Source organism: Aspergillus aculeatus (genome assembly GCF_001890905.1).
Source record: "Aspergillus aculeatus ATCC 16872 unplaced genomic scaffold ASPACscaffold_2, whole genome shotgun sequence".
Lineage (NCBI taxonomy): Eukaryota > Fungi > Ascomycota > Eurotiomycetes > Eurotiales > Aspergillaceae > Aspergillus > Aspergillus aculeatus.
Window position 1 is genome coordinate 1,266,068 of NW_017962977.1, and position 63,099 is coordinate 1,329,166.

A 63,099-nucleotide genomic window follows, 5' to 3' on the forward strand; every position below is an offset into this window, starting at 1 on the left:
CCGGGTTCTCTTGTCTTTTCGTTTTCCTTCCTGTCTGCCCCTCTGCCCCCCTCCTTACCCCCCTCCCTCCCCCCCCTCCTCCTCTGTTCCCCTGTCAATTATATCTATCATGATTAATCACCCAGGGACGGAGAGGAGGGGCAGTGAGGGAGGAGGGGTGGAAATACTAGACGGGGAAAGGGGATATTGGTCTCGTGCTCGTTTTTCTGGGCACATCGTACCCCTCGTATATTGAATAATTATGGATGAATTGTGTACACAATATGTATGTCTCAGTCTTTGGAAGTGCCCTCCATCACATCGTTCAATAAACCTCCGTCAGCATGATTGCCTAACCTGTCGTCAGTCGGCCAATGAGGGATTTCGGTGTACATGACGTAGAGGACTGAGAATCCTCATGCACTGATCGAGTCTCTCAACCGATCTGGACTCGCTGACCTGGGTTCGATGGATTGACGGGTGATTCGGAAGCAGGGGAAATTTATGCAGCGATACAGTGCATTGCACTGCGGATTCCTGTTCCCATCTGCCTCTGGCCGACGGCATCATCTCTAACTACAGCAGCACGAGTCACTGGCGGGATGGTGGTGTGAAGTACTGTAACAGAGGCATTGATGAAGTTCTGGAGGTGATGACGGCAGGGTTGTATTGTTCTTCACTTTGCACACTTTGCTGACTCGATATCATTTACCCATCCGACCGATCAAGAATGTCCTAATTATAAGTATAAATATAAAAAAGCTAAACCACCTACATACAACCCAAGAGGTAGGGGTACTATACAGTACCTCATGCCAAGTTAGTAACCTCTCACCCCTCATCCAATTCTATAGATGTCCCGAACAAACATGCATCTTGGCCCCCAAATCCTTCCTAATCTACACATACTAAGGTAGAAGGGCTGGTCCGGTACCTGCAGGTAAATTCGAAACCAGCCCAGATGCGTGGTGCCCACTGTTTCCCCCCGCCCCTCCGAAAACTCCAGTCGAGACTTCTCCCGGCTAAGACGCAGCAGCAGCAGTCGGGGGGAGGGGGGGGGGGGGCTGCAACCGGGATCAATTAGGTTTCCAGGCCCCAATGACGATGGGCAGACAGGCACTGGGCAGGGCTGTCAGCGCTTCTTTTGTTTGATTCTCCTCTTCCCCCTTGTCGCAGTTCAGTCAGCCCAGCCCGCCTTACCTGCCCACCGCTGCAGCGCCTGCCCGCCCGCTCATCCCGAACAAAGCCCCCAGAAGCCCATTCATTCGATCGGGTCTCTTTATTGTCCATTGTCCAGGGTTTCGATGGTGGAGTTCGTGCGTTAGGGAAGGAGAACCGATTTGCATTATGGAGTCTACAGGGTAGGGTGCCGAGGATATTACTGGAGGTTGAAGGTGCGGGCGATGGTTGCTTGTACTGTACAGTACTATATCCATGATACTGTGTGTACCTACCCGAGTGAGAAGAGGGGATACTTTGGTCGCTTTTCATGCATTGTGCTGTACCTTTCTGGATATAAGCTACATTTACTTACATACTCTGTGGTGATGCGCAATCCACAAGGGTATTGTATTCACTTTAATGAATTGGACCCGAGGAACAATGAATGTATCCGGGGATTGTGGTGGAGTAGCGATGTTCTGCCACACGGGTCCTATACACTTTAGAAGTTTACAGATATATATCAGGACCCGTTCTATAGGACAGTACCAAGTCAACTAGCCCGAACAGCGCCTCAACCAATATCAAATAAATTCCCACATGTCAGTAAATGCTCACCCAGGACTCATCGAACATGTCAAAAATCACCTTGCGTCGAGTAACGAAACCCCCCCCCCCTCCCTTACCCAAAGTAGGTGGTGTACGTGCTAAAACTATATAACCGTGAATCAACCACTGCAGTTACTACTTAGTTATAGCTAGGTACCCCACCAATCCAGCCCGAAGAAGTAAAACAAAATAGACTCCGAGACACAGTGGCGGGCTGTCAAACATCCTTCTGTAGCACAAACACCTGCAGTTTGTCTCACCAGCCGACCTATCAAACCTATCAGCCTGCCCTTCCAGAATGACGCCAGACGACTACGGAGGCAGCTGAGGATCTTCCGAGGTTACACCCGAGACGTATGACACTCTTCCACAGATATTACAGATCCTTTTCGTCGTGACGATTGTCGGACGCATTGTATGTCTCACTTTTTTTTTCTCGCGAATTCACCCATGTCCAGGTCAAGTCTGCCAGGCATGGCTGGCTATCTTGGAGGTGTCGGGGTGGGAAGATGGTCTCAAATGTTGATATGCTGAGGCGTTGACACCTGGAAAAAAACCTCAAGTTGAAGCGATGTTTGCTCCATGTAGCTAGTACATACAGGTATGCATGTAGACAATCCCGTTCGAGGGTGCAGGATGGGCGGGGGGTTTCTACAGCGATTGCCTGAGAGGAAAGTGGCATAACCAGGCCGGTATAGGAGAGAGCGCACTAGTGAATGAGCTCTGTACGAATCGACTAGCTATGTCCGAGGATTGAAACCGAACAATCAAGGTAAAAGGAATCGGCCCCGTAACTGTTAAGCTATAGATACTATCGGCTCGTAAGAATCAGGACCGGCCGGAAATTTTGTTGTGTAGCTATTGCAGGTTGGAAGCTGGAACCTCAGACGAACTCGTGCACTCGAGGTATATCGCCTGAGAGTTCAGATTCAGTCAAATTCCACGAAAGAAGTGGTTCGCAGATCGAAACCAACAAATTATGTCCCAATAACTCGATATAAACACGGAAGAAGGTATTAAGCTGGGTATGGTACACCAGAGACACGCAGGAATCATGTTTTTTACAATCACTACTGCTTCGCAGAAGACTTACTCGACGGATGCGCCGGTTCTGCCTCTTGGCCAACGACTTCGTCATCCTCCCCCAGTCCGTCGATGATCGTTTGGTCCTGGACGGCGTGGATCGCGTGCTCCACGTTGACGACGGGACCCTTGAACCATTTGTGCGCGTCAATGAACCACCAGATAATCACCGCCAGCATCGGCGCGCCCCAGACTAGACACGTCCAGTTCATCAAATCGGGCGTCAGGTCGCTGCCGGTGACGCTGGGGAGACAGAGGATCGGGATCATGAGGAGGACGAACGCCACGCCCGCGCCCCCGATCCAGGGGCCGAACGGACCCAAATGCCAGGGTCCCTTGCGGAACCGGTTCCCTACAAAGAATACCCGGATGGCGATGGGGACGGCAAAGGCGAAGAACTGCGCGATGGCACCGATCGAGAACAGGGCTCCGATGGCCGTGGAGCCGGCCAGCATGAGGAGACACATCAAGATCCCCAGAATCCCATTGAGAATGACCGCGTTGACGGGTGTCTGGGTGTGGGTGTTGACCTTCTTCCAGATGCCCGACAGAGGGAAGCAGTCATCTCGAGCGTAGGCGTAAGTGACTCGGGATGCGGCTACCATGCAGCCCTGGCCCATGGAGAAGCCGCTGATGATGGTGAGCGCTAGAACAGCCAGCGCAATCTTCTGCGGGAGGACCTGCAGCAGATAGGATGCCCAGGGCTGGCCCAGATCAGAGTCCAGAACAGCGTTGATGTCGGTCACCGTGTAGGCAACCACGAGCTGCAGGAACCAGCCGAACACCCCCCCCACTCCAGAGGTCATAACAATCGCCCGCGGCGAGGCAATATTGGCGTTGGAGCATTCCTCGCTGAGATGAAAGGGCGAGTCGTACCCAGACATCGTCCAGATAACCCCAACAAAGGTCATGAGCACCGCGACACCGTCAGGAAAGTCAGTCAGATTGGTGATAGTGCCCCAGACCTCCTTGGAGGGGGTAAATTTCGGCTCGTTCTTCGTCCCGGCGGGAATTGCGATGAGGGTCACGATCAGGGCGAGAATATTGAACGTTGAGCCCCACGAATTAACTCGAGCAACCCAACGGGTGGACATGCTGCTGATCCCCGTATGAATGATCATGATGAATGTGGTCAACAAGAAGGTCTGCCAATTGGTAGGCACGTAGTCAGGGTTTGTGATCGAGGCAGCCGCCAGAATCATGGCAGCCAGGGCGTAGTCGACCGACGGTGCTGCGGTGATCTGCCCAATCCAGTTGGACCACCCAGTGATCCACGCAGCAAAAGGCCCATAGCCTGGTGGTGCAAGCACAGCCGCTGCATAGTATAGACCACCGCTGGTGACCGAGGTTAGCTCGGATCTGAGGCTAAGCAGATATCAATGAGAGGCACCCACCTGGTGGGCATTGCGGAGCATAGCTCGGCCATAGACATCGCGACACACTGGATGAACAACATGGCGACAATCCACCCCCAGACCATACCGGCAGTTCCTGCATAGCCCATGCCTTCTATCTGTTAGCCATGTTCTTCACAACAGCGACCAGTCAGAAAGGTGGAAATACCGTAGTATATGGTACTCGCGAACGAGGGGAGCAAGCCGAGTACCGAGAAGCTCACGCAGAAAGTAGTCCATAGTCCAAACTCGCGCTTGAATTCTTGCTTGTATCCAAGGGCCACGATCACTCTTTCATCTGCATCCATCGCATGATCGGTGTAAGGGATGTCGCCCTCGGGCAAGATACTAGTGACGGGCGCATGGTTGACATCCGCATATATCGGTGCCTTCAGAGCAGTTTTGCTATTATGCTCAGAGACAGACATGGTTAAGACTTGCGAAATGCTCTGCTAAGCGTCCTGATCAACACCCCAGAGGAGAGGGGCAATGATAAGCGGGTTCCGGACGAGGGGTCATTCGCAGACAGTTGAGACAAAGAGCAAGCACTGCTCGACAGAAGGGTCACACAACAGCTGAGACTTGTGAGACGCTCTTTTTCAAGCAAAATCGAGTGGGCTTGAGACCGATATATCGCGTTGAGGAAGCACTGCAATATAAGATGGCCATCTTATCTATCGCGAGAACAGGTGTACCGCGTCAGGCGAAGGGTCCGACAGAGACGGCACCAATCAATCTTTATGGCGGGTGATACGCATCTATCGACCCCATAGTATGGATCTTGATACTGCGACTAGCCGAGGCGGGGAAACCAGACGCTGATACGCTTGGCACCAGGTCATTCACCTATCTACTGGACAATCGGATTGGAGGGAATCTCAGGGAGAAGCTCACACGCGGAAGTCGATGTCGAGATGCCCAAAGCCCGAATCATATCTGGTTGAGTCGACTCCAACCTGGAATTAAAACCTGTAATTCCCGAAACCTAGTAACCTGACTTTACTAGGTAGGGAAACTTCGCGCGCTTCGGAAGAAGGAATTATCGTGGGACGATTCGTATTAGTGCTCGGACAATCGGCCAGAGGTTCGCAAGCTGCACTTATCGGAGGAGATGGTTGGCTGCAGGGCTGCAGATGATAAGGCTGGATGGAAAGGATGCTGCTGACTAGGTATGAGTTGTGAGCCACAAAACAGCCAGAGATAAGAGGGCTTGGCCAGGTTGGACTTGCTTTAATGAGCATAGTCAGTCAACCCGAATAAACAATTCCCTTGACAAGACGCCATCCAAACGGAGTTGACCCACGATAGAGGAACGTGAGAGGTCTACTACCATATCAAGTCTGAAAGGCTTGATGCTTCCTTACTGTTGTTTCTGCATTCGCATATGGGTGACTGGCTGTGCGAGAACCATGACACAACACAGTACTTTGCTGTTTATGTCCGAGCACAAAGGCAAGAAAAGTCGGTGGGGGCGTAAGTGGGTGTTGTTGGATGGTGATATTCTCCGGCCGTGGCGGAGTGATAACTGAGTAGGTGTAACTAGTCTGACTATCAATAAACTTACTCCTTGTGTACACACAGAGCTGGCTAGACAACACGATCAACGCACCGGAAATCTATCACGCTCTTCAAATCTACGTGTAATCTCTCGATAAGAAGATACATTTGCGATTCAATGTGAAGGGTATGCGACTCGCTCGTAAAGTGTCTCCGTATTCCCCTGCTGCGGATACACAGCAGACCGAACAGGCATCTGCAGCTCTTTGATACCAACGTACCAGCTGTGGAGACAGAACTAGAATACTGATTGAAATGAAGGAATGGGGCAAGATGCAGGACCTCTGCTGTCACCCATATCGGACCAGAACTGGAGCTACTTTTGGCGGGCTAGTACATTGACACAACCACGGACAATATTTGGTAGGATTACCGGAGAACAGTTCGTTTATAACCAGGCTTTCTCTAGTATGTGCTATAAAAAATTCATCGCTATTCTACACGTACAGCACCTCAAGTCTCTTTTGCTGTCCAGCTATGAAGCGGTATATCCGTACAGGGTGACCGGGTCTTGTGTATAATGGGAAAACAACATTTGTCTCGATATTAAGGACATAATTTAGAAAGGCTATCTTGAGTGTTAGCATTCGTTCGTGTGCATGACAATAGGATCCCACATACGTTGTCCTCGGGGGCGATGGTGCGGTCAAAGTACTCATCGAGGAAGGGGACCTTCTGGAGGATGTCACGGCGGACACGGGGGACCTCGCCGAAGAAGAACAGAAGGAAAACACCGGCGCTGACACCGAAGCCGCTGGCAATGGTAGCACTGTTGTTTTGATCGTACGTTAGTAGACGCTCTCGCAATGCCATTGCCGTTTCGGAAATTGGCGCGAATACGGCACGTTCGAACACAAGGCGGAAGACACTCACGCAGTGACAGCGGACCGGGTGGTAAGACCGTGCCAGTGGAGGGGAGTCGAGTATCTAAATCATCGAGTAAGTCTGTTAGCCGTAATCCTCTCATGCATCTTCCGTTGTTCCAATCTGTGTATGCAGCAGTTCGCCTTGAGTCGGCCCCCGCTTAGGCACAAACGGAGCTCTTTATCGATCAGATGCTCTGTCATATCAACAACCGCTGAATGGAGCGAAGCGGAGCTCCGCAAGGGCCGGTCCAGTGCCAGCCTTCATATATGTGCTGGGACGAAGGTAACGATGATTCTGGGGTATATCTCACTTGGGACCGAAGGGAGAACGGTAGCCACCGGCGTTCTGAGCCGCAGCGCGGCGAAGAGTCTGAGAGAAAACCTACACGGACAACGGTTCACGTTAGTTAACAATTTTTATCCCTTTCCATAGTCTATCACCGTGACATAGCCGGGTCCGGAGTTGGCCACTAATCAACTGGACGTGACAACTTGAAGTCATGCGACTCTCAGACTGTCAGCCCAGTGAGGGTCTATCGGCATGTACATACCATTTTGTTTGAGGTCGAAGGAGGCACACTCTGCTCCAGTAAACGATATGAGGCTGCAATTACACGTTGAAAGCTGTCGACGAAAACCGGGAGACTCCGCGACGTTCTCGTCCGACCGCCCGCGGCCAATCAGCCGGCCGAATCGAATTTCACGTGACCAGAAGCTTGTCGAATCAGATATCGCGCATTTCCACACCTCATGCCCCCACGAAGTATGGAAGTATACAAGCTCGTCGTATGTGCCAGCAAGCTACTACGACGTGAAGAAAGTGAGAGAGCGGGACTAGTCCCAGTATATCAAGATTTGTAGCATAAAGGACAAAAAAATAGAATTGCAGAGGAAAATTGGGTAATAGAAAAAGAAAAAAAAAGCTGACTGTACACCACCCCCATTCACAATTTAATCTACTTTGCCCGTGGAACCACCATTCAAGAGTCCTTCCTTGCCATCGAGGTTGAAGAAACCTCCGCTAGAGTTCCCAGTGACACCGAGGATACCGCCTCGACCTCCGCGTCTCGCCGCTCTGCCTCGAGCCACGAATGTGGCACCGACAATGGACAGGATCAAGATTATGACGAACAAAATCGGATGCCCGCTGATGAAAGAACGAGTGAAGAAGAAGATCGACTCAAAAGTGCCAATGGTAGACTTGGGTGTGAGCTTAGGAGGGTTGGCAACCACAAGAGGAATAGTTTCGAGAATCGAAGTGCGAGAGGCCATAATGGATGCTCCGCTGGAGGACGTATCCCAGTAGCGGCGGTTCTAAGACAAAGTCAGTCAAATGTACAACAAGTGGGGCTTATCACCTGCGAGAAACTTACATCTTGGTCGTTAATAATGACACGCTCTCCGTTCTCCACATCGATACCAAACTGAGTCCGTAGCCACCGCTCCCAGAAATCACCATCGACCCAAGCAAAACCGACCTGCTTCTTGTCGTCTTCGCGGATGGTGATACGCATGTTTTTAGCAGCCCGAAGCGCACGTTGGTCGTTGCGGTCCTCAGCCTCTTCAATCCGCAATTGTTTAGCATCCCGCAGCTCGGCGCGCTCCAGCTGGAACAGCTGAACCTGCTTGTCCATCCATTCATGGGCCGCATTCTTCAGCTCTCTCTTAGACTGCAGGAACTCATCCGAGTGCTTGCGGCTCAAAATACCTAGTACAACATATTTCCCATCCATAATTTCACGAGCGTTGGATGCCGTAAGCTCGGGGACAATAGGCAGCCAAACAGACCGCATCCATCCCAGGATTTGCCGGAAGTCCCGCATATCCTTGGGAGCGAGTGCGTTGTAGTAACTTGGGCGACCGTCCCGGGACACCAAAAGACGAGGCCAGGTAGAAATCTTGAACCTTTCAGCGAGGGCGCCGCTGTTAGTCTTGACTAGTCTGGCATGTCCGACCAAGCTAAGAGTCAGACGTTCAAGAGCCTTGAAGTCCTCCGAAGTCGTTGCGTGGTCGTAGAAATAGAGGAAGATGACGTCCTCTTTCTCTTCCAGTTCCTTGAAAGTGGTAGCGTCCACATCCTGCACGCCGGAGCCGATCTCCACGGCCTTGTTGGCATAAGTGACCAGATCACCCAAACCACGTAGACCATTGTACTCAACCCGTTCACCGCCACGGAAGAAATAAATCGTCGGAAATTGATTCACTCGGGCGTCCTTGCAAAGTCGAGTCTCGACATCACAATTTACTTCGCCGACGTTGAGGGTACCCTGCATCTCTCTGGCCATTTCTTGCCAATTAGGAGCCAATGCCTGACAGTGACCGCACCAAGGAGCGTAGAACTTGATGAACCAAGGGTCTTGCGTAGTAGTAACAAGCTTCTGGAAGCTTTCCGCCGTAAGAGGGACAGAAATGCCCTGAGGATTCACTGGACCGGATGGCTTAGCCTTGGTCTGCGCGGTATCCTTGGCAACAGGAGCATCACTAGAGGCAAGCTGCGCGGCCTGCTCATTGTGCTTCTCTCCAGCCTTAGCGCCAGCTTCAGGGTCTTTGTCCTTAGCTACAGGGGCATCGGGCTGAGCTTTGGTATCAACACTTGTATCGCCCGGCTTGGGCAGGTTCAAGCCTTGCGCAGGCCGAGAGCCAGGTTTGATCTGTTCCAGCTTCTCTTCGACAAACTCACTCAGTCCTTGCATACTCTTCTTTCCCGTAAATTGCTCAACCATCTCGCCATTGTGATACAAAGCGAAGGTGGGAAAGTATTTCACTTCCAACTTGCGGCACAGGTCCCCGTACACAAGACAATTCACCTCGGCGAAGTGGAAGTTGTAGAATTTATCGAAAGAGTTCAGGGACTTGGTATCGGACGACTTTCCAGAGGACGAGGACAGAGGATCCGAGGTCTGAGGAGAATTAGAGAACGCAGTGGGGGGTGAAGCCCTAGGGAGGCGACTTACATAGTAGAACTCATAGAGTGTCTGCCAAGTTGGCGCAATCTTTTGACAGTGCGGACATGACGGAGAGTACTCTTTGATAAACCTGAAAGGCCTGTTAGCCTCGAGCGGCCAATTTAACGTGGCGCATTGAAGAGTGTGCTGACCAGTAACCATCCTTAACGGTTTCGTCGAAATCATCAGGGGTCAAAGACCTGATAGGCGGAACCTCGATGCCATTGAAGAGAGTCGACTTGGGCTCGGTCGAGCCATCTCTCTTCGCGAGATGGTGCTTGGGAGAAGCATCACCGGCGGAGGTAGCCCACGTCGGGATGGAAAGGAGAGAAAGGAATGACCATGCCAGCAAAGATGCCCTCATGCTGGCTGTTGGTCAAGGACAAGAAGCCTTCGAGGTCCTTATTAAAAAAGAAACAAGAAGTGGGGTTGGTAGTGAGAGTCGAGATAAAAGTTATCAGAAAGCAAGGATTGGCCGTTCACAGGTGGCACATCGGAGTGGAAGTGACGGGTGGTCTAGAAACGAGTGGATCGCCAGTGAGTCGGGGAACCACTCAGACAGGGGGCAATCAGCAAGATTTCGGTGCTCCAAGAATATGCAGCAGATGTCTTGCGGAGTACGTCGATAGGACGACAAGCCACCAGACGAGGGAAAGGACGCAGGCGAGAAGGAGACCACCCCTATTATAAGATTACCATTCAACCAGATATCATTAAAATGATGGGCGGAGGCGGTAGGAGGAGGAAGAGGCGCAGGAGGGAGAACTCGGGGTTAGGTTCCTCCGCGATCCGGAACGGAACCTCAACCCTTCGTGCATCCATCCCGATTCAGTGTGCTCATCGTGAATGAACGACCCGATAAGTCACCCCGCTGCCGTTTGCCATTGGGTTTGATACCAACGCCCCTCTGGGTCACTCTCATTCCTTTCACTACCTCACACACCTACGCCCAGCATGAGGTCAACACTCCGGTTGCTGGCTAACGTCAAGCCGGCTCGGTACTTGGAGCCTTTCGCTCCCACCGGCTTGACCGGCCTGAACACTCACCCTAGCCCTCGTCCCACCCTGATCTTCCTTTACACATCGACCTTGAACAAGCTCAAGTCCTTCCCTGAGTCCTCCGTCTACCGTCAATCCACCGAGGCATTGACCCGCCACCGTCTGCAGATCATTGAGTCCACGAAGCCGCCTGGATTTGAAGCTTGGTTGGAGCGCGTGAAGAAGACCGTGGGCGATGAGCCTGAGCGCTTCTCTAGCCTTCTCCAAGCCAACGGCACGTACGCAGGTGCTGAGCGCCTCGATGGTAGCGACAATGCCCGTGGAGAGGAGTGGGATGGCGAAGCCTTGGAGGCAACCACTGAAGGCCCCGCTCGTACACCAGCAGAAGAAGCCCGTTTCACACAGCTCTTGGAGGAGGCTTCTTCTCCTAAGAACAATGAATCGGACTTCCACCCTGAGGAGAAGAAGTGGGAGGCCGAGCCCGCTCTGACGGCAGAACAGTATGCTGAGATTGCCCTCTTCAGAAGTGATTCATTGGGCGGAATGTGCTAATGTTTTTGCATATAGAATCTCTGAAATTGAGCAGCAAATCGGTGCCGGTCTTATCGAGGAAATCATTCAGGTCGCCGAGGGTGAACTGAAGGTTGTTGATGAGTTGTACAAGTCGAAAGCGTAAGTCGACATCAGCCTGGCTCTAACGATGGCATGAAATGTAATACTGATATGGTCACAGCTGGGAGGAACTTGAGGAGAAGGCTAGACCTGGCCAGTGGTCTTACTTCGAGCGCCCCGAGTAAGTGCTCGGCATAATAGGGTCTTCTCATGAACGACAGACTTGACTTAAGAATTCCCATTGTTTGTAATTATAAGTTTACGTGTGTCCAATCAAAACCAATCACAATTGCATGTAATGTATAGGTTGTTGTATGAGCTAAGGTTCGCAGGTGGATTGTGTCTGATTTACTGATAACCGCTCGTCGAACGGACTCATCATGCTGATTGTAAAGAATAATGGTTGGTGGCGTCTGATGCTAGTGCAGGATCTGTTATGGCATATGTGACTGTAAGGACAGCGTCCCGATTGAACAAGTTGATTTGTACATGCGCATAATTCAGAAGACCACCCAAGTAGTAGAGATGGAACTAGCCCGGGGCTACCCACGAGGAGGATGATGATCCAGAACCAAAGGCGGTGAGTCTCCCCCTGTCGCTAGCCGATTCCAGATAGCTGGCGGGATTCCCATCTCCTTGTGGACACATCGCTGTCACTTCTTGAGTATCTGCGTTTACCTCGGAGGCCATTCAGGCTGAGGATATTTCTCTTCTCTTTGCGCTCTTCGTATATCTTTCCTTCGGGAGTTCTTGACGTCCCCGGGCTGGGCTGTTTGAGCGGCTCGTGGCCTGGTTCCCCCTCCTTCTCACAGGCCGTCCTCCGACGCCGCATATAATCGCGACCTTCCTTCCCCACACAAGATGAAATTGGATGTCAAGGTATGGATGTCGACCCTGGAGGAGTTGCGAACCCTGCGTCAGACGACTTAGCATATGCTTGGTGTCGGAGTCTACGAACAATGTTCAAACCGCTGACTGTTGTTGTTGTTATTGAATAGAGACAGCTGTTCGCCCGCTCCGAGCGGGTGAAGGGCATTGACTTCCATCCAACAGAGCCATGGGTGAGTATTCTAGCCATCAGCAACTGTGGGCAGGCGCTGATATTTTCTAGATCCTTACCACACTATACAGCGGTGCGTTGGGAAATTGCATGTCGACCATCACCTCGAATGCGCTAATACGATCCAACAGGTCACGTCTACATCTGGTCCTATGAGACTCAAGTGAGTTGCCTTACCGTTACATCCAGTATGTCAAGATCGCTAAATTATGTTCTATCAGTCGATCATCAAAACCTTCGAACTTACCGATGTACCTGTACGAGCCGGTCGATTCATTGCCCGCAAGAACTGGATTGTCTGCGGTTCAGATGACTTCCAGCTTCGAGTTTACAATTACAACACCTCTGAGAAGATTGCTTCATTCGAGGCCCACCCGGACTACATTCGCTCAATTGCAGTACACCCCACGCAGCCATTCGTTCTGACCGCATCTGATGATATGACAATTAAGCTTTGGGACTGGGAGAAAGGCTGGAAGTGTGTCCAGGTTTACGAGGGCCACAGCCACTATGTGATGGGACTCTCAATCAACCCCAAGGATACCAACACGTTCGCATCCGCATGTCTGGACCGGACCGTAAAGATCTGGAGCCTTGGCTCACCACATGCCAATTTCACCCTGGAGGCCCACGAAACCAAGGGTGTGAACCATGTCGATTACTACCCGCAGGCGGACAAACCATATCTTCTCACCACCTCCGATGACCGGACCGTTAAGGTGTGGGATTACACTACGAAAGCGCTCATTGCTACTTTGGAGGGACATACAAGCAACGTTTCTTTCGCTTGTTATCACCCGGAACTGCCCGTCATTATCTCCGGCTCTGAAGACGGAACCATCAAGATTTGGCATGCGAACACATACAGACTCGAGCAGTCCTTAAGCTACGGCTTGGAGAGAGCGTGGTGTGTCTCTTACCAGCGAGGTCGGCAAGGCGTTGCGATCGGTTTCGATGATGGTGCAGTAGTTGTGAAGATGGGACGGGAAGAGCCAGCTGTTTCCATGGACGGCTCAGGAAAGATTATCTGGGCCAGACACAATGAGGTTGTCTCGACAGTGATCAAGGGTGGCGATGCTAGCATTAAGGATGGTGCGCCACTTTCCCTGCCTACGAAAGAGCTGGGATCATGCGAGGTCTACCCTCAGACCCTGTCCCACTCTCCCAACGGACGGTTTGTCTCGGTCTGCGGTGATGGCGAGTACATTATCTACACTGCTCTTGCGTGGCGCAACAAGGCATTCGGGCAAGCCTTGGACTTCGCTTGGGGTTCGAAGGACAACAGCAATGACTATGCCATCCGCGAGTCGACCACCAGTGTCAAAATTTTCAAGAACTTCAAGGAAGTCAGCGGCGGGCTTGATGTAGGCTTCCAAGCTGAAGGTCTCACAGACGGTGTGTTGTTGGGTGTCAAGGGTCAAGGCGGAATTGGTATGTTTGACTGGGAGACTGGAAACCTGGTCCGCCGCATTGAAGTCGACCCCAAGGCTGTAAGTAACAGGAACTGAGATTCCCTCACTGGATTGTCGCTAACAACTCACTTAGGTATACTGGTCCGAATCTGGAGAGTTGGTGACTCTTGCCTGTGAGGATTCTTTCTATGTCCTCCGATACTCCCGGGAGAACTACATTGAGGGCTTGAACGCCGGCGAAGCCGACGAAGATGGCGTGGAGTCCGCTTTCGAGGTTGTCACGGATGTCAACGAGTCTGTTCGCACGGGTCAGTGGGTTGGAGACTGCTTCATCTATACGAACTCGACGAATCGCCTCAACTACCTGGTCGGCGACCAAACCTACACCATCTCCCACTTCGACCAGGGTATGTATGTCCTTGGCTACCTGCCCCGTGACGGCCGCGTCTACCTTGCCGACAAGGATGTCAACGTCGTATCGTTCGGCCTGTCTCTTAGCATGGTCGAGTACCAGACGGTGGTTTTGCGCGGCGACCTGGACACGGCAGCGGAGCTGCTCCAAGACGTTCCCCAGGATCAGATGAACAAGGTGGCCCGCTTCCTGGAAGGCCAAGGGTACAAGGAGATGGCACTCGAGGTTGCAACCGACCCGGAACACCGCTTCGAGCTGGCCCTGGCTCTGAACAACCTCGAGATTGCCCTCGAGATCGCCCGCGAAGCCAACGTCGAGCACAAGTGGAAGATCGTCGGAGACGCCGCCCTCGCCGGCTGGAACCTGGAGCTGGCCCAAGAATGCTTCACCAATGCCAAGGACGTGGGCTCCCTTCTCCTGCTGCACACCGCCAGCGGCAACAGGGACGGGCTCCGCCAGCTGGCCGCCCAGGCCTCGGAAGCCGGCCTGCACAACGTTGCCTTCTCCACCTACTGGTCCCTCGGCGACGTCGACGGCTGCATCGACCTCCTGGTGCGGACGAACCGTCTCGCCGAGTCCGTCCTCTTCGCCCAGACCTACAAGCCCTCGCGGGCCCCCGCCCTCGTCGCCCAGTGGAAGGCCTCTCTGGAGTCCAACGGAAAGACCAAGATCGCCCGCCTCATCGGTATCCCCCCCGGCACCCCTGACGCCGCCGCAGATGATGACCTCTTCCCCGAATGGGACGAGTACATCCGCCTCGAAAACGAGGGCGGCGCCGCCGCTGCTGCTCCCGCCGTCCCCGAGCCTCCTTCGTCCGAGTCCCTGATCGACGTCCACGGCGACGAAGAGACCGCAGACAACGGTGCCCCCGAAGTACAACCTGAGGCGGATGATGCGGAGGTCGTTGCCGAGGATGAAGCTGAAGAGGAGGAGGAGGAGGACGACGACGACGAGGAGCAAGAGAAATCCGAGTAGAAACCACCCACCTACCGACCATCCCGCTTAAGATAGACCTTCTGTTTGTGTTGTGTTTTGGTTGTGGCATGGTATGTGTGTATGTTTGTGCTTGTATTTAAATCCCCGTGGGAGGACTGTGCCGTAGGATGAGAGAGAGGCCTATGAGAGGAAAAAGAAGAAAGTTTCCACAGCGCCCTCTTTTTCTTTGCCTCTGCTTGCATCTTGTTTCACATTTCCATCCCATTCTTCATTTAATTCCCCGTCTTCAATGTATTGACAAACAGCTAAATCTTGCTTGCGTGGGATATCCACCCCCCTTCCTCCTCTTTTCTCTTTTCTGATCCAATTTCCCCTTACATAGCTATTTGATTTTCAGACCTGTTCAATATGAATCAATATATGTCACTTGTTCTCTTGCAATAATGTATAGCCTGTCTCAACTGGTCAATCGAGCCAAGAATCCTTATGTGAAGTTCATGGTCTACCTACCTAGTGTCTATGTGCTACTTACAGCCGCCAAACCAATCACATCTACGCATTCAGACCATATACATTGGGTCGTACTTTCGTTGCACCAGAAACAAAAAACGTCAATTGTTGTCTATGAGCCAGCCACATCGTGAGAACAAAGTAAGGAAAGTTCATTTCCCGTAGTTCTTTCTTTCTCCCCGTCCCTCCATTCCCCGTAATCAAACCGAAAAGCAATAGCAGGAAAGGTATCGAGCTATAGAGAAAATAGAAAACAAGATGTCTAGGTCGAGACCGCCGGCACAGTAACTCATGCATTTTTTGATGTTCGGTGGGTGGGCAAAAATTGGGCTCGAAAATCCCAGATGGACGCCAGTTTCTCCAGGAGACAAGAAAAAAAAAGCCTCGGCAAGGTTCGATTGGATCAGGCCAGCAGACCAAAGTCAAAAGCGTCAAAGGCTGGATAGACCGAGACCAAGAGGAATATTGGGGATCTGTTAAAGTCCGGTTTGTTGGCGCGGAGGAGAGAGGAGCGACGGCGTGTCGCCGCCTCTGCCGCTTGAGCGTCTCTCCAAAAGACACCTGGCAGCCTGAGACTTCACTGAAGTAGACGAACCCGAGACAAGAGTGAACAGACACGGTCGCGATGAATGAAGGGAAAGACAGGAATTGAGAAATGGACCAAAGGGACCTGCCTCGATTGTATTGGATGCAAAACCATGTAGGTTAAAAAGGAACACACAAAGCGCTCAACTAGGATCACTGCCATGGAGGAAAAAAGCAAAATCTCGACGAAAAAGCCTCACGTACTCCCTGTGCTGGTAGAGGAGATAAGAGAAGGGAGCGAAAATGAAGAGAGAAACCCGAGCTACATCGCAGGCAGGATATGCAGATGGAAAGGGAACAGATTGAAGAAAATGTTTCAAACAAATCCTTCTCCGTGTTTTGATGTCACATTGTGTTTGTGTTAAGTCCACTTCAAGAACGTTCAGTCGATGGTGACAGGCAAGAAGGCTTTTACTCGGTAATGCTTCCGAAGGAGGGATCCTTGACACTGCCACCAGCATCGCCAAGACCAGCAACCGGACGGTTGTAAGACCAGCCTTCGAACTGTTGTTGCATCGTCTGCGACAGAACAGGACCATCGACGTAGGAATCTTGTGGGGCCTCCGACGTGAATTCACGGTCGAAGTTAGTGGTGTCGCGAGCACCCAGCTGCATCGATTAGTATACGATAACGATAACAATAACAGTAAAGATATAGTGACTAAACATACCACATTGGGTCGGAAGCTTGGCTCATACTTCCTTTGGAGCAGCTTGCGCCAATCGATGTTGGCAAAGAAGTGGTGCGACTTGATCTCCGCGGCACCATTGGCACCCAGTCGACGCTGAGGATCACGGTCGAGTAGTCGCGTCAAGAGATCCCGAGCAGCGGGAGGAACAATGTCGGTGCTAGGGAACGTCAAAGGTTCTTGCAAAATCTTACGGTACATGTCGTTCGTGTTCTCGTCGTAGAACGGGGGGAGACCCGTCAGCATCTCATAAAGGAGGACACCTAGGGTCCACCAGTCGACAGTCTTGGTGTATCCGTTGCCAAGCAAGAGCTCGGGGGCGAGGTATTCGGGAGTACCACAGAAGGCTATTGTTTCAAGACTGGTTAGTCGATTTGAGGTTAGGTGTGTACTCCGGGGGAGTCTTACTGTTCGTCCGATCCTCATCCTTCATGTCCAACTTACACAGACCGAAGTCGCACAGCGCGATATGGCCAGTGTAATCGAGAAGAATGTTCTCGGGCTTGAGATCACGGTAAATGACCTTGAAACCGTGCAGACATTCCAAAGCACAGAGAAGCTCAGCCGTGTAAAACCGAGCGCGGTTGATATCAAACCGCTGCTCCCGCTGAAGATGGTGGAACAGCTCACCTCCGTTGACAAAGGCTAGAACAAAATACAATTTCTCCGGCGACTGGAAGGAGAACTTCAACGGGACAATGAAAGGATTGTTGATCTGTGCGAGCACTGATCTCTCCGCCAGGGTGTGTGTCACCTCGGAGCGGGAAATGATGTGAGCTTTGCGAATGGTTTTGAGGGCGTAGATCCGACCCGTATCCTTCTTCATGACCTGCATGACCTTGCCAAAACTGCCCTTACCAACGACCTTAAGAAGTTCGAAATCCTCCAGCTTCATGCTGCGGTGTTTGTTCTCGACGAACGAGACACCAACCTTAATGGAACCGGAGCCGAATTGAAGATCCAACCATTCCGCGCCAAGTTGGCCAAGCTGACGCTCTTGTGGCTGCTTGTTGTCCTTCTTACTCTTAGGATCCTCTGCGTGTGGCAGAGCTTCCTCAAAACGAGGATGAACCTTGACAGCACCGAGGAAAATATCCTCACTGCGACCGGCACCTGGACGAGCAGCAGGGTTACGAAGATAGAGCTGGACATTCAATTCGGTTTTGCGCGAAACGTCGAACTTGTAAGCAGTGTTGTCGCCCGCCCAGAGGGGGTTTTCCGGTGATCCAGACACGGCATCGACGAAGACCTGATTCTTCTCGAAATCCAAGAGAGCGTAAGGAAGGTACTTGGTGGAGTAGCGACCATGAATGGTGGGGGCAGCATTGATGCCTCCGCTCGTCGACTGTGGACGGGCGCTTTGTACGAAGGACCCGGCTTGGCCATGCGCGGAGTGGGAGGAGGATGAACTGGGACGCATGCCATAGGCATTGTTGCTCTGGAAGTGCGAGTTGAAGATTTGTTGATAATGAGGTGAAAGAGCGAAACCTCGACCTTCATGGAGGGTGACAATCAGAATACCGGGCTTGACAGGGGCCACGGGCGGGGAGACCAGAGATTCCGAGGCATCTAAAAGCGGGAGGGTTTGTTAGGACGGTCGGCGATCGGATGAAAGGGGGAGGCAAAAACAGTGGGCAAAAGCAAACATACTGATCCCGTTGGAAATGGATGGTGAGATCGAAGGCGTTTGCGAGGCCACAGGAGTCTCTTCGCCGGAGTCACCCTTGATGGTGGATGTGGAGGACGACCGCCCGAAGGTTTGGGTCAAAGGAGCGAGGTGGGTTTCCTTTAGTTCTGTCGGCCAAGAAAGATGAGAAAGAACGTCCGTTAGCCTGCATGACCGATAATTGGAACACCAAAGCACCTTGGGGGGTTACATACTTCTAGTGATTTTCCACGACATTGTGACGGTGGGTGCGAGGAAGTGGTGAGGGGGGTAATCAGGAGAAGAAGAGACGAGGAGGAGGAAGGGAAAACCGATCTGTCCAGGGACAGATGTTTATAAACGGGGAAAGACAAAAGTATGGATGAGAATAGGGAGGAAAGGCCAGAAGGAGTCTGGGGAGGCCTAGGAATAGCAAAAGACGAGCGAGAGCCAGACCAGTCAAGTGCAGTTGATAGAATGCAGAACCGCCACAGCCACAGCGGTCAGCAACAGGAGGAGAGAGAGGGGGAAAAGAGAGGGGGGGGGGGAGGGGAGAATGGAGGAGGATTGAGCGATAACACGGGCAGCGATACAAACTACCTATCCACTGTACAAGAAACCAACCTCCGACGTGCAAAAGATGGAGGAAAAGGTACAAGCCTAACACGAGACAAAAAAAGTTTGACACAAAATGAGTACAAGATAGAATTTTAGAGAGGGACTTGGTTGATAAGACCGAGCGAGTAAGAAGGAGCGAAAATGGGGAAGGGGAAGAAGAGGGAGAGAGACTTTGAAAGAGGGGAGAGGGGAGGGGGGGTGGTTTGTTGGATGAGACTCTGGCTCTGGCAGTGCCGCAGTGGAATAAACCAACAGGGACAGAACGGGAGGCCTCAGGGCTGAACAAGTGGAGGGTGGAAAAGAGATGATTGGGTCAGGCACATCGCTGCCTTAACACTGCAGTACCTTTTGACATCTTGACACCTCAACACCTTAACACCTGAGGCATAAACTCTCCTGAAACGCGCACAGCGGCGGTGCAGCCCACTCTGTTTCCCTCCCCTGACCACACCGCTAGTCCTAAACAGGAACGGGCAGCGCACTCGCCCCAGTAACTCAGCCACCGCCCAAATTGGATCATGTCCGCCATTTACCTACCTTAGGTTGGGAGGGGCCCGGAAATCACACCTCAGGCTCATCCGACCACTCAGTGCACCAGCGTCTATCCCGGACTGGAACGGGGAACGACTGCCGACCTCACTCAGCTCAACCTCTCTACCTAGTCACTGATGCACTTCCCGCTCTCCTCAGCCTCTTGTTAGCGATACCACCCTTGCTATCTGTACTATCTGATCGTCTGTCCAAGAACTCCGCTGACCATCATTACGATCTGACGTGACCTGCTGTCCCGCTGTTTCCCCGGCATTTCCCTACTCATTCCTACCCGGTAACTCGGCGGAGACACTCTTCAGACAGCACTGCATCCCTTGGGCGGTCTCGACCACTCTGCGGTCTCTTATCGGCAACTCAACGTCCCCTCCCCCAAATCTATTCCCCGCGCAAGCTTTCTTCTTCAAATAAATTATAGCCCTCGTCCTTGACTGGAGGGCGCGCCGGTGTGGTCGCAACGGACACGGGAACAGTGGAGGATGAGAGGGAACCGCGCTCGATGGGTGTAATACGGAAGAAGACCGCCTCGCGCGGCACCGAAGCAGGCACCAAATATCATTGCGATATCTGCTCGGTTGACGTGACTTCGACGGTATACCCCCCTCCCCCCCCCCCTCTGATATTTCAGATATGCCTGTATGCCGTCTGTGGTTGTTTACAAGACCTAACCTCGTCCGCGCCTTGTAGGTTCGCGTATCCTGTGCCCATCCCTCCTGCCACGAATATGACCTCTGCGTTCCCTGTTTCGCAGCCGGGGAGAAATCAAAAAACCATGACCCTTCCACACACCCTTTCCAAGTGATCGAGCAGAACTCGGTGCCCATCTTCCAGGAAGACTGGGGTGCTGACGAGGAGCTTTTGTTGCTGGAAGGTGCTGACATCTACGGGCTGGGGTCATGGGCCGACATCGCCGATCACATTGGAGGCTACCGCACCAAGGAGGAGGTTCGAGACCACTACATCAGTACATACATTGACAGCCCCAATTTCCCGCTTCCAGAGCGCGCCGATCCTGACGACACCCGCCTGTCCGACTCCATATCGAAGGAAGAGTTCCAATCGCGAAAGAAGCGACGCATCGAGGAACGCAAAGAGGCCGCTAAGGCCGCTCCCCCGACCACGCCCAAGCAGAAGCCCACCGCTAGTGTTCCAGCGTGTCACGAAGTGCAGGGTTACATGCCGGGTCGGTTGGAGTTCGAGACCGAATTTATGAACGATGCGGAAGAGGCGGTGCAGCATATGACCTTTGAGCCTGGTGCGGGCGAGACCGCGAATGGTGAGCTGGATGCGGAGATGGAGTTGAAGATGACGGTGGTGGACATTTACAACTCGCGCTTGACGGCGCGCACGGAGCGCAAGAAGGTTCTCTTTGAGCACAACCTGCTCGAGTACCGGAAGAACACGGCGCTAGAGAAGAAGCGTACGAAAGAAGAACGGGACCTGCTAAACAAGGCGAAACCGTTTGCCCGGATGATGAATCACGACGACTTTGAAGAGTTCAACAAGGGACTGGAGTACGAGCACAACCTGCGTCTGGCCATCGCGCAGCTACAGGAATGGCGGCAGATGGGGATCGGGGATCTGAAAGGTGGCGAGAAATACGAGCAGGAGAAGCAACAGCGCGCCCAGAGGATGGCGCCGCAGGGCTCATTTGATCGATTCGCAAGCACACGGCCGAAGCAGCAACAGCAGCCCGAACAGCCGTCGGCGGCTAGTCAGTTGACCACGCCAGAGCTGCCACTGCGGCTCCAGAAGGCCTCAGGCATCCCTGGTGCCCCCAAAGCTCCCGAGCCTCCCAGTCAGCCAATGAACGACTTTGACCGGATGTTCGCCTCCAACGGGGACGGGATCAGTACGCCGACGCCGCCGGCGAAGACCAAGTTCATTGTGCAACCGCTGAACGGGGTGATTCCGTGGAAGCTGGAGAACGAAGCTGCTCCGGATCTGCATTTGCTGACAAAGGAGGAGGTAGAGGTGTGCAATGTGCTTCATATTCAACCGAAGCCATACCTGGTCATCAAGGAGACACTGCTGAAGGAGTCGATGAAGCAGGGGGGCAGTTTGAAGAAGAAGGATGCACGGACCATTTGCAAGGTAATGCTGCTCTGTCGTTCTGACTATCGACGATGTACTGACAATTTCACAGATCGACAGTGCCAAGACCAGTCGGATCTATGACTTTATGGTGCACAGTGGCTGGATCAACAAGGGGTGATGTGCTACACGATTACCCCGATGTGTGTGTGTGTGTGTGTGTGTGTGTGTGTTTTGTAACGGAGTTGGGTGGCGTTCGGAACGGCAGGATGGATGCTGATGTGATTTGAATTGTATTGACCGACATGAATGATGCATAGCTTGATCTGACTAGTGTATGGTGTAGTAGATCTGTTGGAGTCTAAGTCCTAAACACTCTGCTTAATTCTCCTCAAGCTCATAACATGCTGTAAATCGCGTATAATGATAAGTGCTTAGCGCCTCGATCTACAAGCCGAGCAGAGCCCAGAGAGTGAAAAGTGAGCTAGGTCGAACCTCGGCAACTCCACCTTGCCGTACATACTCCACCTCCACTCCAGAGTCCAGTCTCCAACATCCCCTTCCCGAAAGCTTCCCCATAAATACTAACTTACATAGCCTAGAACAACCACCACCAACAATAGCATCGAACATATCCCAACCTCAGTCCTCCCCTTCTCCGCACAGCCAAAAACAAGATCCCAATCCCAACCCTAATCCCCCCTCTATTCGAATCCCGCAACCAACACCCCCGAAGAAAAAATGACCACCCCGACCGCCAAATACGCCTCCCTCTCTTTCCCCCTCCCCCACATCCTCCTCGTCACCCTCAACCGACCCCGCGACCTCAACTGCATCAACACACAGGGCCACGCCGAACTCGACGCCATCTGGCGCTGGATGGACGCCAACCCAGCCTTACGGGTGGGCGTGCTCACCGGCAGCGGGAAGGCGTTTTGCGCTGGCGCCGACTTGAAAGGTGAGTTTGCCTATCCCCTTCCCCCGAATCCCCTCAATCCTCTCAAGCCCCTCAATCCCCTCCAATCCCAATCCCCCCAAAATCCAACATGAAACCAAACTAACCTCAAGAAGAATGGCTCTCAACCACCACCCAAACCCCATCCCAAACCACACCCACCCAAAAGTCCAACCCCATAGCCCCCGCCACCGGCTTCGGGGGCCTCTCGCGGCGCGCGGGCAAGAAGCCCATCATCCTGGCGGTGAACGGGCTCTGCCTCGGGGGCGGGTGCGAGATGGCCGTGAACGCGGACCTGGTGATCGCGTCGGAGCGGGCCTACTTTGGGTTTCCGGAGGTGGCGCGCGGGGTGGTGGCATGGGCGGGGGCGCTGCCGCGGCTGGTGCGGACGGTGGGCCGCCAGCGCGCGATGGAGATGGTGCTCACGGGCCGGAAGGTGAGCGCCGCCGAGGCGCTGCGGTGGGGGTTCGTGAACGAGGTCGTGCCGATCGATGCCGAGGGGGAGCCCGAGCGGGATGTCGTCCATCGGGCCCTGGAGGTCGCGGGGCGCATTGCCGCCAATAGTCCCGATGCCGTGGTGGTGAGTCGCGCGGGTGTGAATCGGGGGTGGGAGCGGGAGGGCGCAGATGAGGCGACGGTCAAGTTGATGGAGGAGTGGATGGAGAAACTCAACGCCGGGGAGAATATCAAAGAGGGGCTGAGGGCCTTTGTGGAGAAGAGGCATCCCAAGTGGGTGGATAGTAAGTTGTAGTTGTATCGATTACTAGATTTACAGATTACGAAAGGCAAGAGAGAATCCATAGCTTATTCATGCATTTGGTATATGAAATGCTGATTGCTCGGTAAGTACATGAAGCATCACAAGTAAAAAAGAAAAACGCAAAACCTATGCTGGTATCCCATGCTCCGTTCGCGCCGACCATTTGTTCGCCATATCCCGTACGATTCTTCGCCGTCCCGCGGCTGAACCGGTTGTACATGCTTCCGGATGCCAGATCCGTGATCAACTCGGAATTGCTGAACTCGCAATGATCTTCGTGAACATCGTAAAACATAACAAAGTACCTCATTTACGGCGAGATAACCGTCGGCGACTGAGTCCGCTTACACCTTGACTCCCTGCACCTTGCGCACCCGCTCGAGGACCGCAGGGTACAGAGGGTGCTTCTCCTCCAGGCCGGTCAGCTGGCTGGTGGCCGACTCAGGGGACTGTTCCTTGAGGATGTCGGCGAGCTCGGCACTCTCTTGGTCACCAGGCACGTTCTGGAAGCGTAGAGCCATCTCAACCGCGTCCATCAAGGCATCGTATTTCTGACCGCGCTCGGCGAGCTGGGCAGCAGGTCCGATGAACCGCTCCTTGCGGGAAAGCTTGCGCAGTGGAGCGCGTCCCACACGATCAACGTTATCCTCCAAGTACGGGTTGGAAATACGCTGAATGATCTTGTCAACGTACTCCTTCTGCTCCTCATCTGAGATCTCGTGCTTGTCGGTAATAAGGGAGGCAGTTTCGCCAAGGACCTTGTGCACCATCTCCTTGATCTCAGGATCGGCCAGTGCCTCGGCGATCATGCGCTTGCCGCGGATGTGACCAAAGTAGGCTGTGGTAGCATGGCCAGTGTTGACGGTGAAGAGCTTGCGTTCGATGTAAGGCTCGAGGTGGTCAACCCAATGAATGGCAGGAATGTCTGGGTGGCCGACATCGCCAAAGGGAGTCTTCTCGACAACCCATTCGTAGAACTTCTCGATGCGGACGTCGAGACCGGCGTTGGGAGGCTGGTTGGGGACAATACGATCGATGGCCGAGTTGGCGAACTGGGCACGGTTGTACAGCGTCTCGACGCGATCTTCGGCGGTATGTTGCTTGATGAAACCATGGAGTGTATCAGTAGCACCAATGGCGTTCTCGCACGCGATGACAGCCACGGGCTTCTCCATTGTGCGCGCATCGATACCCTTGGCAATGACGGGGGCAATGAATTTGAGAATGTTGGGACCGACGGCACAAGTGACCACATCGGCAGTGGCGATCTCTTGGATGACATCGCTCTCGTGGGTCTTGGAGTTGATGGCGCGGAAGTTGGTGATGGTCTTGGTCTTCTCACCTTCATCGCTAACCTCGGTGACTTCGTACGAGTCTGCGTTCTGAAGGGCGTTGACGGTTTGGTCCATCACATCGACGAAGACGACCTCGTAGCCAGCCTCATGGAGAAACTCGGCAACGAAGCCACGACCGATGTTACCACCGCCGAACTGGATAGCCTTCTTAGCCATGATGAAGTGTGTTGTGATGAGGTATAAAGGGTGGAGGATGATTGGTAGTAGTCAAGAGAGGTAGAGTGGGGAAGTAGTAGTCTTGGTGAGATGATCTCTTGATAGGAAGAGGGGAAGTGGAGGTAGAGGAGAAAGGAGGAGAGAGATGATTGATGTGAGATTGGTTGTTGTTGATGATGAATGAAAAAGGAATAGAACAAAAGGATTGAGGAGGGGGATTTGAGGGGTATTATATGAAGCCGCGAAGGAAGGAAGAGCAAACCGAAGAGGGGAAGGAGGGAGGGGAAAGAGAGGGGCGCAGCATCACATACTGTGTGAAGCAGGCAAGTAGGCAAGTAGAAAAGTAGGCAGGCACACTGCAATAGAACCATAGAGAAGGCTCAGTCGCGGTACGTGCGGGACATGGGAATGGCAGCCGGATTGCATAGATCATTGGTTGGTGGAGCAGGACAATGACCTCAACTCTCTCAAACAAGACTCACCAATCCGAGGATGACGTGAGGGACCCCTACCTCAAACGAACAACCATACCGTCAACCGTGCGGTGATCCTAAACAGGATATTCTAACTTACTACACATGTATGATGATCATGGAAACAAAATGCACTTGCATGATTGCAGCTAGCAGGGTGGATGTACCTATCCTTCTGACTGTGTCTGGTGGTATGCTTCCATAATCATACTCAAGGAGTACCTACCTACTTACTCAGGTATTCAACCCCAATCAGCCACGGCCGGTCTCCCGATCCCTCCCGATCAGTCAGGTTGATAGTGATCTTGAAACCACTCTGTCTTCTTCGACTGGTCTATATTAGACTCCTAGTAGGCTAGTACTACACTACCACTACTACCCTACCCTGGTCATTCTACATTTCCCCGGGTTTGCGGAGTACATCGGCCCGGATAGGAATGTCTTCCCTTGGCACAACTCGGCTTGAGGATTCAAAGGACACGAGGGGTACGAAGACTTCTTCCCGAGTACGGCCTACTCGTATGTTCTTGGAATGATGAGGATGATTCTGACCAGTGGTAAGAGGGAGGAGTGGAATGTCATCATCATCAGACAGTTGGGCGGGAGTCGTTCGATCAAACATCACATCGTCATGCCGCTGGGGAAAACGAGGAGGGAAGACCCACCGCTGCCGGTGTCAGTCTGGCTGAGGACTACACAGTACATACACAACTTCCTTACACTTACGTCGTAGTCTGTCTCGGTCTTCTCGGTCTCCCCCACCCAGTGACGTTATTCTCTCCTCCACCTCGTCTTTCCAATTGCTGGCTCCATGTTGAATTCGGCCCTCATCGACTCGGTCCAATTCCATCTTCCAAAATTTTAAGACAATTCATGTGGGTCTTTACACCCTTATTGTCTCCCCCAGCTTTCTCGATCTTTCTCGATTCCTCGCTTCATACATGAGAATAGAAAGGAAAAGGCACAGCAAATGCAAGTTCAATGTTCAGTACAGTACAGTAAGTAGTAAGTAGTAATAATACAATGGGACTAATTACTAGGGAGTTATTTGCAAGTTACACACCAATGGCTTCATCCCCGTTTCCCGCCCGGCCCAATCGATTTTTTCCCTCACTTTCCACCCATTTCCATCCGTCCGATCGGCCCCCTTGTCGCCTTCTTCTCTTCTCTCTTCCGATTCGTTTTACAGTCCCGTTGGATATTCCCGCGTTGTTCCTTACGCCGTACCTGGTAGCCCGTGCTATTCGTGTGAACGCAATGTTACCGAATCGTCACTGTGGTGACTGTGGACTTCCGATTTGGCATGGTCTTCCAGCAGATCGTCAGGGCCTTCGTCAAATCCATCCTCGTCATCAGGAACATAGTCCACAGGAGGTCGACTGCGGTCGATCAACACCATCACTAACCCTGTCGTGCCCCCAATCAGATACAGCCCTGTTGCTGCCCAAGTGAGACTCAGGAACTGCGGCCCGTACTCCGCTGTTACTCCAGCGTCCTGCCCATGGTAGCTGACCAGGTTGACAAACTGAAATGCGATTACGGTCGCAATGATGGACGAGATCCCAAGCATCACGAAACTCAACTGCGCACGGGTCAGTATCATCCGTTGAGAGCCCACATATCGCAAGACGGGCGGGATCATACCATCATGGACGACACTTCCGTTACCGTCTGTCGCGGACCGCGTCTGATCGCCCACCATGCCCTCTCAAACAGCGCCAGGGCGGCCACTCCGGCTCCCAAACAATAAAATATTCCCATACTGCGCGATGTCATCTGGAAGGCGTAAAAGTCGTCGGTGATCGCGCTGGGCCACCCCAAGTCCGCCGGGGAGGTAGTATTCCCGGTGTCGGCCCGGATCGCAGCATCAGGGTCAAACGAAAAGAACAACGTTCGATCGGAGCAGTTGTTAAAGTCCTTGTGATTCACCCGCAGTTCTCCCTCGCAGTATGACATGACATGGATGGAGTAGAAACCAGCGATCTCCGTGCTTTGGCTGATGTTTGAGGTATAGATCTGTCGTAAATGTCAGAGGCTTATCTCATCTTTGAGCTCATCTGGTGTCACTCTGGCGATGAGGGCAGGTTAACTCACTGTTAGGATTGAGGTGTCGGGCAGTACACTCGTTTGTGACCCCGCGAAGAGGCATATTAGTGTCAGTATGAAGGCGATAAATGCTGCCACTGTCGGCAACCAATTCACTAGACGACTCATGGTGCAGCGATGCCGCTCAACTTCTCTTGTCAACAAACAGGTTGTGGAGAATCAACTTGCATTACAGCTGTTCCAGACTGGCAATGAGTTCTCATGTATACTCTTCGCTATCGGGCCGATGAGATCGTCGAGCATTCCCTGAGATGGCCAGTCGCCAGCAAGATTTAGATAAGAAACATCGTGGACTCCAACCTCACTTCTTCCGGTACATCTCGCTACTTATCGAATAGCACAATGTTACCGCGTTGGCTCGCAGATGATTCCAATTGGACGCGAGATACCATTGGAATGTCTTGGCCTGGGAAATCAGGCAGCGAATACCGCAGCGTGGAAAGACTCATCAACCGCCAGCGTGAAGAATGTGCGCGCCCACCGATGGTATTCCTGGCCCACTTGAATCGTGATTCAACCCTATATCTTATGAACAAATTCGATTTCCGCGGTCAGACTACGAGGGAATGGTGACATCCTTGGCATTCTAACCCTCGAATCCATGAGCGCACTGGTTCATGAGCTATCATCATCCATTATGCTTGCAGAGTCCTCAGCTCACTGTGGACGTCACACTTGTGACCGGGACATGCATAATGTCCCATGGTTTGGTCCGAAGTGTAGCAATGCTTGTCTACAGTGGAGCACCATCGTGTAAAGTCGTATCTCTGCTTGCTGTCAGCCAGTCTCTTGTGTTCTAACGCTAAAGCCCCCCGCACGCCCCACTAATGGCTGCTACCCCGGATTTGGCACGTGGCGCGAGCTGCTGACGAGGAAGGTCTGAGCTGGTACCTTATTACCCCGCGCTTCACTCTCAGTGTAGCCCATAGCCAGAAGCTCAGGCTGGTCATTACTTTCGGATGCAGAGCGATCCTCCTTTCATTGAGACAGTACCCTAACACAGTCGACTGCAAGAGACTTAATCGTATACTACCTGCGTTTGAAACCGGCCCAACGAGAGAATCTCTTTCAACTCAGCCTTCACCCAATTTTTCCTGACTCTTGCCCTTACCCATTCGGTGGCAGGGATAGCTACCTCCTTCTCATCCTGCCTTCGGTGCGAGTAATACCCCAATCGCCTGAGCAGCGGACTATCGATGGCCCCAAGATTCATCTCATCTGACGGTCTTACAAAATAGAGCAGTCCTAACCGATCCAGCCCGACTTGATCCTCTGGCGGAGACACGACACGATGGACCCCACTCTTCAAGTACCCATTTGATAGGAACTCTACAATGTCGGCAATGTTGACCGCCGCATGACCTTCGGGGATCCTCAGCCACTGCCACTCTGCCTCCGCCGACCATTTGACTTGCAACGCTGCCACTGGCTGCTGAAAGACAAACGTCAGAGTTCCGAAATCTGTATGGCCCCGTGTGTAGATATGATTGCACCGCTCATTCTCCTCCGCCGACCTGGCCCTCGACATCATATACCGGAGTGCGCTGTCGCAATTCGCCTCATAGCGATGGCCTCTGACCAAAGCCTCTTCGTCTGGAAGTTCCAGCACAATTGCGAGGAGCCGGAGGATCTTGTGCGCTACTTTCTCATGGATATGGCGATGAACCTGCTCGATCTCCTTCCAGTGCCGTCGAATCACGTCCGGCTGGGTGCGCTGCGTCTGTGGGATGAACTTGAACAGGTTGTACATCTCCACCTTGTCTGGCAGGCCCGGGGCGAGCTCGACGCTCCCGAGCGGGCGGTAACCATTGTAGTTCCCTTCTTCAAGCGGAGCGCGATACTTCAATCGTTCTTCGAAGGGCAACGCGTAGAACTCTTGCCCGATGGCATACTGTCGGTCAATCTGGTCTTGGGTGAGACCGAAGTTGGTGATGTAGAAGAACCCTATCCTTTTTCTTAGCTTGGTCTCTTTCCTGGGCTGGAGCCAGCTTATGCATTTTGGAAGAAGAGAGACCAACCAACCTCATGTGCGGCTTGCTTCAATTGTTCCGCTAGTCTGGCTCTGCCTTCTGGGGTTTCGAAGAGAGAGAGATCAAGTGTGACGAGGTCTGCATAGTCGACTGGCTCGCTTGTCAGTGTGCTCTGCCGCCGTTTGGTCAGTCGGAAGAGTACTTACGCGGTTGCGTTGTCTCCGGTGGATGGACGTATGCCTCTAGCGGCTCGGTCGTAACATCGCCGTAAGCTGTCTGGTTTGCGATAGGTGCTGGGATCGCCATGTCGTGTTTGTGCTCAATAAAAGTATACAAGATTATGATCCGGTCAGCTGGCACAGTATGTCGCAAGGCTTAAAATCCAAGACGCTGGTGGTTCTGGCAGGGAGTGTTGTCTGAAGGCTGTCTTACCCCGCTTGATATCGACTGACGTGATAGTAGCACCGATTGACGATATTGTCCAGGTTGAGAGCGAATCATTGAGTGGCATGCTGTGTCACTACCAATATTGGAGGATTTCAAGTGCTAATAGAGCAAAAGAGCCTGAGTTGGTACTCATGGTCAGTCGCTATTCTTTAACATGTAGTGTTGTTGTGATCAGGCGGCCAACCGGGGGGGAGGTGGAGATGTATAGTATTTCCTAAATCGGGTTGCTCCCTTCTATGACGGACGGAGTCCTGCAGAACAAACATCACCAAAAAAGATAGCCAGATTACTGCACATCATGCTCATGGGGAAACTGTGCGATGCTTTCCATGGCCTACCTTAATCGAGATCGAGCAGATAAGACGGACATCATAGATAGAAGCATATCAGTGGGATCTCACTGTGTATATTTACAAGAAAGCTACCTGACGGCCAGCTACCAATCAATCCTTGACCGGATGAGATGAAGTCAAGGTGCTCACCTAGGCCTAAGGCGCTTAATAGGAGGTGAGTATTGGCTATGACAAAGTTTCGCGGCCAATTGGGCTCGGACGAATTGCGGTGAGCGCGTAAGATGTTTTTTGTGCTATGCCTGTGCTGACTCCTTCCCCAGATTCACCCTTATATCGCATGCAACATGAACTTCGACCACCTCGCAGAAGAGAGACCGAATCTGATCTTTCAAGTGTGGCTTCAGAATCTACTGAGAAATTCACCCGAGGAGCTGGCGGGGAGGGTTGCTTCACGCCTGTCAAAGCCGTGCCGCTTGCAAGTGGCGCTTTCAATGTTTGTTACCGCGTGACCTACGGTGACGGTCATGATGTCGTGGTTCGATTCATTGGTCTTGGTCGGATCGTCGCTCGTAGTGAGAAGGTCGAAGACGAGGTCACTATCATGCAATATGTTGCTCAGCATACAAGAGTCCTGTTTCAAAGGTTCTGGGATCTGGGAGGTGTGTGGTTGACCCATACATCGTGATGGACTACATTGAGGGCAAGCCGTTGAGTAGGTATATTGGGGAACCGACTCGGGAGATAGTCACACTGCGCTCGAATCTCAACATGTCTGTCTTGAGAACAGCATATATGGCTATGGCTGAAATCTTGCTGGAGCTGTTCGATTGGACGAGTCCGGCGAGTGGACGGTGCAGAAACGACCATTCACTTTTAATGTGATGACCTCCGTCCTGACAAGGTTCTTGTCGATGCAACAAGACTGGCTGTTACTGGGGTCGTCGATTGGGAGTTCACATATTCTGCTCCCGTCGAATACACATATGCGGCGCCTTAGTGGCTCTTTTTGGAGGAGCCAGAAGACTGGGATACTGATTTTGATCAGTTCTTGGTGCGCTTCATGCCGAGATTCCACACATTCCTTGGGGTCCTCAAAGAGTGTGAGGCCAAGATCCAGGACGGCTCATTACCTCCATCTCAACGGCTATCAGTCGCTATGGAGAAATCTCTGGAGACGGCATTGTTTTGGATGTGCCTCGCTTCACGCCACAGTTCCATGTTCGACGAAATATACTGGAAATTTATCGATCCGAGGTTCCATGGCCCATTCAGAACTATCGAGGATCGGTCGAGTCTGCTTAGTGCGGAAGAGCGGGCGAACATTGACACTGTCGTGCAGAATAAGATGCGGCAGACGGATGAGGGCACTTTGGATTCTCATTACAGCATTCATGAGCTGGTTGAGCTATAGCTCTTGCCCTCTTGTTCGTGAGTCTGGATCAGATGGAAGCTCGCGTAGAGCTGGGGCTATCGAAACTTGCAGAGTACGACAACAAAGCATAGAACTCGACATTTACCCCGCTTGCTGGCGGTACATGATAGTTCTTGCGGATATATGAGCACTAAATAGATGAGGTAGACACAACACACTGCTAGGTGTCGAACGAGCGGATCGCTTTGTTCCTTGTGTGGGCAGCTTCAGGTGTCCGGAGAAGCCGTATCCGATTCATCGGTTGAGGCGAATGTCCGCCAAAGATGACCAATAACTCAGCTTGTTCTTGATATTGCCAAGAGATTCTCTATGAAGAAACACCCCTTGCCTTGCCACAGTGCGTGACACTCCGAACCAGCATTTGGTCTCAACCCCCCCCCTCCCCCAACTCCTCCCCGATATATGGAATCTGCGTACAAAAGCCCGCCCCCCCTCTATAACCAACCTACAGCGGCAAACAAAGACACTAAGCGAGGTTAGATCAGAGAATCGGCGAGTAATATAGTGACCCTCCATTGCATTTATCAATTATCCAGCCGAATTATTTGACGACATGCTTGATTTCACTTTATGGTTTGGTTCAAATGATGTATAGAGCTAGTCATCCATTCCCTGGTCCTCGCTTATCCTGTATACTAGCATAGACCTTACTGATGACATGTGAGGATGCTACACTGGTGAGACCACGTTGGGTGGGCGACAAAACGTTCTCTCTGCTTGTTATCTGTCATAGCAGTAGCAACATCACCTACGTGTCCGCGAAGTATACCCTGAATCCACAAACAAGTCACCCCTAAACCTTCTCTCAATAGCCCAAAGGGAGAACAGCATCGCATGATCGATCCTCTTGTTGTCAGTGTACCAGATCTTTAAAAGCTAGCGAGCGTTTCAGAATAGGGGATTCTCGATGAAGCAGTTCTGATAGATTATCTAAAAGAACAGTGTCCGGTGACTTATTTGAGGAAAATTAGGAACGAGGGGACTTGGTTTTGGCTACAAATCCTCTGGAAAGTAGTGGGTTGTAAAAAAAAAGCCCAGAGGGATCCGTTCATTGCCAGGGAGGGGGGGTAATCATTTCGGAAGGTCCGCAACCGATCCGCTGGCCTGGTTAATTGTACAGTACCCCAGTTGACTGAGGTATGAAGCTTGGTCGCAATGATGCATACTTCATTTGATCCAGTACTGGGCCCCGAGTACTAATGCCATGCAGTGGGTTGAGGGGAAAATTGGATGAGATGTGTTATTTGGATAAGTGCTTAGTGATAGTTTTTTTATGGTATACTCTGGCTGATGTAGGGGGGTTTTCTTCATCTAGAGAACAAGATATAGATGGTCAACTTCGGATTTCCGCCGTGGCTTTAGTCATATAATGCAGTTGGATTGCATGTTTTGTACTATCGCCTACTCCGCTAGCAGGGCTACACAAAGAGTTCATGTAATAGGAACGTGGCGGACTTTGGAATCTACGAATCGCTTACCGTGAGGTATTGGACGATTTCTCAGGTCGGTACTGAAAGCGCCGGGCCAGGAAGACCAGAGAGCAGGCATGACCTCACCACCGCCACTGAAGTTATGGTCTGTCGAATTAGAGTGTTCGTGTAAGCCTTGTGTCCATGCAAGGGCTTGGGACTGTACCACCGTCGACGATTACACAAGGCAACCGACCTGATGACCGGTGGCGCGGGCCGGGCTACACCCGAGTAACGACAGAGCGAGAGCCAGTTCACTCGGTGACAATGCATCGTACATGACTAAGTAAGGGGGAGAGAACCCACTTGAGACATCTGCACGAACTAGCAAAGAGCGGGTATATCGGCTGCCGCGTTGGCATTCCTTCGACGCATAGCCTAGTAGCCTTCTAGGCATGCAGGGTCGAGGGTGTGGCAATGCATAAGCAGCGCCAGGATGATTCTAGGCAAAGAACTCCAAGAAAAAAGGCTGCATCCAGTGGCGGAAACCAAGCCATGTGTTCCCTGGGCGAGATATATGAGGCCAAGAAGGCTTGTGATACACGCCTTCAGTCAAGCTTTGCTTGGATGACGGAAACAGATATCAACCTGCGCACAGCGTGCTTCATCATGAATCGATGTGTGCAAAGCAGAGCTTCGTGCCACTGTAGCGGCCATACTTCACCGAACCACTCATTGAAGGTATATCTTCACGAGGAGACCACGTCTGACCACCATCGGCTCTGCTGGATCTCGCCTGGCTGTAATGTCAGGAGATGAGCGGCCGATCTCGCTGAACACCGCGCACTACCGGGCCATGAGTTGCACCCAGATTCTTTCATTTGATAAAGGGGGAATCAGGGTCCAGCGCTCTCATGTTACCTGCCTGCAGCTATTACCCAACTATGGGAGTGCGTGGCCAATTTGCTGCACTAGGGCCGGCCGGGTAGCTGTTTCTAGATGCATACGCAGCATGGCGGCTGACCATGACCCATGAAGCTCGGGATGGAGCTGGAAGGAGCAGTGGGATAGACGATCCCTATTCTCAGCAGCTCCTTTGATATGGGAGACCCTGTCAGCAATGCTGATGGTCAGCCCGTGGGAGTGGAAAGGTAGGCCCGGGTCAAAGAGATATGAGCCACGAGGCGGAACCCGCGGCTCTCATTGGACCAAACCCAAGCCGGCTTCATACTGCCAGAAGAAGGTGCCTGTAGTATGATGAGACCCCTATCTTGGAGGTTTCAAGGTTGAAATCGGTCAAGTCCGCCCAGAGCATCTCCGAGACGAGACGTGCGCCGTCATCATCCAACACACATTAAATTTGATGACCATGATCGGGCAGAGACGGAGGGTCCCAAGCTGCACTGTGACTGTGGCACCTCGTTCCGGTGTCCTGTACGAGAATGATGTATAAGCTGACTGAGATGCACCGTGGAGCGATGCAGGCAAGGGATAGGTCCAGAGAGGGCGGACGTAGTGCCATGTGGTCGGTCGACGTCTCCATCCGTGGAAACGAGCAGGAGCCATGAAACCGGATGGATCTCTTGATCAGACGATAACGAAAGAGGAGGGGCACCTCCCAGAAAGGCACAAGAGCACGAGGGCCCGGGGCAACAAAAGATGGGGAAAGGAAAGGAAAGAGGGGGGAAGTGCCAGTTGTTGATGGACGACTGGGGAAGGGTTGGCGGGAACGTGCTGGCAGGACGCGATGCGACTGGCTGGCGGACACACAACTGAAGGTGCAGTGCCAAGAGATGCCAAACACAATGTTCACTTGTTTACTTGTTCAATTGTATATGCAACTACGTACGCATCGGCACAGGTTTAGACTTCGACCACGAGTACCAGGCCCGGGTCAAACTATGTGCGCGTGTTTCAATGAGCCATGTCTTATTCCAAGAAAGTCCATGGCTGTCGTGGCCCGGCTGTCAGTGTCAGGTGGACGAGGACCAAAAGGAACGTCAGGACGAAGAAGGACAACGCAGGAAAACATATTATCTGGATATGCATCATTCAGCTGTAAGATCTAATGGAATCGAGATAAATCAACATCATGATGAACAGCACTGTGTAACACACTGAAGATCTGAGCGGAGCCCTCTTGCCGCTCAATTCCAACTTTCTCATACACTTGAAGATCTCACTTGACAGCGCACCGCTCTCTCTTTCCCATCCGGGACTCGGGAACAACTAAGGAACCACCAACTTGGAAGTGAACCAGCCAGATTGGTCCAGTTGATGCAGGTCGGTCTTTTTTTGCAGCGTCGTGATTAGGTATTCTTAGTTCCAGATCCAATAGATCCCCCGTCTTTTTGTTATCTCCCCCGGGAAATTCTAACAGTTAAAAAATGGAGGATGATGCCACCACCACCACCTGCCAGCAATTCATGGTGACTTTGGGGCCGGCCAGGCGTGCAGCTTTCGTAGTGGGGTTGCGGTTGCCAGCATTTTATTGGACCGAGCTAAGTCCGGGCGGGTGATTCTAGAAGGCGGTCAGTGTCAATCGAAGGCGATTCTGCCCCCACGTGCGCTCTCGATTGGCCGGCGGCGGAAGTTCTGCAGTGGGAAACGCCCCTCACGCCCGCCTTTCCGCACCAAGGTTGGTCCTTCGTCTTCCTCGGCGGGCTCAACCTCAACTGACTTCCGCCACAATCACCGTCCGCCACCAGACATTATTCCTGAGAATTATTCATAATCCATAATCCTAGTTTGATTGAATCCTTTCAAGTTCATTCTTTGGAGGGATAGAAGATTTTAATTTTTACTTTTGATCGATCCCTATGCCGCCCGACGAGATCATAATAATAATCAGCCTGATAGATGGGGTTTCCCAATTCATCCGGGTGGGTGCGGGTGTGGGTGCAATTGATTCTCGGAGGAAGGAACTCTGCCCGGGAACGGCAAGCTGGATTGGAAACTACTCTCCTACCTACCACTACTGCAGTGCTTACTAGATACCGATGACCGATGACCGCCCCGTCCTGAACCTCTTCCTCTCTCATGGGAACTTTCACCCGCTCCGGTCTCTCCGGTCGAAAAGCCGCGACGAAAGGCCGATAGCAAAGAGAGAAAGTGGCTCCAGTATTACCTATTCAATATCCTTAACTGGGTCTAGGGCCTAGGCACTGGGGCTGGCGAGAATCCGCCTTCCTGCATCCTAGTCAAGTCGACTAACGACTTGCAGCGCAGTGGAACCCTTCTTTTTTCCTTGAGATCCACTCCGCTAAAACTAATTCTTACTTCCCCACCCGCCGCCACTACGTACAGTTAGATCTCGCACTACCTACCAGACAACGGGCTACCCAGAATTTCCCCCGTCGACCCATGAACCACACACACACCCCTCCCTCCCCCCAAGACCGGCGTCTGGCTTATCACGTCCCACCATTTGCACATGTGCCTGGGGCGTGACGGTGGGCTGTTGCCGGTCCGCCCAGCCCAGAGATTTTCGGAATATAAGATTGATGGCCGGCCGCTGTCCAACAACTTGGCCTGCATCGTGTGTGACGCCTCAATCACGGTCAACGCGCCCGTTTCCCCCTTCTCTCCTCCTTAGGAGATCTTTCTAAGAGCGCCTCTTCTTCTTGTCCGAGTCTTGTTGCGACAGCCAAGTCGATTATCATTCCACATCGTCCGACAAGATGGCAACTCTCGGTGCTCAGGCCCCCCATGGCCCCGACATGACTGGCACTCATAATCCCCTCGAGGACATGGATCTCCACGAAAAGGGTGCCTTCGATCAGCTCATTCGTCCCGATGACAGTTATACCCCCGATGGTACCTACTGGGCCGATCTGCCCCTAGTCAAGAGAGTCAAGTTCGTTGGCTCCTACGACGCCCAGGAATCCAAGCGTGAGCTTCGTGGAATCTGGGCCATGATCAAGGAGGATCCTCTTTCTCCTGTCTCGTATTATTTCCGGAATATGGTCCTGCCTGGTGCTGGTCTTGGTCTCGAAGGGTAGGTCCCTCCCTCCAACGACTCTTCCCGAAGGTGCCACCAGTTTTGCTCACATTGGCTTTTGCGCCTATTTAGTTACGTGCTCTTCTCTATCGGAAACATCAAGCCTCTCTTCCAAAATTCCTTCAAGTCCTGCTGGAAAGAATACGAGACGTGCGACAAGCAATGGATTTACGCCATCGACTACCTCGAGATTCTCGGTATCATTGTCGGTCAGATTTTGGTCGGTATTCTAGGTGACTGGTATGGTCTTCGATTCGAATCCGTTCGGAAAGAGTATCGCTAACCACACAATTTAGGGTTGGTCGCCGCTGGGGTTTAATTCAGGATGCTACAATCATGCTTCTCGGTCTGATCATGCTTATCGCAGCTTGGGGTGTGAACGAGAATGGCTGGATCATCTGCTACGCCTGGTCTCTGTTCGTCTACGGTGTTGGTGTCGGTGGTGAATATCCCATGACTGCCACCAGCGGTATGGAGAATGCCGTCGGCTCCGGAAAGGTTTCGACCAAGGAGGATCGTCTCCACCGTGGTCGTAAGGTCACCAGCGCTTTCTTGATGCAAGGTTGGGGTCAGTTCTTCAACCAGGCTATCCTGATCATCTTGCTACTGATCTTCCACCATGGGAGCGGTAACCCTCCCTACTCCGCCGTTGCTGCTCAGTGGACCTACCGTATCTCCTTCGCCATTCCCGCCGTCGGAACCCTGTGGCTGGTCTACTACCGTGCCTACCACATGAAGTCTGCCAGTAAGCAGCTGGACGCCGCTAAGAAGAAGGCCTCTGTCACTGGTTATGATGTCAACTCTCTCAAGCTCACCCTCAAGTACTTCGGGCCTCGTCTTCTGGCCACCACCGGCGGTTGGTTCTGCAATGATGTCTTCTTCTACGGCAACAAGCTTTTCAGCTCCGAGTTCATCGAAGTTTTGAGCCCCGGTAACAAGTCCATTATGCCTACATGGTTGTGGAGCTTGTGCAATGTCGGTGTCTCGTTGGCTGGATACTACTGCGCCTCCTTCTTCGTGGACAACAAACTCTACGGTCGCAAGTGGATGCAAATGATCGGTTTCCTGATGTGCTTTGTTATGTTCGTCGTCCCCGCCTTCCACTACGATTACTACATCCAGCCGGAGAACATCCACGCTTTCCAAGCTATGTACTTCCTGAGCTCCTTCTTCAACCAATTCGGCCCCAATTCGATCACTTTCCTGGTTGCCGCCGAAGTGTTCCCCACTCCCATCCGCGCCTCGGCTCACGGTATCTCCGCCGCTTGCGGTAAACTCGGTGCCCTGTTGGCCTCGGTGCTATACAACTACATCGGCACCCGCACCAAGTTCTACTTTGTGCCCTGGTGGGGTCTGGCCGGCATGGTTCTCACCTGGCTCTTCCTTCCCGACACCACTGGTTTGGATCTGAAGGAGCAGGAACGTCGTTGGCAGTACATCCGTGAAGGGCGTGAGCAGGACTACCACGGTCCTGCTATCCACTCCAAGCACTTGTCTGTCTGGGAGCGTCTGCGCGGCGTTGGAAAGAACTACAACGCCGAGCTTGACTACAAGCAGAAGGTCGAGGAGTTCCGCGCTGAATGGGAGTCTGCCATGGCTCGCAAGATGGATGAGACTACCAAGGGTGAAGAGTACCTGCAGGACACCGACGAGTCTCTTCTGGAAGGCCACGTCCACTCCTACTTCCACCGCACCAGCCCTATGTTCCGCGGAATGGACAAGCCGGCCACGAGGACGGATAACTTCGCTCTCCCTCCGGCTGCGCAGGATGACTCGGGAGAGTCCTTCAATGAGAAGACCAACCATTAGGTTATGTTGAATGATTCCCTTTCTAGCACTTTGAAAAGACCATCGGCGTGATGCATTGCATGTGGCATACCCCAATCCGGGTTGATGATGCCATTCACTCTTCCTTTCTTGCTGTTTCACTATCCTTGTTTTTCGAGCGAGTGGTTTTGCTTGGTTCTTGTTGTGGCTGTACACCTCCTCCCAATACCCAGGTACATAAATACCTACTTTTAGTATATAGAAGCTGATTAATACTGCATCCTTCCCAAGGCTGGGAAATACATACTTTTCATCCTGACTTTCTTCTGCTTGGATTTAGCCTCGTAGTATCCTTCATCCCCGCATTGCTACCCCAGAGTTGACATTTTACAGTTTCATCGGAGGGCAAGTTACATCGTCCTCTGGCCCCACGGCGTTCTCGCACGTCGTCATTGCCGCCGGGCGGTCTTCCACTCCGCCGTTTTCGGCCGACTAGGATTCTGCCGGTTAATAGCCCCCACTAATTCGGAAGAGGTAAGCGATAACGAAAAGCGGTACCTTCACTACCTTGTTTATCGCATCGTTATCAATAATCTTCCTGCATCGAATTTGCTCTCCACCCCACTCGTTATCACCTGCAAGATTATCTGATCTTTGGTGCCTTGGTAGTCTAGCCACTGTCCTTTACCCTCGGGTATTTCTCTTGTCATATCGCGAAGGAGTGCTCTCTTGACCGCTAAAGAGAACAAACCAACCCTGTGTGGTCTGTCTATCCTCTCTGATTCCATTCCTCCATGATAGTTATTTCCTTGCTTGCTACTTCTCATACGTGACGCGGATTTATTTAATCTTTTCGTCAAGGGCAGCAGCTAGTAATTCGGAATTCCACCTGCTCTCGAAATAACGGCGGATAAGATCACATCACAATCCATCCACATTGCTGTATTCCGACTGGGTATTTCCCGGTGGGGTGGCAGTATACCGTCTAGATCTGTCAAGTCGCTGCATTACCTGGCTAGAGCATAGCAAGCCATCTCAAAGGCCGTCACGGAGCTGGAAAAAGTTATGCCCCTCTTCGCGTTTGGGTCGAATGGCTCCGGCCAATTGGCGTTGGGGCATGAGGAGGATGTCTCTGTGCCGACGAGATGTGTTTTCGAGTCTGCGGAGGATGCGGAGGATCACCACCACCAGGATCACCACCATGACCAGGACCGAAATGAAGGTGAATATGCAGGAAGTGGGCCGAAGGGAGCCGACGTGGTTCGTATCGTGGCCGGGGGGAATCATACTTTGGTGGCGGATCAGAGGGGCAGGGTCTTTGCGGCGGGGTGGAATGGGGATGGGCGGTGTGGGGTATCCCGGAAGAAGGAACATGGAGGCCAGGGGGAGGGGGAGATGGTGAAGCGGTTTAGGAGGGTGGTTGTTGTTGGTGGTGGTGAATTTGGAGGAGGTTCGGGTGATTTTGATGGTGCGGGTGGTGCAGGTGCAGGTGGTGATGGTGGTCAGGTCTATGATACGTTCACGGGGGTGGCTGCTACGTGGGAGGGGACGGTTTTGGTGGCTTCTGCTGTGGAGGAGATCAGGGATCGAGTGTTTGTGTTGGGGTCGGGATTGAAAGGGGAACTGGGATTAGGGAAGGGCTGTCACCGCGCGAGTGCGGGCGGCGTCGCGATTCCGGATTTCCCGCCTCCCGGGGTAAGGGTGCGCGCGGTTGCGAGTGGGATGGGCCACACGGTAGTGGTGCTTTCCGATGGGAGCGTGTGGGGTTGGGGCGCGGCGAGAAAGGGCCAGTTGGGGGAGGCGAATATCCCTGACAAGGTGGTCTGGAGTCCCCGGAGGATTGAGGGGTGGGAGGGGGTGGGGTTCCCGGCGACCGGGGCGGCGTGTGGGCGGGAGTTTACGGTGATCATGGGCGATCCTGCTAAGGGGGAGTTCGCCGTGCTGGGCGCGGTGGATGATAAGTGGGGGATTCGCTCGGGGGTGTCTGCGTCCCAGGTGAAGGAGAAGGCACTACGCGCGGGAGGCTATCGGGCCATCGAGGTCAGTTGGCATGGCGTCTATGTACATTTGAACAACGGGGAGGTGGTGGCCTGGGGCAGGAATGATCGCGGACAGATTCCATCATCGACCAGTACCGGGGACTTGGGGCACGGCCAGGTGGTGAGGGATCTAGCGGTGGGGAGCGAGCATCTTCTTGCTAGGTTGGATGAGCGCACGGTTGTGGCCTGTGGTTGGGGCGAGCATGGGAACTGTGGTCCCGATACCGATGCGCAGGGCAATGTCAAAGGGGGATGGAAACGGATTCCCCTGCCAGATGGCCAGTCCGATATTGTGGGCGTTGGCGCCGGTTGCGCGACAAGCTGGATCATCACTGCCTAATGTTGACTCCGACGCGGTTGTGGCAACCTTCGGGTGGCTAACATTTGGCGCGGCGATGCTTGATTGCTTAATCGAATAGACCAAGGCCATGGAGCTGACGGTGTTAGTTTCCTCGTCAATTTTTCAAGTGGACAGGGCTTTTAAAGTTACCTGTGATATGCGCTGGGTGGGCGGGATGCCCGTCTCCTCCTCTTGGCCTATTTCGGCAGCCTCCGACTCCTCGTTGGGCACGCGTGTCCTCAAGCTGGCGATGAAAGTGTCCTTTGTTATCAAGTCAGTAACCAGCTGCCAATGGAAGACGGTAATGCTGGGAGTCGTACTTTGTCACCCGTGGCATCCCAGCCAAGCTCGTCCTCGGCTGGAGCCTCCTCGTCATTCGACACGTCCCATTGTCGGTCATCATCCGCAGGTACGAAGAGACTATCGAATTCGACCGGCGGTTGAGGTCTCTGGGATTCTGCGGGGGTCTGTGAAGCTCGAGCGGACGTTCCGGTGAGAGGGCGGAGAGATCGACTCCGCGAGGACGGCGGCGGCATTCGACTTGCGTCGGTAGCAGTGGGCCTCTGCTGACTCACTTGCACAGGAGCTGGGGTCTGTCGAGCAGACAACTGTGGCGCGGCGGCTCGAGACGAGCTTGGCCCATCGTCTTCGACGGCTTCACCTCTCGTCATTAAGGTAAACTCGGATTTGATACCCTCGAGTTCGTATGCAAATTGCAGCGGGCGGCAGGGAGTGGTAAACCGGGCGGTGAGTCTGGCGTGGACAATATCAGCATGCGCAAGGACAGCCTTGAAGTCCTTCAGATTGATCGCAATGTGTCGATTGTCCTCGGCCAGGTAATACTCAAAGTCCCGTTTGTCGATGGCCACGGAGGTATGCACCGGTTGTCGCAGGATCTCTGCATAGAAGATATTCGTTAGCATAGATATGGGCGAGCAGACTTTTAGTTGGGAGATTCAAACCTTTTCCGTCAGCGATTTTGGTAGTGAAGCTGGTGAAAACGGTCTTGCCGTGCTCGGAGTAAATGTCCAGTTGCTCTGCCGACGGTCCGAAGTGGTCGGTGACTTCTTTCAGAAACTTGGGCTCGATGCTCCATTCATTCGTCGCTCTGGACCTGTCGAATGTTGCATGCTGAACATAGACAGGCTCGTACGTGAGCTTGTAGAGTTTGATGACGCCTGAGTCGTCAGCATCCTGGCGGAAGGAACAAGATATGCTTGCGATAGAGGGTAGGGTAAATCACCAAGTCCGCATATCAGTCTGATGACGAGGCGGCACTCCGTCTCATCGGGATTGTCTTGCAGCTCGAACTCGCATCGTTCGACCGAGGTGTCCTTGTTGCGGCCACTTGCTCTTCCTTTGAAGACGGACACGAGAGCCTATTCCAGTGTTAGCTGGAGAGACCCCCTTGGTGGTGGTTAACCCGATTCGAAGACCACCCACTTTGATCAACACCTGGCAACAGAACTTATGTGATTGAACGCCTGCAGACATGTTGCGTCTATCTACCCCGAATGAGTAGGATTCGAAGAACTTGTCTGCATCAAAGGCGAAGGCGGCGTAGGCTGTCTTGGTGGAGTTCAAGACGCTCAAACGAAGCTTGATTTCATCTGTGTGAGTCACTTCAGGACTTTCAAGCGACACAAATAGAGCATCACGTACCAGATCGAATTCGGCTTCGAATGATACATTGTCGCCAAATCTACCTAGGCACATCAATGCATCGTGAAGTTGATAGATCGCCTCCGGGGAGAGGGAGAACGATAGGGAGGCCATGTATGCTTCTTATCGAGAATGAGCGGGGAGGATACGGATCACGAGCAGTACTTTTTGTGTCCTTCTCTACACCCTCTGATTTCTTATCACGCAGTTCATCACAGATTGTCTTTGTTTGGTCCTGGATAAGTTCTCCATGGCTGATGCAAACCCGCCGCACGTCGACCGCAAACACGACACGAGATTACATAAGCGCGTATCTACTGTAAGGACCGGCGGTCCTACTGTATCTCTCCTTCACAAGACAACCTTCAAAGAACCCCCCGCGCGAGGACTCAAGGTCAAGCACCTCTGATCAAAACATCATACGCCTATTGAGCTATATTGGTTAGTTTAGTGGGAATCTCTAAAGGAATTGGGAGCTTTGCGCTGCGAAGATGGGCTTCGCCTTAGCCGATGACGTACTTTGTATGATCTTGGATATCTTAGGAGATGAGCGAGACCACAACAGCTTATTTCAATGCGCCATATCCTCGAAATACTTGACCGCCCACTCGCTAGCTGTGCTGTATAAGTATGTTTCCCGTCCTTTGCTTTTCCATTCTTCCTCCCCATGAGGTGCGTTTTTGCTGATACTCCCTGCAGGGTGTGCCATGCGTCACCCGTACGGGGTGGAGGGACGGAGGATGAACAATTTCTCAACCCGCGCAGACGCTTTACGTTTAATGCATCCTTGAGGCGCGAGGTCGACCCCACCGTACGGAAGTGGGCAACCTTATGGCGATCCATTGTTTTATCGGCTCTGGATCAGACCTACCTGCCTTACTACAGCTATCTTCGTTATCTAGATCTGGATGATCTGGGAGATCTGCTGAAAGATCCGAATTTCAGCGGGCAGATACGGGAGTAATACATGCTCCAATATCAGCTATAAGTGATCGAAATACTGACGGGCCGATTGTAGTGACTTTTTCACCCCGGAACTATTAGAGATTGTTTCTTCCGACTACCAGTCGAAAGGCAACAAACGGCTACGGTCGTCGTTCAAGGGCCCCAATCCCAGTGCCGACTCGGTCAAGCTTAAGATTGGTTCCGGTCTGTCTGTCTCTTCTTGACTCTATATGATGATAAGATATGAGATGAAGAGCTAACGCCAAACAGCGATTGTGAAGAGAACGACTTCTATACGAGGGATGTCGCTCAATGGTAAGCCCAACGTCTGAGCTTGGCCAGTGTATGTTATGGGTCTTGCTAATCACCTTTCTAGTCCCCCCTGAAACACTATCCGAATGGGTAGGGGGACTGCCCTTGCTGCAATCACTAACGGTATGGTCTGGTGAAGCTCTAAGCGAACATGCTGGTGCCCAGCTCCGTCATAACTGCCCAAACTTCAAGCAGCTCACCATATATTCTTGGTATAGACCCGAATATGCCACTGAAATTCGTTCTGGATACATTATTGACGAGCGCGCAGGAGAGACCGTCCGCCCGCAACCGCAGAAGCTGAATCCGAACAGTTTCTCGACCAATTGAGGCCAAACACATTGGAAACTTTTGAACTGATTAGCATGAGCCACCTTGGACCTCGCTCCATTGTGGGTCTGGGCTCACACCGGCAATCACTATCAGAATTGAAGTTGACGAGCCTCACAATCGATGGCATTGCACAACTGCCCTCTTTAGCAGCCCTTCCCTCGTTGAGGGTCTTAACTTTAACCGACTCGGTTCCATCCCCGCGGGATGAAAGATTCTATACGATTGTCTCGCAAGTTGCCGAGTGGATCGGCAGCTGCAAATCAGTGCGGCACCTGGAAGTGAGACGATTTGTCGATGACCCCTTCCTGTTATCACAGACATTGACCAGCGAAGGGTTCAACCTGACTAGTCTTTCGTTGTCTCGGTATAACATGTCAGGTGGCCAGGCCTTTCATGAAGCCCTTGCCTGCCAGCAGACTCTGCGAACTCTCTGCCTTAGCGGTGAAGCCTCCTTTTCCAATCATGACAACGAGGTCCTAGTACAGGCACTGAGCCAGCTGAGTGATTTACGTGAGCTGGACCTCAAAGACATTTCCGACGGCTTTTCGCAAGATCATGTCATGACCTTGACCGCATTGCTTCCCCGCCTGGAAAAGCTTTGGATCAGCGGCGACTTTTTCGACGATACCGTTTTTCAGGCATTCACACATCTCTCGAAGCTGGAGAGCCTTGTAATCCCCGCCTTCAGCAAGTTCACTGCTGATGGAATCCTTGACTTTATCTCGCAGCTAGGGCCCGGTAATAAAGGTTTCAACCTGTCGATTTTGAATGCAGTAGATAGCACTCTGACCGAGGAGGCGCAACTCCTGATCAGTGAAACTCTGAAGGCGAATCTGGACGGGTCCTTTGACTACGGGATTGTACCAGGTAAATATCAGGGCTCCATTTGTGTCGGATAACGCTAACAGATAGCAGTGGAAGATAGTGACATGAGTTCAGAGGATGGGCTATATGTATGACGTTGTCAATGCTAGTCCTGCAGCAAATCAATTGAATCCTTGACGGTGACAACAAAATTTTTTCATCAATTGTGTCAGTTCTTGATTTGAGCATCTGGAATAATGTAGATGCCTTTCCGTAGATACAGATGCGTTGGTGTTCACCTACTATAATAGGCAGTGTAAAACCACTTTAACGGGATTGGTGGGTTGCGCGTCGCAACCGCGTTTCCGACACGCGTTGAATCTGCCTCTCCCTCCGCCTCCGCGCGATTCCCGCATTTCCTGTCGGAGCAACAGCAGCTGGCAACTCTCAGCCCCCCCCTTCCTCAGAAACCCACTTTCTGACCCCATTGTTATTCTAAGGCTTGTTCAAAATCGACTTGACCAAGTGAACGGCTTTTCATGGACTCTAGCTCCTCATAAGAAGAACCAAGGACAGTCGGGTCGCCATGTCTGCCCGTGCCAAATTAGCAGAGCTGCGCGCTCTCCGCGCCGCGGGCAAGAAACGCCTTTCCACGTATGAGGTGGAGGAACAGGGCGATGTCTACGAAGAGGTCGATGACGAAGGGTATAAGAAAATCATCCGCAATCGGCTCGATCAGGACGACTTCGTGGTCGACGACAACGGCGAAGGATACGCGGACGACGGTCGCGAAGTGTGGAACGAGCGCGGCGCCGACTACGACAGTGAAAGCGAGGACGATGAACTGCCTGCCCGGAGCAAGGCTGCCAAGCGGAAACGTGAAGAAGAGAAGCAGAGGAAGGAAAAAATCAACAACGGGATCTCGAAATACTTCAACAGCGGGGCTGCGCCGTCCGCCCCGAAGCCCAAGGTGAGTTTTCTCCCTTTTTTTTGTCCCTCTGGTTGAGGTTACGTGGTAGCTTGGAAGTTGGAGGAGGAAGAGGGTCTAGAAACTGGGCTTTGTTCTAACTTGCCATTTTTTCCACTTTAGCCAGTGGCTACCGCAGAAGATGATGCCTTCATGGCTGACCTCCTTGGAGAGGTCGATACCAACGTCGTTCCGCAACGCCTACCAACCCGAAATATCGTCAAGTCCGAGACTCGACGCAAAGTCCGGATCCTGTCCCCGCCGCTCTCGGACAGAACGCGAAAGGATGCGCATATCAAGAAGGATGAGAATAGTGATCCGATTTCTCCGGTAAAGGATCAGTCGGATACTAACATGGACGACGACTATGATGATGGTCCGCTTCCCAACATGGATGATGAGGACTTTCCCATGAGTGACCCAATGCCTTCATCGCCTATCAGCAAGGCCATCGAAAGAAAGACAACGGCTGTGGCGGTCAAGGTAGAAGAATCGGACGAGGATGACACCGACCTGATGGAGGTCACGCAAGCTACTGGACAGAACGAAGCCAAGGCAGCAAGTATCAACATGGCTGGAAGCCGACCAGTGCCCAAGCTGAAGAAGGAGTCTTATCCTTCGATTGCCAGCTCTTCTCCTGCCAAGGCTCTACCAGACGTTGATGCATCTTGGAACGACGTCCGAAGCAAGCTGAACGTTCTCAGCAGCCCTGCCCACTCTGAGATGCGAACCTTCGGAAAACTACGTCCACAAGATGTTGTTGAGGAGGATGGGAGCTTACGTATGTTCTGGCTGGATTTCACTGAGGTCAACGGGAGTCTGTGCTTGTTCGGAAAAGTGAAGAATAAACAGACAGGCTCCTATGCCAGTGCCTTCGTCAAAGTCGACAATATCCTCCGAAAATTATACTTTCTTCCCCGCGAGAACCGTCACAAGCATGGGCGCGAGACCGATGAAGAGGTGGATATGGAAGATGTCTATCGCGAAGTAGACGATATGATGTCGAGGTTGCGAGTGGGAATGCACAAGATCAAGCCGTGCACGCGCAAGTATGCGTTTGAGGTGCCCGGCATTCCGAAAGAAACGGATTATCTGAAGCTTCTCTACCCTTATGATAAGCCTGCATTGCCCATGGACGTCAAGGGGGAGACATTCTCCCACGTCTTCGGTACTAACACGGCCTTGTTCGAACAATTTGTGCTCTGGAAAAACATTATGGGTCCATGTTGGCTCAAAATTGAAGAAGCAGACTTCTCGGCTGTCAACAATGCCTCCTGGTGTAAGTTTGAATGCCAGGTATCGAAGCCTGCGCTCATCTCTCCGGTGCCCGATTCCGAGAATCTGGACGCACCGCCTGTCACATTAATGAGTCTTTCGTTCCGCACGCAACTCAACGTCAAGGAGAACAAGCAAGAGATTCTGGTGGCCAGTGCCAGAGTCTACGAGAATGTCTCTCTCACGGACACTACTCCCCCGGAGAAGCTTCCTTGCAAGACCTTCACGGTTATGCGGCCGGTGGGCACCTCTTACCCCATGCACTTCGAAGCTGAAACCCGGAAGCAACGAGGTACATTCATGCTGGAAAGGAGCGAGCAATTTCTGCTCAGTAAATTCCTGGCACTGTTCGAGAAGATGGATCCTGATGTCCTCATGGGGCACCAGCTCCAGGAAGTCGACCTCAGCGTTCTTCTCAACCGACTCAAGGAAAAGAAGACGCCAGGATGGCATCGTCTCGGGCGACTGAAACGTGGAGACTGGCCTAAGAACTTCAACAGGGGTGGAGGTTTCTTCGCTGAAAGGCATCTGATCGCAGGACGATTGATGTGTGATGTGGCTAATGACATGGGCAAGGTAAGTTTCAGTGACAGCGGTCACAAAAGGATATGTGCTGACATTTGAAAGTCTCTGATGATGAAATGTCAATCTTGGAGCCTGACAGAAATGTGCGAACTCTACTTGGGACAGGGCAATACGAGACAAGAACTAGACACCGAAGCAGCCTTGAAATCTTGGGCTACCACGAAAGATGGTCTCATGAATTTTGTGAACCATTGTGATGCAGACACCTACTTCATCGCCGCTCTTGTCTTGAAGCTGCAGATGTTACCTCTAACCAAAGTGCTCACCAATATTGCTGGTAACTCCTGGGCAAGGACGCTCAGCGGTACGCGCGCCGAGCGGAACGAGTACATTCTCCTCCACGAATTCCACCGGAACAAATACATCTGTCCTGATAAATACTCTTCCAAGCTGTTGAAAGCGGAAGAGAAACTCCAGGAAGGTGACGAGGACGACTCGGCGGACAAGAAAAAGAAGGACAAATATAAGGGTGGTCTGGTTTTCGAACCCGAGAAGGGCCTTTACGACCGCTTTGTCCTAGTCATGGACTTTAACAGTCTGTACCCGAGTATCATTCAGGAGTATAATATCTGCTTCACAACCGTGGAACGGACGGCAACTGTGAGTTTATGAACTCGACCAACCGCTGAACTCCTGCTCACAACTCTATCTAGGCCGAGAATGACAAGGAGGAGAAAGTACCCGAGGTCCCGTCGTCAGAGCAAGAGCAGGGTATCCTTCCCCGCCTAATCGCAACTTTGGTCGGTCGTCGACGTGAGGTGAAGAAGTTGATGAAAGACAAACGCGCGACGCCTGAGCAGCTCGCTCTCTGGGACACTAAGCAATTAGCCTTCAAGCTGACGGCCAACTCTATGTACGGATGCTTGGGTTACACGCAGAGTCGCTTTTATGCTCGTCCCTTGGCCATGCTTACTACCTTCAAGGGGCGTGAGATTCTCAGAAGCACCAAGGAGCTGGCGGAGTCGAAACAACTCCGTGTCATCTATGGTGATACTGACTCCGTCATGATCAACACGAATATGGACACTATCAGCGATGCGATTAAGGTCGGTGAGGAATTCAAGAAGTCGGTGAATGAGCGATATCGACTATTGGAGATCGATATCGACAACATCTTCCGTCGTCTCCTCTTGCATGCCAAGAAGAAGTACGCTGCCGTCAACATCACAGAAGTAGACGGCAAGTACGTTGACAAGCTGGAAGTCAAGGGTCTCGACATGAAGAGACGTGAGTACTGCTCACTCTCGAAGGAGGTTTCTCAGAAACTGTTGAATGAGGTTCTCTCTGGCGAGGACCAAGAACTTGTTCTTAACCGGATCCACGACTACCTGCGCGATCTTGCAGGCAAGATGCGAGAGTTCACTGTCCCTGTGCAGAAATACGTGATTTATACGGTATGGATTGTCGGTTTGAGGACAGTAAAGACCAAAGAATGCTAACGTTTCTCCTAGAAACTCTCCAAGCGACCTGAGGAATACCCCAACAAGGAGACAATGCCTCCAGTACAGGTCGCCCTGCGCGAGCTCGCTCGAGGAAAGACGGTTCGTCCCAATGACGTTATCTCCTACATCGTGACCAGTGGGGATTCGGAAACTGCATCCCTCCCGCCGGCCAAACGTTCGTATACACTGCAGGACGTGATGAAGCCCGACTCGGAACTCAAGCCCGACATCGAGTTTTATTTGCTCAAGCAGATCTTCCCGCCTATTGAGCGTCTATGTGCTCCCATCCCCGGTACTGATGCTGTTCGGTTGGCGGAGTGTTTGGGCCTCGATGTCCGCAAGTATCAGATCAACACTTCTACTGGAAGCAACCAGCAGAACGCTGACATCTTCCCGCTGGAATCGCAAATTCCCGATTCGGTCCGTTTCGAAAGCGCAGCCCGACTCACCCTCACTTGTCGGTCCTGCAAGGAGAAATCGGTGTTTGAAGGTTTGCTCGGGTCCGTTCATATGTGCACAGCCAATGGCGTTATCTGCCCCAACCAAGCCTGTCAGAAACCTTTCTCGGTCTTGACCATCGTTGCGCAGCTGGAAACCCAGATCCGGGCCCAGACTTCCAAATACTATGAGGGCTGGCTTGTCTGCGACGATACGGCCTGCGGTAACCGGACGCGTCAGATCAGTGTATACGGGCACCGCTGCCTGGGTCCCAAAGGTCACGCTGAAGGTTGTCTTGGTCGCATGTCCTACGAGTACACGGAAAAACAGATGTACAACCAGCTGCTCTACTTTGCCGGACTTTGGGATGTCGACAAGGCTCGGACTGCGGCTGAGAAGGATGGGAATGCGGAGAAGAAGGACAGTGTGGCAGCGTTAGTTGAGTTCAACCGTACCCGGTTTGGAACTGTGAAAGGGGTCGTGGACGCATATCTAAAGAAGTGCGGACGACAATGGGTCGAGATGGATAGTCTGTTCCGCTTCATGTTGCCATGATTGGTGTCTAATAGATCTATTTACATTTGTACATATCAGCAACTTTTCTGTTTTAGTATGTGGATAGCGGGCATTACCAGATTTGGAACAACGGCATGATGAGGTGAATGGGCATGGATTCGATTTTGCATCTATGGAATTTCTATTCGTACGGTATCATGTACCAAGTAGTCAGTAAAAGCATAGTCGAGAGACCGGAGCTGTTGTCTTTTTTTATTTTTTTTATCTTATCAAAGGCCGGGCCCCGCACTCCTCTCCTCCGGTCCCCGATCAGTGACTCCCGCCATCCATTGCCGGGTTGACTCGCTCGGTGTGTAAACATCTGCAACCCCATCAATTTTTCTCAATCATTCAGGGCAACTCGATCCCAGTCTGGGCTACTCGACTGTTATCATGTCGGTTAAGAAAGTTCTGGTCATTGCGGGGTCGGACAGCTCGGGTGGCGCGTACGTCAAATTGTGCACGGTTCTCTCCAAAGGCCTGGTCAACTAATGCAATCAATTCCTTTGACATCAGGGGTCTAGAAGCGGACCAGAGAGTTCTGGCTGCTCACGGCGTCTATGCACTGACCGCAACCACCGGTCTCACAGCGCAAAACACTCTGGGAGTGCAAGATATCTTCATCATTCCGCCTGAATTTGTCAAGAAACAGATCAATGCTGGCCTTGAAGACGTCGGTGCGGATGTAGTCAAATTGGGTTCGTTGTTCCTCATCTCCTCGCCATTGGCTTTTCTGGCTTGAGCTCACTGAAAGCCTCGCTGGTGGTATCATGCGTGTGCGTGCGCTGACTGGCGAAAGGAATGCTCTCCTCCGCGGAGACGATCAATGTGATTGCCGAGGCTTTGGTCACGCATCAGATTCCTGCGGTGGTGCTGGATCCGGTAGCTATCTCCATTCCCCCAGTATGCAGTATATGTTTACCTGTCTGATACTGGGACTACAGGTCATGGTGTCAACAAGTGGATCGCAACTGCTCCCCGGGGCCGCTGTACAAGTCTTGCGGTCGAAATTGCTTCCCCTGACCACCATCCTCACCCCGAACATCCCAGAAGCTCTGCTACTTCTCAAGGACTCCGGAACTGATGTTTCCGAGCCTACTGACCTCCCTGGAATGGTACAGCTGGCCAAGCAGATCTGTTCCTTGGGCTCAAAGGGAGTCTTACTCAAGGGCGGTCATCTGCCCCTCACGAAAGATCATAAGACTGCGCAAAATCAGGAGGATGCGTGCTTAGTCATTGATGTACTGTATGACGGAGAGGAAGTCACCTTATTCGAGACGGACTTCCTCATCTCAAAGAACACGCATGGCACGGGCTGTTCGCTGGCATCGGCCATCGCGGCCAATCTCGCCCTCGGCAAGGGCATGAAGCGGGCCGTCCAGAGCGCTGTTCGGTTTGTTGAGGCTGGTATCAAGACCAGCTTTGATATGGGCAAGGGAAGTGGGCCGATCAACCACTTCCACTCGTTGTATAGCCTGCCGTTTGCACCGTGAGTCACTTGCCCTTTTCCACTTCTGAGGGATGGAGTGGAGCATGTGTTGCTGACGAGCTATCTAGTGGTCGATTTGTAGAGTATGCGCTGGATCGCCCTGACGTTCAGGAAGCTTGGAAGAAGTTTACAGAGCATGAGTTCGTCCGGCAGTTGGGCGATGGCACACTTCCTTTGGAGAGATTCAAGTCATATCTCGTCCAGGATTATCTATACTTGGTATGACATGTCGAGATTTTCTCGCTTGACGAGATCCAGTGCTGACGAACTGAATCAGATTCAATTCGCACGGAGCAATGCTTTGGCTGCATACAAGGCGGGGAGCATGGAATCGATCGCCGCGGTATGTTCCTAAACACAAGCGCGCTCCGATCCTACTCGGGTAAAGGGTGGAGGTGTCACCCGGTGGTCGACAAGCCAAGATACTGACCATTTCACGCGAACAGTCTGCGCAAATTGTCCTACATATTCAACGCGAGACAGCGTTACACCTAGATTATTGTGCCTCTTTCGGACTGACCAAAGAGGAAATGGAGAAGACTCCGGAAACCATTGGTGCGTGACCCATTCTCATTCCGTCGCCGACGACCATTATCATACGTGACTTGGCGCAGAAAAGCTGACAGGGACACTGTTGTTACGTACGAGCAGCGTGCACTGCGTATAGTCGGTATATTCTCGACGTTGGCCAGTCGGGAGATTGGCTCGCCCTACAGATGGCCCTTGCGCCTTGCTTGATCGGCTACGGAGCTATCGCACAACGGCTCTACACGGACAAAGATTCGGTGCGGGAGGGTAACCGGTACTGGAAGTGGGTTGAGAACTATGTCGCCGATGACTACACCGAGGCAGTGCGTCTGGGGTCCGGTAAGCAAGGCCTTGAGATCTCCCCTTCCCTGCAGGAGGCGAAAGATGAAAGATGGGGGCGATGGGGACCCGCTGACATGACGAATTCTAGAATTGCTTGAAAAGCATATGCGAGAGGTTTCGCCCAGTCGGATGGAGGAATTGATTAAGATTTTCGTGCGGGCGACGGAGTTGGAGATCAGATTCTGGGACATGGGTCTGGGTGGTGGCGAATCTTGTTAGCGGTGGGACTATTCACTCTTTCAGTTTTGGATATGACGGACGGACTATGGTGAATGTTGCTTTGGAAATGGAGAGATCATTCAAGATTGTGTATGACTAGAGTACATAGATAATAACTGGACTACTAAGCATGACGATCGACTCGACTAATGAATGATGAGACTCTATTTATGAGCATGTGCATTGTGTACAGGAAAAAGTGTACAAGGAGATACAAACAAAGAGACTGTTTCATCCATTGAAAATGAATGGACTTAAAAGTCACTAAAAGTACCCAGCCTCAATGGACCAATTAGTCAGAGTGCCAGTAAAAAAAAGGCGGTGTTAGTTGCCTCTACGCTATGCCCGATCAGGCGGTGTTTTGCCTCCAGTCTTTCTCTTTTTTTTCTTCCATTGAAAGATCCCGCCTTCCCCCCCCAAGTCGCCTTCCTTTTCTTCTTTTTCTTCCTCCTCCTTCCCTCCTCTCATCCTCATTCTTCCTTCCCTCATCCTATAACACATTTTTTTCTCATCTCTCTTTCCCTCCTATCTGTCTCTTACTCCTTATCACCTTCTTTTGTCATATCCTCTCGTCTCCTAGAGGGTGTGTCGCATCGTCTGATCTTATCTTCAGTCGTTTCTCTCTTTCTCACCGTCTTCTTATTTGGCTTACTTTGCCTTCCAATTTCAAAACTTCCACTTCACACAACAAAAACCTCAAGCATGTCTTCCTACAACGGCGGCGGCAGCGGCGGCGGTGGCGGCGGCTACCAGCGTGATTCTTACCGGTATGTCATTATTAGGATTCCTTGTGTTCCCCTCCTTCTAGGTCAGCAATAACTAACATCTCAGCAGCTCCCGCGGCGGCGGTGGTGGCTACGGTAACGGCGGCGGCTACAGTGGTGGTGGTGGTGGCTACGGAGGTGGTGGTGGTGGTGGCTATGGCGGCGGTGGCTATGGCGGTGGTGGTTACGGTGGTGGCCGTGGAGGCGCTGGTGGTGGTGACAGAATGTCCAACCTCGGCGCTGGCTTGAAGAAGCAAGAATGGGGTAAGTTCGCCGGTTCCACTTCAGTCCCTTTGCAGTCACTAATATGAATTTACCAGACATGGACTCCCTTCCCAAGTTCGAGAAGTCCTTCTACAAGGAGCACCCCGATGTTGCTGCTCGCTCGCAGCGCGAAGTCGACGAGTTCCGCAAGAGCAAGGAGATGGCTGTCCAGGGCAAGAACGTCCCTCGCCCCGTTGAGACCTTCGACGAGGCTGGCTTCCCTCAGTACGTCCTGAGCGAGGTCAAGGCCCAGGGCTTCGATCGCCCTACCGCCATCCAGTCTCAGGGTTGGCCTATGGCCCTCTCTGGTCGTGATGTTGTCGGTATCGCTGAGACTGGTTCCGGAAAGACCCTGACCTACTGTCTGCCCGCTATCGTCCACATCAACGCCCAGCCTCTGCTCGCCCCTGGTGATGGACCCATTGTCCTCATCCTTGCCCCCACCCGTGAGTTGGCGGTTCAGATCCAGGCCGAAATCTCCAAATTCGGCAAGTCCTCCCGTATTCGCAACACCTGTGTCTACGGTGGTGTGCCGAAGGGTCCTCAGATCCGCGACCTTAGCCGTGGTGTTGAGGTCTGCATTGCCACTCCTGGTCGTCTGATTGACATGCTCGAGGCTGGCCGCACCAACCTTCGTCGTGTCACTTATCTCGTTCTGGACGAGGCGGATCGCATGCTGGACATGGGTTTCGAGCCTCAGATCCGCAAGATCATCTCTCAGATTCGCCCTGACCGTCAGACTTGCATGTGGTCCGCCACTTGGCCCAAGGAGGTCCGTCAGCTTGCATCTGACTTCCTCAACGACTACATCCAGGTCAACATCGGTTCCATGGACCTCTCTGCCAACCACCGTATCACTCAGATCGTCGAGGTTGTTTCAGAGTTCGAGAAGCGTGACCGCATGATCAAGCACCTCGAGAAGATCATGGAGAACCGTGGCAACAAGTGCTTGATCTTCACTGGTACCAAGCGTATCGCTGACGAGATCACCCGCTTCCTCCGCCAGGACGGATGGCCCGCCCTCTGTAAGTCTTTTTGACTCCTCTTCCTACCGAAATATCTGCTAACATTTGTGTCTCAGCCATTCACGGTGACAAGCAACAGCAAGAAAGAGATTGGGTTTTGAACGAATTCAAGACTGGCAAGAGCCCAATCATGGTGGCTACCGACGTGGCTTCCCGTGGTATTGGTATGATGATATTGCAAACTCCCCCCCTCCCCCTCCCCTCCCCTTCCTTTGTCGCCTGCAAGGCACCACCCGATTGAGGTTGTGTGACAATGGCACGGTGCTCGACTCTCTTCCACCCTAAGTTGGTGTTTAAATGACTCGTCCAGGCTATGTCGGGTCTCCTGAAATGGTTCTCAAGCCAGGAGAACCTTGGACTCACAGTGCAGTGTAGCAGATGTTACTAGTATCTCTGTTCTGATTCACCCGTCTATAACTTGTGATCTCGGTTGGTAGAGAGTTGGGGTTCTTTCTCTACCGACCTATTGAACGCTGCATTCCAAGGTTGCTCTAGGACCGCGATTTTGCCACCCCTTGGACTCGTCCTCTACGGATCTTCGATGAAAGTCCCGAAAGAAGAGAGAGTGATGCATCAAGTCTCACACGACTGAGAATGGGCACCTCCTCGGCCACGTTGCTCGCTTGACTAATGCTCTGTTTGCTAACGTTACGTGTTTTTCTTAAAGATGTTCGCGACATCACCCATGTGCTGAACTATGACTACCCCAACAACTCCGAGGACTACGTTCACCGCATTGGTCGTACTGGTCGTGCCGGAAACAAGGGAACCGCTGTCACCTTCTTTACCACTGAAAGTAAGTTAGCCTCGAACGGTCTCCTTGATGTACTTGCGCTAACCCATCTCTTGCAGACTCTAAGCAGGCTCGTGACTTGGTCACCATTCTCACTGAGGCTAAGCAGCAGATCGATCCCCGTCTTGCTGAGATGGTTCGCTACAGCGGCGGCGGCGGTCACCACGGTGGCCACGGTCGCTGGGGTGGCCGTGGCCGCGGCCGTGGTGGTAACTACACCGCGTCCAACGCCGCTCCCCTCGGCGGCACCCGTCGTTGGTAAACTGTTCCTGACGCCCAGTTCAGTCACTGAGCTTGTATTTTTTCACACTGGTAGACCTGCTTTCCCTTTCGTCCTTGCCTGCGCATGATTATCCGGCTTTTTCCCTTTCGTAATTCGGTACGGGCGGCGTTCGTCGATATCACGATAGACTCTTTACGTTGCGTGTTTTTAACCATATAGGAGACACCTTGGTTCCTTGGGATCAGGGGTCATCGGTCACACCCCGGTTTGTGGGTATGCGTTAATTTCTGTTTTCTGTGTGTTCTATCACAAAAGTTCTGTATCTCCGGCTTGACATGCAGCAACAGCTGGTTCTTAGATAGTGTGTAGCTTTTTTCCTTTGCATACTGATAATTGGAGAAAATGTACCTATCTGAAATTAATCCCGAAACGGCACTATTTGTGTCAGGATAGATCCATGTATGATAGGCTTCATTGAGACGGTAATAGGATCCAGCGGCAGTCATGCAGCTTATGCGCAGTCGGCCGTACGACTGGGCTACCGGCATTAGTGCCTGCAGGGGAATACGTGACGTTATAGATGGTCTGGTTTGTCGTAGCGGCGGGAGGTGCAGCGGCTGCAAACAAACCACCAAGCATGTGCATCCGTGATACTTGGCCCCGGGTACCGGGACTGGAAGCTATTGTATCGAGTAATCGGTAACCGACTGTTACGGTCTAGTCAGTCATCCAATTGTAATTTGATCTGGGTGACGGCGCAGTCGCGACGTATTCTTTTGCCTCGCCTGCTCCAGTTATTAGACTGGTTCATGAGACATACTTTAAAGGGAAGTGACTATCTCACCCACTCCTATTTTTTAGTGGCTGGCTGACTATCTACTCATCAATCCACGAATTTGCATGCTACGGCAGACAGTACTTACCCTCTTTCCGCAATGGATAAAAAAAATGCCCCCAAATAAATACAAGAGTCATTCATGCTATAGACTGAGCACAAACAAAAAGGAATTGAAGGTCCAGAAGACCCATTTGTTCACACTCCGATAGGGGGAATCGAACCCCCGGCTGCCGTGTGAGAGACGGCGATGTTAGCCACTACACCATATCGGATGTTGTTGAAAAACGTTTTGAAACTTGACACTATAGTCAATTGTATTATGCAAGAAGTATAGCAGCAATGGTGGTGGTGGTGGTCATCGTGAGGTCAGAGGGATTCAAGGTTGGTGGTTATCTGCGGGATGCGGAGTTACTGGCTATCTGATTGTGAGGTTGGTTCGGGCCTGAGGGCTTGTGATGTGGTGTCGTGTATTGGGGGTTTGGGGTGGATTTTGGTGTTCTGGGGGTGGGCCTGTCTTTTCGTTCGGTTGGTGCTGTGGTTTTTTTTAAAAAATTTGATTTTATTTGTGGTATCGAGGTGGTTGAGAGGGTGGTGGGCTTTGCGTCTTTGTGGGTTGTTGTTCTCTGTCTGGTCTGCAGGGTCTTCGCATAATTATATACTTCTGTAGATCCGCACGGGGGGATATCAAACATCACAGAGTAATGGAGAGCGTGAAAAAATCCCACGAGATTTAGCGCGTAGGCATGTATGCTCCACACGCGGTGAAAATCTGGGAGGAGAGTATATTCACGCGATGGCATATTTGTCTTCCCCATACGACAGACATACACGAGGACTACTAAGCAGATACCAGCGGTATACACCCAACTTAAATGCATACAGGTCCGGGATTGTTATGATGAATCATGCTACGGAGTCTTACCTGCGTCAGTCTGAACTAAAAGCATACAAACCATAGTTTGAAGCTGACGTTTTTCCACTAGATCATCAATGAGTTTCCCCCCCACCTCCAATTAACGACAGACCACCCTCACTTCGACCACTCCCTCAGCTTCCCCTCCAACACACCCGCAAGAATCCGATGCACATGGCTCGTCAGATGCCCCGAGTTGAACCAGAAGTACTCCTCCAGCGGGGTCGGACACCCATACGCCCGGTAGTTCCACGCGATATCGGGCTGGTCGTACCCGGGACAGAAGTTGGTGGTGTTGACGATGCCGTACGCGGCGGGGTGGTCCATGATCTCGCTGAGCGTCCGGTGCGCGTCGAACAGGTGCACGGCCGTGTCCGTGTGGTTGCGGTGGAAGGCGGCGGCGTGCCGGGCCAGCGCGTCGTTGTACCAGGCGACCTGCGTGGCGTTCGGGTAGGGCTGGCTTAGGGCCTGGTTGCCCGGGGTGCGGTCGAGGGGCGGCAGGTTGACGAACAGGTAGGAGCGATAGCCCTGGGCGTAGATCTCCTGGACGGAGGCGAAGAGGGTGGTGATGAGGGTGTCGTAGAAGGCCGGGAAATCGACGGCGTATTTGGCGCTGTCGCCGATGTCGTTGATCCCGATCCAGATGGCGACAAGGGTCTGCGGCGCGGAGATGTGCCGCGAGAGGACCGGCTGGCCGTAAATCGTGAATTGGGTGACTTGGTTGACGAGGGAGACGGTGTAGTTGTGGTGGAGGGGGGTGCTGTTGGGGTGATGGGGGTGTTAGCTCCCCGCAAGTCTTATGTTTCGTCTACAAGGAGGTAAGTTACGTACTATGCAACGGAGATATCAGATCCCGCGAACGCGAAGTCCCAGAGTTGTCTCTCGCAGTCCAAGGGTGAGATGATTCCATCTTCTACCCCGCACCCGGTGAGGTATTCAACCCAGTTGGGGCCTCCTTCTGCCGTTGCTGTCTACATTTCGTCCGGGACATTCGGTCAGTGACTGAGATAGAACTTCTGAGCCATAGCCGCGGGATAAGCGCCAGATAAACATGGTTTCAAACCTGGTTCTGAACGATCTTATCCGTTAATAGGGTCTGAGCATCATATGCGAAGTTCTGCAGATCCCCGATGAAGCTATAGTTTTGGTGTCCGTGAGTTCCCTGCACGTACGTATAGGAATCACCGAACGCTATTCTGAGGTTCAAGTATCAGCCAGAGGTAGTGGATACATTTTGCCCAGGGAAACACCAACAGGTATTTCGTCGAGTCCCAGTCGAACGCCTTCTTCTGAGACGAACCGGATGGGATTGCTGATACTGTAGGGATGGCCGCGAGGGCCAGGCACTGCCAGAGAGCAAGCATGGCTATGGCTCGAGTGGAAGTCCTTTCACAAGGTAAAAGGCTGTCTGCAGCACAAGTAAACAGGGCCTGCCCAACGCCGTCTCTACGATTTCTTATACACACTGCAGATGCGAGGGGACTCGCGCTTTGGATAATAACCACCGCACTCGACCCCGCATAGAGATCCTGATTGCGGAGAAATCGCAGCCATGCAGCTGCGGCTAGACGGACAATAATTTTCCACTTGTCAATCTTGTAGGTAGCGCATCCAGTGGACTTTGGCTAAGCCGACCAGCATCTCAGACGCAAAGCTTGACTTGGTTTTCCCCCGCCTAGAGGAAGAGCATCGTGCCATCAGGTGAACGTTCGCGGGCCTGACAGAGTCAACCCGTCAGACAAACCTGCGACTTCGCTTGCCCACGGAGGCCTCTCCCCCGGCAAATTGGCGTTGCTCCGTAAGTCAGCAGAAGAGACCTCGGATGCAGCAGGAATACCAGGAGAGAGTCACTTTTTGGCGAGCTGATAACTGCTAACCGAGGTCGGCAAAAATGGCGACATCCAGAATTCGCCAGCTGCCTCGTTGATGGAGGAGGGCCTGGTCCCCAGATGCTAACCGGACCAAGATTTGCCGATCCGCGAGCGAGCGAGGCCAAGGCCGTCCGGGGTCGGAGAGAGAGGCTCAACTGCGGGGGGGGGGGAAGGTGGTGCCTATCAGTCATGATTTGAGATTGCGAGGATTTTAGCCCGGTTTGCTCCCCTACCGTATTGCCGTGCTTGTCTTAGAAGGTCCCGGGGGAGGATGAGGAGTATCATTTCCGAGACCTAGTGGTTTCACTGGCTTGAGAGCATGGTCAGTTGTTGAAGCAAGACAGATGTTTCTGTTTCCAACCCAAGCACAACGAAAGTGGACTCCGGCTGAACAATTTCCATTATGAGAGGGAAAACGTGATCGAATGGAAGGAGGGTCATGTTATCGCGGTGGTGGGCGAAAATCCAGGGTGGGAGGCATTATCTTACCGTAAGATAATCGCGTAATTAACCCACCGTGACAAATCCTCCGGATTTTCCCAGATGTGGGTCAAGTCAATCCCACCTCATCTGCGCTGAGTGGATTGAGTCAGGAGGTCCATATCAACTCAATTGGGGTTGATGATTGTGGTTGTCTTGATGGTTGTGATGATGGTGGTGGTGCTGTTGTTCTTGAGTGTGGTCATTCGAACATCAGGGATGCTCCAGGCAGCATAAATCATATTGGAAGGGACCCCTAACACCATTTACCATCCAGGGCACTACTGAAGAGTATATCAAGTAGCCGAGCAATGCAGGTTTCTGCAAGCCAAGGTCTTCCGCGACATGGGTGGGAGGAATGGGAGATGGGATGAAGATTGAAATGTACCTCGGTGTGCCTCTCAGAGCCCAGAGGAAGAAAGTTGGGTACGGAGTACGGAGTCACGGTACAGTTGTTAGTTAGTTACTTGTGAGGTATGTTCATGTAAGCGGGACCTCACAGCTCTTGCGGGTACTTGTAACTATCTCGACCACAGGACGATACCGGTAAGTATCACTATGTACCGGAAACTGGGTCTCCTTGGTCTCGGTCAAATACCGCTACGCTAGGCTAGGCTTACCACTAGTGGGATCATTTTCCCATCCACTGCGAATCAGCGGCCTGGAAGCAAATGCAGCTTTAGGCAAATACCCGCTTATCCCAATCAGGTTAGAGGTACGGCGAAGTCACAAAACGTCAGGGGAACCGGGGAGGAAGAAGGTTGAGAGAAAAAAAGAAAAGAGATAGAAAGTATGTGTTACTTGTGTTTATGGCTCGGGTACTGTTAGGCGGTCCTGGTCCTGATGGTTCATATGCGGAAGTCGGGATATCCGCCGATAGTGTCAAATCGACAAAAGAATGTTAATAATATTATGGAAAGCAAAGGACTCCAAGGCTCAAGCTTAAGGAAAGCCTAGACACTACAGGACTAGTCCACCCACCTATGAACTAACGTAATAAGAAACAATGGATGGCATGAACCGACGCTGGTCAGCTAGCCCCCAATAATGCCCATGCCTATGCCCATGCCTACCTTAGTCCATGCCTCGCCAACCGACCGACCGACCGACACGCTTCTCAGCCTGACCTGCTTTTAGAGCAGGCGTAGAATATGCATGGAACATGTAACCTTTCGCCATAGTGGCAAAGCAACGCAAGTAGAGAGGCAAAAAGTAATCTAACCGACAGCATACTCATAAATAGGTTATACTCTGTACTCATGACAGAAAGCGTCGAGGTATTACGGCATGCTGAGGATGGGCCTGCATTGGACCCAATTTGGTAAAGGGATAGTGACTCCCCATACAGAAGGAGAATAAACCCTCACGAGTCGTCCAGATTCAATAGCTAATTCTTGGCGGGATTTCCGGCCGAAGACAGTAGGTATATCGACCTTGAGACATTCACCATATCAATGAATGGCTCAAGCGAAGTCCCGACAATTGAACAGTGGTCTCTGTCCGTTCATTGTTTGTTGCTGCTGCTGTTGCTGCTACTGGTGCTTGTTCAAGTGATGTTACCTTGGGGAAAGTGTCTTGATTTATCCTATTGGTGCTTTTATTCTGGATGAGACTTCTTACCCTTTTTATTTTATTTATTTGCGCAGAATAATCATTCTTTGATGCAAAGCCTCCCATCACGTCCATCATCCATGACCTTTGATCGCCCGAGTAGTGGCCCACTTAAGATTGTTGTTGCTGTTGGTCTGGTCGAATACACCTACCGAGTACAACAATCTGCTTGGCAGTCCGAGAACCGGGCCGGACCCGGAGCCAGTCAGTAACTATACCACTACGTACGTACTGTACGTACTGTACTTTGGTTTCTACCATAAGTTCAGATGCTCACGGCAGGTCGGAACAAAGTGGGATCGTCTAATTGCGCCGCTGATCGCGCGATATGCTGTTAACTTGATCTCCAACTCAAGCTCATGCCCACCCCCTCCGTGGCTCACCCGTCAGTGAGAGCGGCGAGAGTGGAACCGAGTTTGGGTCTGTCTTTTTACACCCAGCTATCTCAAGGTGCTCTTAGCGTAACTACGACTGGATCGAGGTTCAAAAAAACTCACCATAGAGGAAATCGATAATGCTCTCATTGGACGTCCTTGCTGCCTTTCCTGCCACTGTTCTGGGTGGGACATCTGAATTCAAGAGATGGGGGGCGGCGGTTCCCGAATCGTTTTCCGAACGTCCCTCCGGCGTCAAGACTTATGTATCAACATAGCGACCTGCGCCAAACAACCCTATCCATGGCTCCATTCTTCGATCCACATCGAGGCTCGGAGACAGAGCCGCAGAGCCGTGTGGAAACCTGAAAGATGTCCATTTCCATCCCAGAGTGTCCTCCCTGGTCACTTCTGAGTTTCGCATGTCGGTCGGTATTGTATGGCATGGGTCATCGACCGTCCACCAAGGTAGAGAGCTCTCGGCAAGTGGTAGCTGTGTGGTCCTGTCTTCCATCGTGTTCTGAGCAAGCACAGGTAGCTGGTGGCAGGCGAGCAATGTCCCAATCAATCTACCTTCATCTTTGATACGCATAGGTAGTATGTTCATCTTTCAGTTCAAGGGTATGTTTCTCCACACCCACTAATTAACGGCGCATCTAGTTAGCAGATCTTTGTATGAGAACCTAGGCACAGGGACGCAGAGACGAGATGAGAAGAGAAGGCACTAGGTCACTGGCTCTCTTTGTTCGGTTTAACTGATACTGCATGGGTATCATTTTGACCCTGCCAGGTGCCAGGTGCGCTCTGCTCCGCGGAGAGAAGCGTGGTCACGTGGTGTAAATGGGCTCATGTCATCAAATGGACCTTTAGCTCCTCCAGCTGTGCTATCC

General features: G+C 52.3%; 19 protein-coding genes and 1 non-coding gene across 20 annotated transcripts; 10 read left to right on the plus strand and 10 right to left on the minus strand.

The window, feature by feature from the left end:
* Nucleotides 1-2,819: 2,819 nt before the first annotated feature.
* On the minus strand, nt 2,820-4,654 carry ASPACDRAFT_22698 (amino acid permease; the record flags this gene model as incomplete). The annotated part of the gene is made up of 3 exons (XM_020199139.1): nt 2,820-4,167; nt 4,227-4,341; nt 4,396-4,654. The coding sequence occupies 3 exons, from the start codon at nt 4,652-4,654 to the stop codon at nt 2,820-2,822; spliced, it is 1,722 nt and encodes a 573-aa protein (XP_020060057.1).
* A 1,502-nt stretch (nt 4,655-6,156) lies between these two features.
* ASPACDRAFT_75245 (cytochrome b-c1 complex subunit 10) lies at nt 6,157-7,255 on the minus strand. The gene is made up of 5 exons (XM_020204399.1): nt 7,201-7,255; nt 6,961-7,031; nt 6,657-6,710; nt 6,405-6,552; nt 6,157-6,351 (listed from the first exon to the last, which is right to left on the minus strand). Exons 1-5 carry the CDS (start codon nt 7,201-7,203, stop codon nt 6,343-6,345), a joined length of 285 nt encoding a protein of 94 aa, XP_020060058.1. The 5' UTR covers nt 7,204-7,255; the 3' UTR covers nt 6,157-6,342.
* Nucleotides 7,256-7,522: 267 nt separating this feature from the next.
* Nucleotides 7,523-10,261, minus strand: ASPACDRAFT_75246 (putative disulfide isomerase). The gene is made up of 4 exons (XM_020204400.1): nt 9,747-10,261; nt 9,604-9,685; nt 8,023-9,549; nt 7,523-7,963 (listed from the first exon to the last, which is right to left on the minus strand). Exons 1-4 carry the CDS (start codon nt 9,956-9,958, stop codon nt 7,601-7,603), a joined length of 2,184 nt encoding a protein of 727 aa, XP_020060059.1. The 5' UTR covers nt 9,959-10,261; the 3' UTR covers nt 7,523-7,600.
* Nucleotides 10,262-10,384: 123 nt separating this feature from the next.
* ASPACDRAFT_111684 (complex I NDUFA5 subunit family protein) lies at nt 10,385-11,756 on the plus strand. The gene is made up of 3 exons (XM_020195578.1): nt 10,385-11,093; nt 11,161-11,265; nt 11,327-11,756. Exons 1-3 carry the CDS (start codon nt 10,549-10,551, stop codon nt 11,388-11,390), a joined length of 714 nt encoding a protein of 237 aa, XP_020060060.1. The 5' UTR covers nt 10,385-10,548; the 3' UTR covers nt 11,391-11,756.
* A 95-nt stretch (nt 11,757-11,851) lies between these two features.
* ASPACDRAFT_75248 (coatomer subunit beta') lies at nt 11,852-15,397 on the plus strand. Its single transcript, XM_020204401.1, has 6 exons — nt 11,852-12,084; nt 12,204-12,266; nt 12,317-12,338; nt 12,397-12,428; nt 12,487-13,755; nt 13,811-15,397. Exons 1-6 carry the CDS (start codon nt 12,067-12,069, stop codon nt 15,062-15,064), a joined length of 2,658 nt encoding a protein of 885 aa, XP_020060061.1. The 5' UTR covers nt 11,852-12,066; the 3' UTR covers nt 15,065-15,397.
* A 1,134-nt stretch (nt 15,398-16,531) lies between these two features.
* On the minus strand, nt 16,532-18,712 carry ASPACDRAFT_39342 (serine/threonine-protein kinase; the record flags this gene model as incomplete). The annotated part of the gene is made up of 5 exons (XM_020200576.1): nt 16,532-16,729; nt 16,792-17,156; nt 17,218-18,378; nt 18,460-18,603; nt 18,691-18,712. The coding sequence occupies 5 exons, from the start codon at nt 18,710-18,712 to the stop codon at nt 16,532-16,534; spliced, it is 1,890 nt and encodes a 629-aa protein (XP_020060062.1).
* Nucleotides 18,713-20,004: 1,292 nt separating this feature from the next.
* On the plus strand, nt 20,005-22,025 carry adaB (chromatin-binding transcription regulator ADA2). The gene is made up of 3 exons (XM_020204402.1): nt 20,005-20,213; nt 20,309-21,715; nt 21,768-22,025. Exons 1-3 carry the CDS (start codon nt 20,121-20,123, stop codon nt 21,834-21,836), a joined length of 1,569 nt encoding a protein of 522 aa, XP_020060063.1. The 5' UTR covers nt 20,005-20,120; the 3' UTR covers nt 21,837-22,025.
* Nucleotides 22,026-22,200: 175 nt separating this feature from the next.
* ASPACDRAFT_111689 (enoyl-CoA hydratase/isomerase family protein) lies at nt 22,201-23,424 on the plus strand. Its single transcript, XM_020195579.1, has 2 exons — nt 22,201-22,613; nt 22,727-23,424. Exons 1-2 carry the CDS (start codon nt 22,397-22,399, stop codon nt 23,359-23,361), a joined length of 852 nt encoding a protein of 283 aa, XP_020060064.1. The 5' UTR covers nt 22,201-22,396; the 3' UTR covers nt 23,362-23,424.
* On the minus strand, nt 23,408-25,055 carry ASPACDRAFT_75252 (mannitol-1-phosphate 5-dehydrogenase). The gene has a single exon (XM_020204403.1). The coding sequence runs from the start codon at nt 24,879-24,881 to the stop codon at nt 23,715-23,717; it is 1,167 nt and encodes a 388-aa protein (XP_020060065.1). The 5' UTR covers nt 24,882-25,055; the 3' UTR covers nt 23,408-23,714.
* Nucleotides 25,056-26,464: 1,409 nt separating this feature from the next.
* Nucleotides 26,465-27,568, minus strand: ASPACDRAFT_49820 (SUR7/PalI family protein; the record flags this gene model as incomplete). The annotated part of the gene is made up of 4 exons (XM_020202290.1): nt 26,465-26,581; nt 26,724-26,936; nt 26,999-27,370; nt 27,449-27,568. 4 exons carry the CDS (start codon nt 27,566-27,568, stop codon nt 26,465-26,467), a joined length of 822 nt encoding a protein of 273 aa, XP_020060066.1.
* A 910-nt stretch (nt 27,569-28,478) lies between these two features.
* Nucleotides 28,479-29,736, minus strand: ASPACDRAFT_22765 (putative oxidoreductase, 2OG-Fe(II) oxygenase family; the record flags this gene model as incomplete). The annotated part of the gene is made up of 3 exons (XM_020199145.1): nt 28,479-29,404; nt 29,479-29,580; nt 29,637-29,736. The coding sequence occupies 3 exons, from the start codon at nt 29,734-29,736 to the stop codon at nt 28,479-28,481; spliced, it is 1,128 nt and encodes a 375-aa protein (XP_020060067.1).
* A 646-nt stretch (nt 29,737-30,382) lies between these two features.
* On the plus strand, nt 30,383-31,782 carry ASPACDRAFT_1885228 (uncharacterized protein). The gene is made up of 3 exons (XM_020198390.1): nt 30,383-30,829; nt 30,990-31,048; nt 31,168-31,782. The coding sequence occupies exons 1-3, from the start codon at nt 30,466-30,468 to the stop codon at nt 31,579-31,581; spliced, it is 837 nt and encodes a 278-aa protein (XP_020060068.1). The 5' UTR covers nt 30,383-30,465; the 3' UTR covers nt 31,582-31,782.
* A 4,827-nt stretch (nt 31,783-36,609) lies between these two features.
* On the plus strand, nt 36,610-39,090 carry ASPACDRAFT_75254 (putative MFS phosphate transporter). The gene is made up of 3 exons (XM_020204404.1): nt 36,610-37,008; nt 37,084-37,251; nt 37,308-39,090. Exons 1-3 carry the CDS (start codon nt 36,692-36,694, stop codon nt 38,818-38,820), a joined length of 1,998 nt encoding a protein of 665 aa, XP_020060069.1. The 5' UTR covers nt 36,610-36,691; the 3' UTR covers nt 38,821-39,090.
* A 1,857-nt stretch (nt 39,091-40,947) lies between these two features.
* Nucleotides 40,948-42,933, minus strand: ASPACDRAFT_21739 (putative DNA repair protein rad9; the record flags this gene model as incomplete). The annotated part of the gene is made up of 7 exons (XM_020199052.1): nt 40,948-41,251; nt 41,291-41,418; nt 41,478-42,055; nt 42,120-42,335; nt 42,401-42,536; nt 42,601-42,756; nt 42,820-42,933. The coding sequence occupies 7 exons, from the start codon at nt 42,931-42,933 to the stop codon at nt 40,948-40,950; spliced, it is 1,632 nt and encodes a 543-aa protein (XP_020060070.1).
* A 253-nt stretch (nt 42,934-43,186) lies between these two features.
* ASPACDRAFT_111704 (uncharacterized protein) lies at nt 43,187-45,459 on the plus strand. The gene is made up of 7 exons (XM_020195580.1): nt 43,187-43,447; nt 43,519-43,779; nt 43,838-43,968; nt 44,035-44,079; nt 44,141-44,288; nt 44,348-45,276; nt 45,325-45,459. The coding sequence occupies exons 1-7, from the start codon at nt 43,311-43,313 to the stop codon at nt 45,366-45,368; spliced, it is 1,695 nt and encodes a 564-aa protein (XP_020060071.1). The 5' UTR covers nt 43,187-43,310; the 3' UTR covers nt 45,369-45,459.
* Nucleotides 45,460-45,677: 218 nt separating this feature from the next.
* ASPACDRAFT_75256 (DNA-directed DNA polymerase alpha catalytic subunit POL1) lies at nt 45,678-50,603 on the plus strand. The gene is made up of 5 exons (XM_020204405.1): nt 45,678-46,183; nt 46,304-48,031; nt 48,083-48,640; nt 48,694-49,434; nt 49,492-50,603. The coding sequence occupies exons 1-5, from the start codon at nt 45,800-45,802 to the stop codon at nt 50,473-50,475; spliced, it is 4,395 nt and encodes a 1,464-aa protein (XP_020060072.1). The 5' UTR covers nt 45,678-45,799; the 3' UTR covers nt 50,476-50,603.
* Nucleotides 50,604-50,717: 114 nt separating this feature from the next.
* Nucleotides 50,718-53,236, plus strand: ASPACDRAFT_111708 (putative thiamine biosynthesis protein (Thi-4)). Its single transcript, XM_020195581.1, has 9 exons — nt 50,718-50,921; nt 50,992-51,173; nt 51,275-51,357; nt 51,420-51,964; nt 52,033-52,183; nt 52,242-52,307; nt 52,411-52,519; nt 52,616-52,831; nt 52,923-53,236. Exons 1-9 carry the CDS (start codon nt 50,869-50,871, stop codon nt 53,051-53,053), a joined length of 1,536 nt encoding a protein of 511 aa, XP_020060073.1. The 5' UTR covers nt 50,718-50,868; the 3' UTR covers nt 53,054-53,236.
* Nucleotides 53,237-54,038: 802 nt separating this feature from the next.
* ASPACDRAFT_111717 (DEAD-box ATP-dependent RNA helicase DBP2) lies at nt 54,039-56,592 on the plus strand (the record flags this gene model as incomplete). The annotated part of the gene is made up of 5 exons (XM_020195582.1): nt 54,039-54,081; nt 54,138-55,106; nt 55,163-55,270; nt 55,774-55,902; nt 55,959-56,592. 5 exons carry the CDS (start codon nt 54,042-54,044, stop codon nt 56,159-56,161), a joined length of 1,449 nt encoding a protein of 482 aa, XP_020060074.1. The 3' UTR covers nt 56,162-56,592.
* A 568-nt stretch (nt 56,593-57,160) lies between these two features.
* ASPACDRAFT_t58 lies at nt 57,161-57,232 on the minus strand. Its single transcript has one exon. It is a non-coding gene; the product is annotated as a tRNA-Glu (tRNA).
* A 515-nt stretch (nt 57,233-57,747) lies between these two features.
* ASPACDRAFT_1885235 (SGNH/GDSL hydrolase family protein) lies at nt 57,748-59,237 on the minus strand (the record flags this gene model as incomplete). The annotated part of the gene is made up of 4 exons (XM_020198391.1): nt 57,748-58,633; nt 58,705-58,844; nt 58,937-59,064; nt 59,105-59,237. The coding sequence occupies 4 exons, from the start codon at nt 59,235-59,237 to the stop codon at nt 57,991-57,993; spliced, it is 1,044 nt and encodes a 347-aa protein (XP_020060075.1). The 3' UTR covers nt 57,748-57,990.
* Nucleotides 59,238-63,099: the final 3,862 nt, after the last annotated feature.

What these genes read in the sequence shown, in the direction of transcription:
- ASPACDRAFT_75256 (XM_020204405.1), top strand. Translation starts at nt 45,800, where the DNA reads ATGTCTGCCCGTGCCAAATTAGCAGAGCTGCGCGCTCTCCGCGCCGCG. An exon ending in TGGCTAATGACATGGGCAAG is followed by an intron (nt 48,032 to 48,082) that starts GTAAGTTTCAGT and finishes GACATTTGAAAG; the next exon opens with TCTCTGATGATGAAATGTCA. An exon ending in CCGTGGAACGGACGGCAACT is followed by an intron (nt 48,641 to 48,693) that starts GTGAGTTTATGA and finishes AACTCTATCTAG; the next exon opens with GCCGAGAATGACAAGGAGGA.
- ASPACDRAFT_75252 (XM_020204403.1), bottom strand. Translation starts at nt 24,881, where the DNA reads ATGGCTAAGAAGGCTATCCAGTTCGGCGGTGGTAACATCGGTCGTGGC.
- ASPACDRAFT_75245 (XM_020204399.1), bottom strand. An exon ending in CGTTCTCCCTTCGGTCCCAA is followed by an intron (nt 6,711 to 6,960) that starts GTGAGATATACC and finishes TCGATGATTTAG; the next exon opens with ATACTCGACTCCCCTCCACT. An exon ending in ACCCGGTCCGCTGTCACTGC is followed by an intron (nt 6,553 to 6,656) that starts GTGAGTGTCTTC and finishes TCAAAACAACAG; the next exon opens with TGCTACCATTGCCAGCGGCT.
- ASPACDRAFT_111689 (XM_020195579.1), top strand. Translation starts at nt 22,397, where the DNA reads ATGACCACCCCGACCGCCAAATACGCCTCCCTCTCTTTCCCCCTCCCC. An exon ending in CGCTGGCGCCGACTTGAAAG is followed by an intron (nt 22,614 to 22,726) that starts GTGAGTTTGCCT and finishes AACCTCAAGAAG; the next exon opens with AATGGCTCTCAACCACCACC.
- ASPACDRAFT_75246 (XM_020204400.1), bottom strand. Translation starts at nt 9,958, where the DNA reads ATGAGGGCATCTTTGCTGGCATGGTCATTCCTTTCTCTCCTTTCCATC. An exon ending in ACCGTTAAGGATGGTTACTG is followed by an intron (nt 9,686 to 9,746) that starts GTCAGCACACTC and finishes CAGGCCTTTCAG; the next exon opens with GTTTATCAAAGAGTACTCTC. An exon ending in CACTCTATGAGTTCTACTAT is followed by an intron (nt 9,550 to 9,603) that starts GTAAGTCGCCTC and finishes AATTCTCCTCAG; the next exon opens with ACCTCGGATCCTCTGTCCTC.
- adaB (XM_020204402.1), top strand. Translation starts at nt 20,121, where the DNA reads ATGGGTGTAATACGGAAGAAGACCGCCTCGCGCGGCACCGAAGCAGGC. An exon ending in CGGTTGACGTGACTTCGACG is followed by an intron (nt 20,214 to 20,308) that starts GTATACCCCCCT and finishes CGCGCCTTGTAG; the next exon opens with GTTCGCGTATCCTGTGCCCA. An exon ending in ATGCACGGACCATTTGCAAG is followed by an intron (nt 21,716 to 21,767) that starts GTAATGCTGCTC and finishes ACAATTTCACAG; the next exon opens with ATCGACAGTGCCAAGACCAG.
- ASPACDRAFT_75254 (XM_020204404.1), top strand. Translation starts at nt 36,692, where the DNA reads ATGGCAACTCTCGGTGCTCAGGCCCCCCATGGCCCCGACATGACTGGC. An exon ending in GCTGGTCTTGGTCTCGAAGG is followed by an intron (nt 37,009 to 37,083) that starts GTAGGTCCCTCC and finishes GCGCCTATTTAG; the next exon opens with TTACGTGCTCTTCTCTATCG. An exon ending in GTCGGTATTCTAGGTGACTG is followed by an intron (nt 37,252 to 37,307) that starts GTATGGTCTTCG and finishes CACACAATTTAG; the next exon opens with GGTTGGTCGCCGCTGGGGTT.
- ASPACDRAFT_111708 (XM_020195581.1), top strand. Translation starts at nt 50,869, where the DNA reads ATGTCGGTTAAGAAAGTTCTGGTCATTGCGGGGTCGGACAGCTCGGGT. An exon ending in TATAGCCTGCCGTTTGCACC is followed by an intron (nt 51,965 to 52,032) that starts GTGAGTCACTTG and finishes CGAGCTATCTAG; the next exon opens with TGGTCGATTTGTAGAGTATG. An exon ending in GCATGGAATCGATCGCCGCG is followed by an intron (nt 52,308 to 52,410) that starts GTATGTTCCTAA and finishes TCACGCGAACAG; the next exon opens with TCTGCGCAAATTGTCCTACA.
- ASPACDRAFT_111684 (XM_020195578.1), top strand. Translation starts at nt 10,549, where the DNA reads ATGAGGTCAACACTCCGGTTGCTGGCTAACGTCAAGCCGGCTCGGTAC. An exon ending in CCCGCTCTGACGGCAGAACA is followed by an intron (nt 11,094 to 11,160) that starts GTATGCTGAGAT and finishes TTTTGCATATAG; the next exon opens with AATCTCTGAAATTGAGCAGC. An exon ending in GAGTTGTACAAGTCGAAAGC is followed by an intron (nt 11,266 to 11,326) that starts GTAAGTCGACAT and finishes ATATGGTCACAG; the next exon opens with CTGGGAGGAACTTGAGGAGA.
- ASPACDRAFT_75248 (XM_020204401.1), top strand. An exon ending in TCTGGTCCTATGAGACTCAA is followed by an intron (nt 12,429 to 12,486) that starts GTGAGTTGCCTT and finishes ATGTTCTATCAG; the next exon opens with TCGATCATCAAAACCTTCGA. An exon ending in TTGAAGTCGACCCCAAGGCT is followed by an intron (nt 13,756 to 13,810) that starts GTAAGTAACAGG and finishes CAACTCACTTAG; the next exon opens with GTATACTGGTCCGAATCTGG.
- ASPACDRAFT_111704 (XM_020195580.1), top strand. Translation starts at nt 43,311, where the DNA reads ATGGGCTTCGCCTTAGCCGATGACGTACTTTGTATGATCTTGGATATC. An exon ending in TTCAGCGGGCAGATACGGGA is followed by an intron (nt 43,780 to 43,837) that starts GTAATACATGCT and finishes GGCCGATTGTAG; the next exon opens with TGACTTTTTCACCCCGGAAC. An exon ending in TGACTACGGGATTGTACCAG is followed by an intron (nt 45,277 to 45,324) that starts GTAAATATCAGG and finishes AACAGATAGCAG; the next exon opens with TGGAAGATAGTGACATGAGT.
- ASPACDRAFT_1885228 (XM_020198390.1), top strand. Translation starts at nt 30,466, where the DNA reads ATGCCTGTGCTGACTCCTTCCCCAGATTCACCCTTATATCGCATGCAA. An exon ending in AAGGTTCTGGGATCTGGGAG is followed by an intron (nt 30,830 to 30,989) that starts GTGTGTGGTTGA and finishes ATCTTGCTGGAG; the next exon opens with CTGTTCGATTGGACGAGTCC. An exon ending in AACGACCATTCACTTTTAAT is followed by an intron (nt 31,049 to 31,167) that starts GTGATGACCTCC and finishes GCGGCGCCTTAG; the next exon opens with TGGCTCTTTTTGGAGGAGCC.